The sequence below is a fragment of the Triticum dicoccoides genome, chromosome 1B, assembly GCF_002162155.2.
Source record: "Triticum dicoccoides isolate Atlit2015 ecotype Zavitan chromosome 1B, WEW_v2.0, whole genome shotgun sequence".
Taxonomy (NCBI): Eukaryota; Viridiplantae; Streptophyta; class Magnoliopsida; order Poales; family Poaceae; genus Triticum; species Triticum dicoccoides.
Genome location: NC_041381.1, coordinates 351483095 through 351555183, shown reverse-complemented (window position 1 = coordinate 351555183; position 72089 = coordinate 351483095). Strand labels below are relative to the sequence as shown.

The 72089-nt window shown below is 44.4% G+C and overlaps 1 protein-coding gene across 3 annotated transcripts; it reads right to left on the bottom strand.

Annotated features, from left to right (window-relative positions):
- Nucleotides 1-12042: 12042 nt before the first annotated feature.
- On the bottom strand, nucleotides 12043-19187 carry LOC119334950 (7-methyl-GTP pyrophosphatase-like). Of its 3 annotated transcripts, none has more exons than XR_005161662.1 (10): nucleotides 18928-19187; nucleotides 18773-18844; nucleotides 18618-18692; nucleotides 15174-15257; nucleotides 13668-13737; nucleotides 13489-13580; nucleotides 12997-13038; nucleotides 12826-12906; nucleotides 12409-12742; nucleotides 12043-12307 (listed from the first exon to the last, which is right to left on the bottom strand). XR_005161662.1 is itself a non-coding variant. In XM_037607313.1 (9 exons), exons 1-9 carry the CDS (start codon nucleotides 19141-19143, stop codon nucleotides 12665-12667), a joined length of 810 nt encoding a protein of 269 aa, XP_037463210.1. In that variant the 5' UTR covers nucleotides 19144-19187; the 3' UTR covers nucleotides 12043-12664. The 3 variants fall into 3 exon arrangements, 1 of the variants encoding a protein (XP_037463210.1); XR_005161666.1 differs by having other exon boundaries at nucleotides 12043-12540; nucleotides 12610-12742; XM_037607313.1 differs by having other exon boundaries at nucleotides 12043-12742.
- Between the last annotated feature and the right edge of the window lie 52902 nt (nucleotides 19188-72089).

The window sequence follows — 72089 nt, the reverse complement described above, 5'->3', positions numbered from 1 at the left end:
AGGCGTGGCCGGGCATTCTTAGCCCTTGCCGCAAGTCCTCGAGACGGGGCAATAGGGTCACATCTTTTGTGATTCTCTGCTTGTTACCGCGTGTTCCTAATCCACTACGATTTGTATATTTGATCCAACGGGCCTCTGGCGTGATAGCACTAACCATCACGTGGGCATAGTATGGGCGTTCTGCATCATATACATTAGCCGAAGCTTAATAGACGTCAGCGACTGAGCGGTGCGCGCCGGGTTGGACTGCGTAAGCACCTGCCTTTTTGAAGGAGGTAGCTAGGTCTGCTCACCGGCCGCGTACGCAACATGCAGGAGTTCCCGGGGCAATGGCCCATGACCCCTGGGGGCATAGGTTTAGTCCGGCGTGTTGACCTCTCTATTAAGCCTAGGTCGGGTTGCGGCGTATTGTTTGGCCGAGGCCGGGCATGACGCAGGAAAGTGTGTCCGGCCGGAGTTAATCGAGTGTGGTGGGTAAGTTGGTGCACCCCTGCAGGGAAGAAAACATTTATCGATAGCCTGTCCTACGGTAACAGACAATCGGAGTTGTTTCCCCGATTGATACAACTAGAACTGGATACTTGAGGTGATAACTGGATAGTATGGCTCTGGGATTGCTTTCTCGCAGGGAGTCGAGAAAGCATCTATGTCCGAGGTTGATAACACTACTGCTACTTAGTTTATGCTACTCTACTCCCTCCTGTTTGCTGCAAGATGGTGGTTTCTAGAAGATGCTAGTCTTTGATAAGACTAGGCCTTCTCTCTATTCTGGCATTTCTGCAGCCCAGTCCACATATACAACCTTCCTTTGATAATGTTGCATATGTAGTGTAGATCCTTGCTTGCGAGTACTTTGGATGAGTACTCACGGTTGCTTTGCTCCCCCTTTTTCCCCTTTCTTTTTCTTTCTGGTTGATGCAACCAGATGTTGGATCCTAGGAGCCAGATGCCAGCGCCGGTGCCTACTATCACGTGACGGACGCCGACGACCAGGAGTAGTTAGGAGGCTCCCAGGCAGGAGGCCTTGCCTTTCTGATCATGTTGCTTTTGTGCTAGCCTTCTTAAGGCAAACTTGTTTAACTTATGTCTGTACTCAGATATTGTTGCTTCCGCTGACTCGTTTGTATTCGAGCTGATGTATTCGAGCCCTCGAGGCCCCTAGCTTGTAACATAAAGCTTGTATTATTTTAATTTGTGTCTAGAGTTGTGTTGTGATATCTTCCCGTGAGTCCCTGATCTTGATCGTACACATTTGCGTGTATGATTAGTGTACGATTGAATCGAGGGCGTCACATTAGGCATTAGAGACAACCACATTCACCTAAGTTGTCGTTTCTTAAAAGTTTGGGGTTGCGACGCTTATGTGGAAAAGTTTCAGCCTGATAAGCTCGAACCCAAAACGGATAAATTCATCTTCATAGGACACCCAAAATAGTTGGGTATACCTCCTATCTCTGATTCGGAAGCAAAAGTGATTGTTTCTAGAAAAGGGTCCTTTCTCGAGGAAAAGTTTCTCTTGAAAGAATTGAGTGGGAGGATGGTGGAGACTTGATGAGGTTATTGAACCATCACTTCAACCAGTGTGTAGTAGGGCACATGAAGTTGTTCCTGTGGCGCCTACACCAGTTGAAGTGGAAGCTGATGATAGTGATCATGAAACTTCGGATCAAGTCACTACCAAACCTCGTAGGTCGACAAGGACGTGTACTGCTTCAGAGTGGTACGGTAATCCTGTCTTGGAGGTCATGTTGCTCGACAACAATGAACCTACGAGCTATGGAGAAGCGATGGTGGGCCTGAATTCTGACAAATGGCTCAAGGCCATAAAATCCAAGAGAGGATCCATGTATGAAAACAAAGTGTAGACTTTGGAAGAACTACTTTATGGTCGTAAGGCTGTTGGGTACAGATGGATTTTAAAAGGAAGACGAACAATGATGGTAAGTGTCACCATTAAGAAAGCTCGACTTGTCGCTAAGATGTTTTCTGACAAGTTCAAGGAGTTGACTACGATGAGACTTTCTCACTCTTAGCGATGCTAAGAGTGTTGTAATTATATTAGCAGTTACTGCATTATTTATGAAATCTTGCAGATAGGATGTCAAAACATTGTTTCCCCGATGAGATGCTTGAGGAAAGGTTGTGTGTGATACAACTAGAAGGTTTTTTCAATCCTAAAAGATGCTAACAAGTATGCAAAGCTTCAGCAATCCTTCTAAGGACTGGAGTAAGCATCTCGGAGTTGGAATATACGCTTTGATGAGATGATCAAAGATTTTGAGTTTATACAAAGTTTATGAGAAACTTGTATTTCCAAAGAAGTGAGTGGGAGCACTATAGAATTTCTAATGAGTATATGTTGTTAACATATTGTTGATCGGAAATGATGTAGAATTTCTAGAAAGCATATAGGGTTGTTTGAAAAGTGTTTTTCAATGGAAAACCTGGATTAAGCTACTTGAACATTGAGCATCAAGATCTATAAAGATAGGTCAAAAATGCTTAATAGTACTTCCAAATGAATACATACCGTGACAAGATTTTGAAGGAGTTATAAGAAATTAATCGGTCAGTTGAATATTCGGGAGCAGTAATTTAATCGTTCAAATTTTTTTCTTGTTTTATTATTTTTTTAGAGTTCAAAATAGATCGACAAAGAAGGAGTTCTTGGCTATGTTATAAGGTGTGAGTATTGAGTAAGACTCATGACCGGACCACGGCAGGAGAGAGAGAAAGGACAAAGGTCGTCCCCTATGCTTAAGACGTAGGCTCTATGGTATGTTGTGTTGTTTACCGCACCTGAAGTGTGCCTTGCCATGAGTCAGTCAAGGGGTACAAGAGAGATCCAGGAATGGATCACTAGACAGCGGTCAAAGTTATCCCTACTAACTAGTGGACTAAGGAATTTTCTCAATTATGGAGGTGGTAAAAGCGTTCGTCATAAAGGGTTACGTCGATGCAAACTTTGAAACTAATCCGGATGACTCTGAGTAGTAAATCAGATTCGTATTGTAGAGAAGTTATTTGGAATAGTTCCAAATGGCACGTGGTAACTGCATCTACAAGATGACATAGAGATTTGTAAAGCACACACGGATCTGAAAGGTTCAGAACCGTTGACTAATAACCTCTCTCGTAAGCATAACATGATCAAACCCTAGAACTCATTGAGTGTTAATCACATGGTGATGTGAACTAGATTATTGACTCTAGTAAACTCCTGGGTGTTAATCACATGGCGATGTGAACTAGATCATTGACTCTAGTAAACTCTTTGGGTGTTAGTCACATGGCGATGTGAAGTATGAGTGTTTATCACATGGCGATGTGAACTAGATTATTGACTCTAGTGCAAGTGGGAGATAATTGGAAATATGCCCTAGAGGCAATAATAAAATGATTATTATTATGTTTCCTTGTTCATGATAATTTTCTATTGTTCATGATATAATTGTATTAACCAGAAACTGTAATACATGTCCGAATACATAGACCACAACATGTCCCTAGTAAGCCTCTAGTTGACTAGTTCGTTGATCAATAGATGGTTGTGGTTTCATGACCATGGACATTGGATGTCGTTGATAACGGGATCACATCATTAGGAGAATGATGTGATGGACAAGACCCAATCCTAAGCATAGCACAAGATCGCGTAGTTTGTTTGCTAGAGCTTTTCTAATGTCAAGTATCATTTCCTTAGACCATGAGATTGTGCAACTCCCAGATACCGTAGGAATGCTTTGGGTGTATCAAATGTCACAACGTAACTGGGTGGCTATAGAGATGCACTACAGGTATCTCTGAAAGTGTTTGTTGGGTTGGCACGAATCGAGACTGGGATTTGTCATTCCGTATGACGAAGAGGTATCTCTGGGCCCACTCGGTAATGCATCATCATAATGTGCTCAATGTGACTAATGAGTTAGCCACGGGATCATGCGTTACGAAAAGAGTAAAGAGACTTGCCGGTAACGAGATTGAAAGAGGTATGGGATATCAACGATCGAATCTTGGGCAAGTAACATACCGGTGGACAAAGGGAATTGTATATGGGATTGATTGAATCCCAGACATCGTGGTTCATCCAATGAGATCATCATGTAACATGTGGGAGCCAACATGGGTATCCAGATCCCGCTGTAGGTTATTGGCCGGAGAGATGTCTCGGTCATGTCTGCATGGTTCCCGAACCCGTAGGCTCTACACACTTAAGGTTAGGTGACGCTAGAGTTGTTATGGGAAATTGTATGTGGTTGTCGAAGGTTGTTCGGAGTCCCGGATGAGATCCCGGACATCACGAGGAGTTCTGGAATGGTCCGGAGGTAAAGATTTATATATGGGAAGTCCAGCTTCAGTCATCGGAATGGTTTCGGGGTTATTGGTATTGTACCGGGACCACCGAAAGGTGTCCGGGGGTCCACCGGGTAGGGCCACCTGCCCCAGGGGACTTAATGGGCTGAACAAGGGTGGTAACCAGACCGCTAGTGGGCTGGTGCGCCCTCCCCCCCCCCCCAGGGCCTAAGGCGCCTAGGGTTGGAAACCCTAGGGGGTGGGGGCGCCTCCCACCAAACTTGGGGGAAAGTTCCCCCCTTGCCCCCCCCCTGTAGATGGGATCTAAGGGGGTCGGGCCACTCTCCCCTTCCACTATAAATAGTGGGGGCGTGGGAGGGCTGCCACACCCCGTCCCCTGGCGCAGCCCCTCCCTCCTCCAACACCTCCTCCTCCTTTGTAGTGCTTGGCGAAGCCCTGCAGGAGAACCACAAGCTCCACCACCAGGACGTCGTGCTGCCGGAGCTCTTCCTCAACTTCCCCTTCCCCCTTGCTGGATCAAGAAGGAGGAGACGTCCCCGGGTTGTACGTGTGTTGAACACGGAGGCGCCGTCCCTTCGGCGCTAGATTGGATCTTCCGCGATTTGAATCGCCGCGAGTACGACTCCATCAATCGCGTTCTTGTAACGCTTCCGCTTAGCGATCTTCAAGGGTATGAAGATGCACTCCCTCTCTCTCGTTGCTAGCATCTCCTAGATTGATCTTGGTGACACGTAGGAAAATTTTGAATTGTTACTACGTTCCCCAATAGGTAATGGATTTAGATGTATTGTAAAAATAGAAAATGGCTATCTTATTATTTTTCAATATCGGGGCTTATGGCATGAAACACCTAAATTTAGTGTATAATTTGAAATTTGGAAAGGAAATAATGCTATGGACATGGATTAGGAGCTCTCGGGGGTGCTACGCATCCTGTATAAATAGTAAAATCAAAAAATACTAGGGAAAAAATCTGAAATTTTGAGGTATCAAACATGGCTGGGTGTTCTACTCCCGTGTGAAGTTTCATGAAGAAATGACATCCATAGTATTCTCAGCAAAAAGGGCAAAAAAATTGATTATACAAAAAAGGGATAATTGGTTTTACGCCCCTATTTGGGTCACACTCGATAGGTTTACCCCTAATTTCTGAAAACACTTGTTCCTGCCCAAACCACTTTGCTTGTCTTATACTTTTACCCGTTTACCATCACTTTGAAAACTTCATAAAAAATTCATACTAACTCGGAAAAATGCAAATAAGATATCAAAATGTTCAAAAAACATCACCTGTATGTGCATGTCATTCGCATTCATGAAAAATGTGTTGGAGACTCTCCATCCCAGTTTGAGCTCATATGATCTCAACATGAGCAGTAAAATATGAAAAAAAAACTATTTTTTTGTTGGAAACATTGACCAATATTTTAAGAGCTTGCCCCCGTGAAAGTCATGGCAAAAAAAGCAAAATCGATGCTCCAAAACAAAAGCATTTCCGGGTGCTAATTTTATTTTTCCTGCCATGACTTCCACGAAAGTCAGTTCTTAATGAAACTTGGAAAGCACTGAAAATATTGGTCAATGTTTGCCACCAATTTTTTATAGAATTTTTTTCTAGTTTTTAGATTTTACTGTGCATGCTGAGATCACATGAGCTCAAACTGAGATGGAGACTTTTCAACACATTTGTCATGAATGCAAATGACATGCACATATAGATGATGTTTTTCTGAACACTTTGATATCTTATTCGCATTTTTCTGAGTTAGTATAAATTTGTTATGAAGTTTTTAAAGTGACGGTCAAAGGGCAAAAGCATAAGACGAGCAAAGTGATTTGGGCGGAAACGAGTGTTTTCGGAAACCAGGGTTAAACCTGCTGAGTGTGACCCAACTAGATGCATAAAACCAATTATCCCTAGAAAAACTGTTTGAATGAATCATACATCGGACTGTATTTTCTTCACTAAGAATACCACGGATGCCATTTCACGTGAGTAGAATGAATGACCAAGTTTGATACCCTGAAATTTTGGTTTTTTATTAGAAAAATCCTAGTATTCTTTTGATTTTACTATTCATACCAGGTGCATAGCACCCGAGAGCTCCTATGGGTTTTCAACAATCCTAATCCTTTTACTTGGTTATTTAGGTGGACCCTCTTACGCTCCTTGATCGTGGCCAATTCTAGAAATCTTTAGGAAACTCTTCGCCGGATTACATGTTCATGATTCATATACAAAAAGCTTATTATTATTTATATGGTCATTGTTGGATCTTATGTTCTGTGTAGTCAAATAGTAGAATATTTGTCTCTTAATATAGTAATTCTTAGTTTATTTGCACGGAGCTGTGACGTACATTTGAACATTTTTTTTAGATAGATATATTACGTGCTATTTTGATTTCATTGCACTTATTTTCAGTAGTAAGCCTATATTTGTCCCTATATAATTATTATCAAATGTGAACTAAAAACATGACACTTATTTTGAGACTGTGAAAGTAACACTTAGTTTATTTGTACGGAGTAGTGACGTACATGTGGAAAAAAAATTCAGAAAGATACATTACGTACTATTTTGATTACGTTGCACATATTGTCAGTACTAAGCCTATATTTGTGCCCATATAATTATTATTACCTAAATTATTTTGATATATGAAAACCAAATTTAATTTTGTAGTACCAATTTTACTTTCTGTAGTCAGTCACACGGTCGCGCCATGATGACTAATTCTTCTCGGAATCATCGGCGGCGGCATCGACGAGCTGAGTTTCCTTATTCAGGAGCAGCTTCGGCAATTCATATCTAATAATAATAATAATAATAATAATAATAATATGATGATGATGATGATGATGATGATGATGATGATGATGATGATGATAAAGAGTCTATTGCTTCTGCCGGTACATGAGGAAATTGCCCCAAAAGTTGAAATATATTACCCATCAATGTCACTATAAGTGATAAATTCGCACAGGGGAATCCTTCGTCTGGGCCGGCCCATAAAGTAGGGACCTCCTATACTGCGCTCTTTACGCTGGGAGAAGAAGTAGCACGCCCGTTTGAAACGGCCCTTGTCCAGACGGCCTGTTTTTAAAATTTGGTTTTTTATTTTTCCTATTTACTTTCCGTTTTAGTTTTTTCTACTTTGAATAATTTGAGCCTTCAAAAATGTTAGGAAAATAGAAAAAATGAGAATTTTGAAATAAAATGTTGGTGGATTCAAAAAAAATTGTGAATTTTTAGAAAATGTTTTCTTATTCAAAAATTGTTTGAAATTTGGAAAATATTTTTTGGGAAATCAAAAAACTGTTCATGATTTAAAAAATCGTTTATGAAAAACTGTTAATGAAATTGAACAAAATTTCGCTAATTCAAAAAATGTTCATGAATGCAAAAATATCAAAAAAATTCAAAAAACTGTTTGGGACTTACCAAATGTCTATTCATTCATAAAATGTCGCTAATTAAAAAAATGATCATGCATTTAAAAAATGTTCGTTAAATCAAGAAAATTGTTTGTGAATTTCGAAAATTGTTCCACCATATTCCAAAAAAATGTTCGTCGATTCAAGAAAATTGTTTAGAAAAATGTTCACAATTTTTAAAAAAGTTTGCCAATGGTATAAAATATCCATTAATTCAAAAAATGTTCTTGATTTTAGAAAATGTTAAAAAAATGTAAAATTGTTCACGAATTTGAAAAATGTTTACAATTTCAATATGTGCACGAGTTTAAAAAAATGTTCATGATTTCACGAAATTGAGAGTGATAGTGTATCTCGGTGATGTAGCAAAATGTGGTCATGGCCTGAGGATTATGATTTTTCTTTCTCCCGTTACAATGCATGAGCCCTTTTGCTGGTCCATCTAACAAGGAGAAGTCCACTCTGCATTATCTAACTTTGCCTTGTGTTTGTACATACATGTGCATATATCCCTTTTCCTTGTGCCTTTATGATAGATCCATGGTCTCCAAATCCCTTTTCCTCCCTCTATATAAATAAAAAATTGAGTAGGATGAGTTAGCATCCAGATGTAAGGTGTCTTGCAGCGATGATAGTATAGGAGCCATTAAGCAGATTGCCGGGAGGAGAGACATACCCGTTCGCTCGTGCAAGCGACCTAAGGCGCACAGCTAGGGGTTTCGTGTCTCTTGTCAGCGCCGTCGTCGGTTCGCCTCGTCTCCTATGGTCCTAGGACCATAGAGGCGCGGTGGATCCTGACTCTTGTCGGTAGGAAGCTTCGTTTTTAGGTGTTTTTCTAAGTTTTATCAAGGTTTATGCCATGATCAGGAAGACGACGTTGTGGCGGCTTTCTGAAGATGGAATAAGATTCTTCCCGCCTAGCCCTCGTCCGGGCTGTGCTTCTAGCACCGTCGGAGGGCGTGTGAAGGTGTGTTTTCGGTGAATCTCGTGGGATCCGGTCGACGTCTGTCTTTCAGTAGATCCGCTTGGATCTAGTCTTCATTCGTCTACGTCTGTGTGTCTGCAGGTTGGATTCTTCCAATCTACATTTCTCTTCATTGACGGCGGTTGTTGTTCTGGTGCGTTGGTCCTATGAGGCCTTAACACAACGACTTTCCAACTACTAGTAGAACAATGTTTGTCCGGCTCCGACGAGGGAGGGATGGACGCCTTCAGCTCGCTCCAATGCTTGTAGTCGTCACTAGGTGGTCTATAGACCTGGATGTAATTTTTACTTCTAGTGTTTTTCGTGCTACCTTGACAGTTGATGAATAGATTAGAAGTTTTCTGGAAAAGAAAACAGATTGTCGGGCAGATCTAGCTGGTACGGTCGGTGGTGTTCTGGGGGATGCATAGCACGGTTACCATATTAGTTGTATCATTAACTTATTTAAGAATCATCTATTATTTATGAAAAAAATGGATATGTATTTCTGGGTCTATTTAAGACACAAGAGTTGTAGGAATTGAAAAATGTTATTTGCTTCCTCTATGCTTCTTTAACTTTAGAACTTGGTTTACAGCAATCTTGAACTTCACATCGGTGATGTATACGTAACTCATCTTGATTTTCTCAAATCAGTTGTGAGCCTAAAAACATAAGTGATAACATAACATATATCTAGACAAATAGATGATGCGACAAGTAATTAACGAAAAAAGAGAAGCTACAAAATGAGTCTATAATTAAAAAAACAAGTGTTGCAAGATGCCACACATATGTTACTACCCATTATAGAGGTAGTAACATAGACTAATAATTTTTGCATGTTACTAGTCTAAGTTACTTCCTACTATGCAGATAGAACTAGCTATATATAATACATTATGAAAAATGTATTTTGCATCTGTACAAGGCCACCAACAATAATCGAAACAAAAATTAAAAATATGTTTTCATACTAGCAACATATTTAATACTTTCATACATACAATCGTGATGACACTCAACTACTCTTTTTCTCTCTCAAGGTCCAGTCTCCTATTCCTTCGTTGCATCTACGTATTAATGATTCTAGTAAACAAAAAGAAAAGCTAGCTTGCAAAGTAAACATTAAATATTACATCGATACTTGTAATCTGAGTTTGTGGCCTTGTATATAAAAATGGAGGGAGTATTAATTTTGCTAAATCTCATTCAGCTGAGAGTTAACAAAGTCTCAGCCAACCCCATTACCGTAGGATGTAGGGGCTTCAAGACCTGTGCAGATTGGCTCGGTTGTCCACTTGTTCCGTCGTCTGGACTAGCAGGGATGGCCCGTCTAGGATTATGTGCTTTTTTTTCTTTTTTACAACAGGCATGGGCTGGGTTTTGCGGGCCCTTTTCTTCCATGTGCGTGGTTGTTGTTCTCGGGTGTTGTGACTTGTGTCTTTTATCGCTTTTTCCTCGCATATGTTGAGATAGAGGGAGAGCCATTGTATATACTAGATGATACCCGTTGTAATATATTTCAAAAAGTTCTGCAGGGGGCAATATATTTCATTTGATTGTATGAAATATAATATTTAGATTAATAACATGTGAACCAAAACTAAAAGTACATATGCCTTATTATATTTAATCATGTATGGTTATAAAATATTTGTTGAACATAAGTAGAATAATAAAGTGAAAAATTCTTCCATGCATGGTTGCATGTAGTGGTGGGTATTGTTCCATGCATGGTTGTATGTGATATGGGCTTTATCTAATCCATAATTGTATAGTGATATGACATGTTTACGTGTTGAGATAAAAAAGATAGTCGAAATGAACATCTTAGGTATATAGGATACTGCTTGTAACATGTGGGCTTTTCACTTTTTGTGTCTGAGTTTTTTTTCCTTTGATCTAGGTGTTCTTACATGATGCTATTTTTTTTGTTTTCCTATATTGTTTCTTTTTTTGCGAGGGATTCCTACATTGTTTCTTTAATCAAAACTTGCTTCTTTGTACTTATTATTCTGTTCAAATTTTTGGACAACGCTAACGCCCACACGTGTGGTGGGAGCCAAACTCGCTTACACGTTCTATAATACACATATTGCGCCACGTCATCGCATGTATGCATGGGAGAATTTTTTGGGTTTTCAGCTTTAAAATGTTTTATCTCTTAAATGAAAAATCCGATTGAAGATCTGTTTTCACCATTAAATCCCTTGCGACGAGATCTTTGAAACTAGATCTCATATCACTATATTTCGATGACTTTTTTGAGTTAAAAAGTTGACATGTCTATTGCACATGAATTGCCATGATGTTTACATTAAAGTTGCCATGATATGTTTCAGTTATTTTCTTCTACATTTAAAAATAAATTTTGACATATTATAAAATGGGGAATTAAGAAACTAGACTTGCCATGAACCATAAACTAAAATGGGAAAATTTTGTTTTTGCCACTCTAGATTTTGCCAATTTTCCTTATGCCACTCTAGATTTTTGACACTTCACTTCTGCCACTCTTAGTTTTTGACAATTATCACAATTGCCATTCCCGTGGCAAAAGCAAAATTTTCAAAGTGGCAATTGTGATAATTGTCAAAAGCTAAGAGTGGCAAAAAATAAAATAAAATTATTCTACTTTTGGCACAGAGTGGCAATTATGATAATTGTCAAAAGCTAAGAGTGGCAAAAATGAAATGTCAAAATCTAGAGTGGCATATGAAAAATTGACAAAATCTAGAGTGACAAAAACAAAATTTCCCAACTAAAATTGCCATGATACAACACTTAAAATTGTCATGGTTCATACAAAAAATATTTTTTATGGTCAAAGTACTGAAATTGCCATCATCAAAAAACTAAAATTGCCATGCTCTACAAACTAAAATTGCCACATGGCAACTTTGGTGTAAGCACTATGACAACTTTAGTGTAAACATCATGGCAATTTTTTGAAAAAAAAAATCATCAAAACATATCAACATGAGATCTAGAAGTTTTGAAGATCTCGTCGAAACGGATTTAATGGTGAAAACAAATTTTAATTTGATTTTTTAATTAGAAGATAAAACATTTTTAAGCCAAAAACGAAAAAGATTCATGTTGATGTCATGCGAAATGAGTGATGATGGAGGCGTATGAGCAATGTATAAGATGCCACATGTGTGGACGTTAGTTTTTTCGAAAAAAAATTGTTTTGCCTTTTTCTTACATCATTTTTTGAACAGTCCACATGTGTCTCGTGATCATTTCTTATTTTATTTATTTAAGACATCTTTTACAATTCCAACTGTATAAACAGTTGTCTTCACATATCATGCACATTATTGAGACCAAAAGATATACCAATAATATTATTTAGCCCTGCATGTATGATTGTAATCTAGCCAAGTCGCTTTCCCTAAAAAAGACATGCGAGTACAATGACCAGCTTTCTTTTTTAGGAAAGTACAATGAACAGCTAGATTGGCGTTGTAGCCAGGTTCGGCGTTTGCAAAGTGCAGCTTTCTCATTTCTTTTATACTAATAGGCATCCACTTCCGAAGTTGTCCAAGAACAGCGCCACCGTAAACTGAAAGAGGCCAATAGCCACTTCATGTAGCCATTGCAAACAAGAAGGCAGTGTCATTGCATCTGCATAACAATGTACTCCAGAAGAGAGAATAACAATTTCACTTATCATACAAATTCACCTTATGTGAGAACCAAGATTCAGGATGTTTCCACAGGAGGATGTTTCAGGTGACATCTCATCAGTGATCATAATAGCAGGCATCAGTTCTGAAGTGTTCTTGCACACTCAATGAATCTTCGTGCCATGGTGCCTACAATTCTTCATATAATTCAAACCATAACAATCACCATGTTTCGACAGGTTTTCGCCATCGCATTACCTTCATGCAGTGCAGTAAGGATTCGATCGATAGTGATCACACCCAAACTGCTAGGCTATGCCAACAATGCCTCGTGAATGAGTTTGTTTGCCAGATCCTTTGATAGCCCCATTACACTGTCACTAGAACCAACCTACATGATCAACGAGTTCTTCTTCACATGAGTATAAAATGGAATGTTAGCACCACAATAAGCAGATAAAGATAGAAACTGACCACTGCTTCGACAAACGGCAACACCAATGGATGTTCTAGCAGCAAGCCACCCGCAACCCTAAATACTACCCCCTCAACGATCTAGCAACAAAATGGAGCAAGAGGGTGTAGCTCGGTGACGTAACAATAATTTCAAAACATGCCTTGTAACGAATTCAAACAAGACCATACCAGGTTCTCAATTATCTCATCTGGTATGTCATGGAAGTACACCTGCAGACATCCACAAATATTACATGTATCAAATAACACCAGGTTGCTTTTGACTATAGCAGAGTTATTCGTAGAATCTGAATGAACTCATGCTGTACAGGTTCCTCCTGAACCAAAACACTCAAGGAAATAGAACTGCAAAGTTTTTTACTACAGATTATGAGGTTCCAATTTACGCTAGCTAAGCTAACTATAGCTAGATAAACATATACCAAAGTTTGCTACATTAAGCAAAGAAACTACAATTGATATTGATCTCTGAAATCAAAAGCCAACTCCAAATATACAAATCAATAGGCACTGTGACATTGTGAGGATATCCTTCGCTTGCTTAGATGTTCATCTTACACGAAAGAAGTCGATCGGTTGGACTTCAGTCACACATTAAAATGGGATTACCAATAATCAAACAGGAAGTAATTTGATGGGTTAGTTAGAAGAGTGCTGTACCTCAGCTTTGTCTAAACTGCCAAGCTTCTTGCCAGTTGTAAGATTAGTTACCACCACACCACCCACAGTCGACACATGCCCACCAGAATAACCTGGTGAAGATAATGGTTCAACTACTAAATACATATACACACGGGGCAATCAGATACAATGTGCCTGGATGAAGGGGATTGGACAACCTTTCAGGAATTGGAGTGCTTCTTCCTTGCTGCTTGGCTTTTCTCTAATAATCCCTTCATGGACAACCACCTAAAAGTCAACTATCATTCAGTATGTAATAATGCAGAGAGTGACAATCTAGTAAAACCACAGATGAGGTACATATGTTCAACCACACAATCCAAAAGCCCGTAAAAGAAAGAAAACATCCCTAAGAGAATGTGAACACATGAACTACTTAGATTATGCATCATTACCATTAAACTTTACACTGCTGACTAACGCACCTATCAATAGATTATTTCTTCATTAGCCAAATGCTCCATTATGAATAGAAAAGTATAATAGATCATGCTGAGCCATTATTGCCAGCTTAGCTCAATCTGCCTCTCTGGTATGCGCATCTGTGTTCCATGTAGGCTGCTGAGACACCTATGGGTTATGCTCTGCATAATCCCCATCTCATTTCGCAAGAGCTTTCCCAAGACACGGTCAAGTAAATCTCACCTCACCAAGTTCATTTATGAGATAGTCAAGTTAAATTATTTAGATTACTTCCTCCAAACTGAGAACTTATCCATCAGTGGAGTTCAACAATCGAGAGGCAAAGTACAATCTAATTAAATCTTGAGTAGCAACCAATTTTCAATTTAAACTAATGAGATATGAATCTAGCCAAAACAGTATGTAAACAAATAAAAAAGATAATGCATAAATGAACTTGTCATGTTGTCGCGAGCCTAGGATACACCAAATTTAGGTCAGTAAAAGTTGGTTGGTGTTAAGTACTCCCTCCGTCCCATAATATAAGAGCGTTTTTTACACTAGTGTCATAAGTACATATATGGGACGGAGGGAGTACATAAGTACATGTGTTGTTTAACTAGCAGCATTCCCCCAAAAAGAGGAAGAAAAAATGATGAACCAGATCGAAGGAGCAGAAGAAATACAATGAAGAGACCGCATTTCACCAGATCTAACACATATCATAATTCTCTAAACTGACGATTATTACACGAAGGACTTTTCCCTACTAAATTATGCCTTAAATAGCATTAAAAATGACAGGTCTTATTTTTAAACAACTTTACGAACTGAGAATTATATATCTAAAACTGAAAAGAAGTATTGAGTACACCATTTGCATTTGGTGATATCACATTAGCGTATATGTATGCATATGGAATGACCACCCTCGTGCTACCAGAAGTAGCCAACTAAAGTAGAAGCCATGGAACTTCAAGTTATGTAAAGAACAAAGAGAAGCCACAATGCGGCATAGACATAATTACAACATATTTATGTATTACAGATATACTCCCTCCGTTTCTAAATATAAGTCTTTTTAGAGATTTCAATGCGGACTACATACGGAGCAAAATGAGTGAATCTACACTCTAAAATATGTCTATATACATCCGTATGTAGTCCGTATTGAAATCTCTAAAAGGACTTATATTGGGGAACGGAAGGAGTACCATTCAAGTTCTGTCTAAACCAGTAGCACATAGGCAATTGACACATACTATGTCAGAGGTGATCAGGAGTGTTGGTTCGTCGCCTTCCTTCTGGTAATCAGAAATGTTCATTCTAGACATGATAGCATCAGCCTGAAATATGCATAAAATGGTTAATACCAGTAAGGAAATTAACTGTCAGAACATAAACAACATCTATGCAGAAGATCAATGCTTGCTCTTGATATTTATGACTAGCAATCCAGCATTTCCTTTTCTTTTTAAGATTAAAATGTAGCAGTGCCGGCTCATAGACCGGGGCAACAGGGCACTCACCCTGGGCCCGCGAGAGGCAGGGGCCTCAGGCCCAGGTAATACTTTTATAGTAGTACTAGTATAGTCCTGCCATAGGCCCAAGAAAGTGATCTTCTGTGGAGCTACATTGTTTCCTTACTATCATGAATCCATGATGTAGTTCTCTTGATCGATGAACAGCTTGAGTGTCAATTTTAGAGTTCAAAGATCATCGATCTATGCTATGTGCTGGATATTTACTTTTGCTTTTGAAATGCAAAATATTTTGTGTCATCTTGCCCCTGGGCCCGGCATATTTGTCGGCTCGCCCTGAAAGGTAGATAGATGGATACGAACAGACCACCAGGCACGTACACATGCGCAACCCAGCAGAAATTCACCAATTATTTTTATTTCTATTTATACTCCAACGATAAGTGTATGACTAAACTAAAACTGACAATAATACAACTGTAAAATGATCTGCATATCTCATTGAAGCTACCATGGTTTTTTTAGTTCGGTACTGTGGCCCAATAAGCTTATCCAGATATTGTAGCAACAGAAACTCCTCACGTTCTCCTGAAAGAGAAACATGCACTAAAGTTTGAGTCAGCAATGCATCTTTTTCAAGAATGCGCAACGCAATTGCTACTGAACCATACAAGCTATCACAATGGAAACTAATCTAAAGCCACTCTTATGCTAAGAATGAAACTGAGGCACAACAGGAACTAGAAACCATTTTTGTTACGAATCTCTACACTTAAAACATATGCAAGGTTTCCTCTCCCGTCGCAGAGTGTGTTTCGCTCTGTTTTGTCCATCCCCTTCGTCTGCACTCTTCCACGTTTGACCTCCCTCCCAAGTCCGGTTTTCGACTTTCCTTTATGTTTGCCCCTATAATCGCGCCACAAACCCTATCTCCTTCCCTGCTTCGCACGCCCACCCACCCTCTCTCGCCTGAACGTTGCCGCCTACCTCACGCGCCTGGGAGTCGCCGCCCCATGCATCGTGCAAGATGCCAGCGCTCTTGTCTGCCTCCACTAGCGCACGCCGATCTGTGACGCCCACGGCAGCCGCTCACGCTTTGTGCCCAGCTGCGGCAACCGCCGCGCCCCGCTGCCACCTGACAGCGCTCACGTAAAAGGTTGCCCTACGCCGGCCGACATTCTCCAGATCCTCTCTGTCTAGGTGCAGTCATTGCTGATTTTTTAGATTATATTCTCTTTGGAATAGTTGATTGACATACTAATACTCTCATGGAGTGCATGCAGAATTGTTAGTTGTGGGTATGGGGAGATGTGGTTGCTCGTGTGCGAGAAATTGGCACTAATGAGTTGTCTGCTGTTGCGCACATTGCTTTTTGTTGATTCCTGCGAGATGCCCGGCCCATTCAGTTTTTGGAGTTTGCCCCCATCTAGATGGCATTGCATGTAAGATCAGAATGAGCATGCACCCTTGCGGATACTATGTTTATTCATGTATACTTACTGCTTTTTTTTAGCATATGTACTTTGACATGGTTTGCCTGCAGTCCTGCACTATAAGAGGATCAGTTGATTATTACTCCCATGGTTAGGCGATCAATGCCATCATGTTGATTGGAGATGACTGATATCACTTGGATTAAGAAATAACATAGCAGCATGATCTGGCAGAGGTTGGCACTGAAACTTGTATATGTTTTATTGTATAAATTGCTTTTGATTGAATGCTATAATCGAATTGCTGTCCATTTTCTCATGGCACAGATTATGGAGTTTGAGATATCTGCTCTAAATAAAATTGTGCGCATTCATAGTGTTTGCCCAAGGGCCTCCATGTTAACCTGCGTAACATGCACATGCTTGGCATTGAGTTTGAGATATCTGTTGAAGTTCAAATTGGCATGCTTGTTATGCTAGACCACACCTATGACTGTCAAAGGAGGCTCACTTGGAACTGATTGTCGCTAAAGAGAGCATGAAGGTGTTCTTTTTTAATTGAACTATGGGTAACTTAGGTGCATTTAACTGTTGGAAAAAGCATAGCCATTTGAAAATACGGGAGTCCTTTGTGAAGAAAAATTGCTCAGTGATGGTCATGTTGATTTTGTGTTCTTGTTAGAAGAGGGCCCCGTGAAAGGGCTCATTGCCGCATCAGTCAGGTCGGCAGCCTAGACGGCATGGTGGCGGACAAGTGTCAGCACCACGGTGGGGGTACAACCCACGTCAAGGCGGTAGTCTGCCCGGTGATAGCGGTATGTGTGAGATCAGCTGAGCCGGGTGCAAGCTCCATTGCACCGCGCGAGCCAGCAGCGCCGTCGCCATGTTCCGGCTCGACAAGCACAGGAGCTCAGAGGAGGCCGTCGTGGAGCTGTTGTCACCTCGGCAGACAACAAAGCCCACGCAGAATGACAATGGCGAGGCGACCTGGTAGTGTGGAGGAGCAGGACCATGGGGAGGTCTCGATTTTAAGTAGTGGATGGAGATCTTGGTTGCTAGCATACACAAGGTTTAAAGGATCGATTAATAAAATAAGTATTTGAGTACTATGTATTTTTTCTAGGAAATTGACACTTCGGCTTATCAATCCAGTACTATTTTCTTCATCTTACTAGCTTGAGATTGTTTCAAAGGAAGTATTGACTATCTAAATGGCTAAGAAGTCATGTGATCATAATACATTACTACTTTCTTCATGTTATATGCTTACATGGGAGAATGAATTGGTTAAAGAGGACAACAAATACCATTTTAATTTGAAGTGGTACAGTCTTGCGGAAAAACTTTTTAACAGAACTTTGAGATTTACATGTATCCGACTTATGCACATAATGGCCACACACTATGGAGGAACTTTTTAATTGATGAAATGACGTATGACAGGAACTCCTGGTGATTTATGATTCATGTAAGCCTTAGGAATATTTTAGCCGCATCATAGGAAAAATAATTTGAAAGAGAGAGTTGTGGTGAATTCAGCTATCATGATGTTAACTTGCTTCCTTTAATTGAAACTTGGCTATCATGGTGTTTACTGTCCTTCGTTCGCGCTTGCTTTGACATTGCTATGCAAAATTGATGCTTATGTATCTTAATGTGGATCATGTTTGTAAGATCAAGTGTATTGTCTGGTGACCTCGAAACACCATGGCTTTTATGGTACTCTTGTTGCATTGAAAATTGTTGACTCTAGTAGCAATTACCTAGTAGAAAAACTGGGGAAAGATTCTACCTTGGCCTCCGCAAGAAGCATGACTAGCTCATCCGGATCCTCCCTTCTTATGCTCCTCTCGTCGATGTCCGCGGTCTGAAACCAAGAAACCCAATCCACTCAAGGAATAGCTTCAATTCTTTCTAAAGGAAACTATAACTGACAGCCCAACCCACCATGACTTGGAACTCGAACCCCATCTCGTTGAGGATGTTCTTCCTGGCCACTGACGAAGACCCCAGGATCAACTGCGACAAATTCACTCAACACATGTCACGCACTGAGACTAGCGGTGAGCCAAACGAAGGGGCTTGTTAACCGTGAGGCGAACCTTGAATGGCTGGGGGTTCGCGGTGGGGGAGGAGGATGTGGTCATTGGGGTCACGCCGGAGAGAAGGCGGGCTTCAGAGTGGCGGCGCGGAGGGGAGAGGAGGCGCTGCGGGTGGGTTCCGAGAAGATGCGGCGGCCGCTGTTGAGGACGGGGTGCGGCGGTCGCATATGGCGCCACCGGGCATAGGAGATTGCAGGGACGGTGGGAAGATTGCATTTTTCCTCCAGTCAGTAATAAATTCAACGTGGAAGAAAGAAATTTTGTACGCGACATTTTGCATCTGTCGCATATGTAAGAAGTCCTATATATAGTAAATCCCTCCGTCCGGAATTTCTTGTCACGAAAATAGATGTATCTAGACGTAGTTTAGTTATAAATACATCCACTTTTATTCATTTCCGCCACATGTAATTTGGGAGTATGACCTAAAACTGGGTATGTCTCTAAAATGAGCCAAAACATCCCCTACTCAGATTAGAGCATCTCTGGCCGAATGCATAAATTTTCGTCCCTTATACGCATTCTCAAATTTCAAGTGGTTCCTCTCCGACTCCTAAAAGCATCTTTAATAGAAGCACCGGCGAGGAAGAAGGCTTCCACAGTCAAACCACGTGGTGGCGGCTCGAAGCGGCCGCTGCACGACCCTGCCGTGGCTTCATCCCGGCCGGAGAAGACGAAGGCGGCCGCGGCTGCTGATGTTTCTTCGTTGTCATCGTCGTCTGCGGCTGTGTGTTGTTGTTGCTGCTGGCGCACCTCCTCCCCTCCCCCCCTGTCCCGTCGCTGACGTGGTGGCACCGTCTCCAACTTTTTTGATGAAATGCCGCAAAGGTATTAAATATTCTTCTTCTTCTTCATTGTTCTTTTGTCGTATTGATATCAATAGAATGTGAGATTGTGTGTGCATGCATTTGTAATCTTGATGATGATACATTTATGCACTTGACAAATGTTGTGAATGAAGATTTTGTTTTTCAAGTTTTTTCATCCCAAAAATATGATATGCCATATGATGATGAGAATCTTGACAGACGAGATGTATGGCTTGGAAGCGAGTCTCTCTTGATGCCTCCGTCGGAATTGACTAATTGGCTAGCACATGTTAAAAGCGCATCAAAGAATTATTGATGAACGGAACACAAGTGGCCATTATCGACCATTGGATTCTATTCGGCATCGACGGTCCACTATAAACGTCGAATGTCAAAAATGTGGGGGTTGCTTGGTCAATGCCGATCGCATGAACCCAAGTGGTTGCAATGAAACGGACATGGTAATTGCTTGCTACATTCAAATGCTTTCTCTAAGTATGCATATGTTCCTAATTAACCGAGTTTCTTTATTGTTTATGTAGCTCATGCTTGCTCAAGGTTTCTTCCAAGAAAGAGCGAAGAACGGGAATAAGAATAAGAATAAAGGAAAATCGTTCACTTTCCAACTTTCTTACGAAGAGCTCGAGCATGAGGAGAAGTGGAAGGATCATGAAGCTTTTGAAGTTCCTAGGAGGAAGAGCTTGGTTGTTGATCGTGATGATGACGGTGTTGGTGGTGAGGAGGGGAGGATGAGCCCCACTCCTCACTCGATTCCTCCTCCCCCTCCTCACTCGGTTGCCAAGCATATAGGCCCGATGGAAGGAGAAAAGGGGGTCAAAGGCTGGAGACAATGATCTTAAAGAAGGATTTGAAGCCATTGTCATTGCGAGAAAAGAGTATGCTGAATAAAAAAGAGTCTTGAAATTGAAAGAAATGGAGGAGATGGCGAGCGACTGCTACTTCTCGAGCATGCGTTGGTTTTTTCTTTGAAGAGGAAAGGGTGATACAACAAAGTAGAGATAAGTATTTCCCTCAGCTTGAGAACCAAGGTATCAATTCAGTAGGAGACAACACACAAAAAACTGAATACCTGCACAAACAATCGAACAAACTTGCACCCAACACGATAAAGGGGTTGTCAATTCCTTCACGGTTACTTGCAAGAGTGGGATCTAATAGAGATAGATAAACGATATAGTAAATATTTTTGGTATTTTTGGTTTATAGATCGGAAAGTAAAAGATTACAAGAATAGTAGATCGGAAACTAAGATTGTAGATCGGAAACTTATATGATGGAAAATAGACCCATGGGCCATAGGTTTCACTAGAGGCTTCTCTCAAGATAGAAAATAATACGGTGGGTGAACAAATTACTGCCGAGCAATTGATAGAAAAACGCAAAGTTATGACGATATCTAAGGCAATGATCATGAATATAGGCATCACGTCCGTGTCAAGTAGACCGAAGCGACTCTGCATCTACTACTATTACTCCACACGTCGACCGCTATCCAGCATGCATCTAGAGTATTAAGTTCATAAAGAACGGAGTAATGCATTAAGTAAGATGACATGACGTAGAGGAATTAACTCAAGCAATATGATGAAACCCCCATCTTTTTATCCTTGATGGTAACAATACAATACGTGCCTTGCTGCCCCAACTGTCACTGGGAAAGGACACCACAAGATTGAACCCAAAGCTAAGCACTTCTCCCATTACAAGAAAAACCAATCTAATTGACCAAACCAAGTCGATAATTCGAAGAGAATTACAAAGGTATCAAATCATGCATATAAGAATTCAAAGAAGATTCAAATGATATTCATAGATAAGCTGATCATAAATCCACAATTCATCGGATCTCGGCAAACAAGCCGCAAAAAAAAGGTATTACATCGAATAGATCTCCAAGACCATCGAGGAGAACATGGTATTAAGAATCAAAGAGAGAGAAGAAGCCATCTAGCTACTAGCTATGGACCCGTAGGCTTTGGTAAACTACTCACGCTTCATCAGAAGGGCAATGGTGTTGATGTAGAAGCCCTCCGTTGTCGAATCCCCCTTTGTCAAGATGCCGAAAAAGGTCCCTAGATGGGATCTCACGGGTACAGAAGGTTGCGGCGGTGGAAAAGTGTTTTCGTGGATGCCTCTATTGGTTTGGGCATATATGGGAATATATAGGCGAAAGAATTAGGTCAGGAGGTGCACGAGGGGCCCATAAGGGTTGGGGGGTGCCCTACCCCCCTGGGCGCGCCCTCCGTCCTTGTGGCCGTCTCGTGGCTCCTTCGACTTCATCTCCAAGTCTCCTGGTTGTCTTCTGGTCCAAGAAAAATCATCGCGGAGGCTTTATTCTGTTTGATATTCCTTTTCTGCGAAACTCAAAATCAGGGGAAAAAATAGGAACTGACACTGGGCTCTAGGTTAATAGGTTAGGTTAGTCCCAAAAAAAATATAATAGCATAATAATGCATATAAAACATCCAAAACAGATAATATAATAGCATCGAACAATCAAAAATTATAGATACGTTGGAGATGTATCAAGCATCCCCAAGCTTAATTATTGCTCGTCCTCGAGTAGGTAAATGATAAAAACAGAATTTTTGATGTGGAATGCTACCTAACATATTTATCCATGTAATTTTCTTTATTGTGGCATGAATGTTCAGATCTGTAAGATTCAAAACAAAAGTTTAATATTGACATAAAAACAATAATACTTCAAGCATACTAACAAGGCAATTATGTCTTCTCAAAATAACATGGCCAAAGAAATCTTATCCCTACAAAATCGTATAGTCTGGCTATGCTCCATCTTCATCACACAAAATATTCAAATCATGCACAACCCTGGTTTCAGCCAAGAAATTGTTTCATACGTTAGTATTCTCAAACTTTTTCAACTTTCACGCAATACATGAGCGTGAGCCATGGACATAGTGTAGGATCGGAAGTATGTCTAGAGGGGGGGTGATTAGACTACTTGACCAATTAAAAACTTAACCTTTTCCCAATCTTAGTCTTTGGCAGATTTTAGCTATCTTAGCACAATTCAAGCAAGCATGCAAAGAGTATATGAGCAGCGGAAAGTAAAGCATGCAACTTGCAAGAATGTAAAGGGAAGGGTTTGGAGAATTCAAACGCAATTTGGAGACACGGTGATTTTTGAGCCGTGGTTCCGATAGGTGGTGCTATCGTGCATCCACGTTGATGGAGACTTCAACCCACGAAGGGTAACGATTGCGCGAGTCCACGAAGGGCTCCACCCACGAAGGGTCCACGAAGAAGCAACCTTGTCTATCCCACCATGGACGTCGCCCACGAAGGACTTGCCTCACTAGCGGTAGATCTTCACGAAGTAGGCGATCTCCTTGCCCTTACAAACTCCTTGGTTCAACTCCACAATCTTGTCGGAGGCTCCCAAGTGACACCTAGCCAATCTAGGAGACACCACTCTCCAAGAAGTAACAAATGGTGTGTTGATGATGAACTCCTTGCTCTTGTGCTTCAAATGGTAGTCTCCCCAACACTCAGCTCTCTCTCACAGGATTTGGATCTGGTGGAAAGAAGATTTGAGTGGAAAGCAACTTGGGGAAGGCTAGAGATCAAGATTCATATGGTAGGAATGGAATATCTTGGCCTCAACACATGAGTAGGTAGTTCTCTCTCAGAAATGGTAAGTTGGAAGTGTAGGTTTGTTCTGATGGCTCTCTCCACGAATGAAGAGGAGGTGGAGGGGTATATATAGCCTCCACACAAAATCTAACCGTTACACACAATTTATCAATCTCGATGGGACCGAATCAACAAACTCGGTCAGACCAATTTAGTAAACCTAGTGACCGTTAGGGTTTTCGGTGGGACCGACATGCAACTCGGTTGGGCCGATATGGTTAGGGTTAGGGCATAACGTAATCTCGGTGAGACCGATTACACAAACTCGGTGAGACCGATTTTGGTAATAAGCTAACCAGAGAGTTGGTCAGGTAAACTCGGTGGGACCGATTCGCTCTTTTCGGTTGGACCTAAATGTTACGAAAAGGAAACAGAGAGTTTACATTGCAATCTCGGTGGGACCGATCGCTCACTTCGGTTAGACCGAAACGTTACGAAGGGAAACAGAGAGATTACAATCCCATCTCGGTGAGACCGAGATCCCTATCGGTGAGACCGATTTGCCTAGGGTTTGTGGCAGTGGCTATGACATCTGAACTCGGTGGCGCCGGATAGAAAGAATGGGTGGGGCCGAGTTTGACTTTAGGTTTAGGTCATGTGTGGATATGAGAAAGTAGTTGAGGGTTTTTGGAGCATATCACTAAGCACTTGAAGCAAGAAACTCATTAAGCAACACCTCATCCCTCCTTGATAGTATTGGCTTTTCCTATAGACTCAATGTGATCTTGGATCACTAAAATGTAAAATGTAGAGTCTTGAGCTTTTGAGCTTGAGCCAATCCTTTTATCCTTAGAATTTTGAGGGATCCACTTTCCTCATCCATGCCATGCCATTCATTGAGCTTTTCCTGAAATGTTTGTCTTGGAAAGATGTTAGCTCAATGAGCTATATGTTGTTAGGAATTACCAAAACTACCTAGGGATAGTTGCACTTTCAATCTCCCCCTTTTTGGTAATTGATGAAAACATATAGATCAAAGCTTCGACAAATGATAATAAGATTAAAAAACATCGTCGCTTTGAGAAGTATGTGATAAGCAAGAGCTCCCCCTAAATTTGTGCATAGTTTAAGATTTGCTTTGGACTGCAAATGCACAAGGATTTAGGCTCATGGGTTACTCTTCCATGTCACATACATCTTGGTGGAGCGCTCAAAATATTAAAGATTGAATACATGCACTCATCACCAAGCAAAGTGAATGATCATATGAAGATAAATGGGACATTGTCATCTAACAAGCATTAAGGTAGCATATGATCAAACACATGATTATCATTTGTATCACACAGACAATAAGGTAGTATCTCAAGCAAGCAAAAGAAAATAAAGTTCAACCACAAAGACAAGGGAGAACAAAAGCAAACTCTCTCTCTCTCTCAAAGCCTGTGATCTATACATTTTTCTCCCCCTTTGGCAACAAGTTACCAAAAAGTTCATAAAAAATGCATAGTACTAGAACGACTCTCAGGCTTGATCTTCAGGTGGTGGTGTAGAGATGGCTCCTTGGACGAAGACTTCTGTTGATGTGGATTGAGCTGGAGGAGTTGGTGCTGGAGCTGGTTGCACTGGAGCTGTAGCTGGTGCAGATGAAGTGGCTCTGGTGTCTGTCACTGGCACTACAACTGATCTCTGAGCTCGAGGCACTCTGGCAAATGCATCAGTGGTTGTCTTGCCCTTCCTCTCCTGCATATCATCCTGAAGCTGCTCCACAACTGACTGGATCTCAGTTACTTTCACATCTAAGTCACAGAACTTTTGTTCCATGATTCTTTCCAGGCTCTCCTGGTTTTGAGTTAGGGTGGCCAACCCCTTCTCAATCCTCAGAGTTGATGCTATTAAGTAACCAAGCTGGTCCTGCTTGCTCTTCAAAAAGTACTCAGATGCCTCATCAATTGTTGGAATCTTGGTAGCCTTCTCCTTCTTTGCCTTCTCCTTCTTATTTGCCTGTACCCATCTTGGAGTTGATCAGCTCCTGGATTTGTGGGGCATACCCACAGCTTCTCTTCTGGCCTGCTGCTGTCCTCTTGATAGTCTCAACTATGAGGCTCATGACCTTGAACTTCCGTGGCACATCAAATATGTGTAGCAAGTTTATTGCATGGCCTCTGATCATGTTGTGGTCACCTGACTTGGGCAAGAGGGTGTGCCTTAGGATCCAGTTGATCGTTGGCAGTCCTGACAGAAGGAAATGGACATACCCAAACTTGAAAGTCTCAAGAGCTTTATCTGGTATCTCCTTGTACATATGTGACATAGAATTGTGATCCATTTTCTTCTTGGAATAGACATCCAATTCATCAGCTTGCTCCTCTGGTGCATTGATCAATTTTGCCCATTCTTAAATTGTGGATTGGTACCTTGTACCTTCAGACATCCAGACTATTCTGCCATCAGGATAAAAGTGAGCTGTGGAGTAGAATTGCATTACGAGCTCATCATTCCAGTTGGTGAACTTATGTCCAACAAAGTCATCAACTCCACAACCCTTAAAGCTGTCAAACACACCTGGGTAGTGTTCCTCATTTGCCTTCATGTATTTCCAATCCACCCACCTCATGTCACAAACTATGGGTTTCTTGTCCAGCAACATAGTCTCATAGAAATCCTGATGTTCCTTAGTGTGGAACCTGTAGTCAACAGCAGTCCTTCTCCTGATTGCATAAGGATCAGACAACCTCCACTGTCTGAGCCCTGCATCCTTCCTCAACTTCATATTTTCAGCCACTGGATGAGCATCATTGTGGTCTGGAATCTTAGGTTTCAGCTCCCTTAGAACTTGTCCTTCATCTTCTTCTTCTTCAGCAACTTCAGGCACTAGGGCCTTGTTCTTCTCAGCAGCTGGTATGCTCCTGGTATTCCTTTTCGGTGCAGTTTTTGGCTTGGAGGCAGCTTTGGGTGCTTCTTTGGGCTTTGATGATGCAGCCCCTAACCTAATAGCATCATTGTCGGTGTCAAAACCGGCGGATCTCGGGTAGGGGGTCCCGAACTGTGCGTCTAGGCGGATGGTAACAGGAGACAAGGGACACGATGTTTTACCCAGGTTCGGGCCCTCTTGATGGAGGTAAAACCCTACGTCCTGCTTGATTGATATTGATGATGTGGGCATTACAAGAGTAGATCTACCATGAGATCAAGGAGGCTAAACCCTAGAAGCTAGCCTATGGTATGATTGTTATTTGTCCTATGGACTAAAGCCATCCGGTTTATATAGACACCGGAGAGGGCTAGGGTTACACAGAGTCGGTTACAATGGTAGGAGATCTACATATCCGTATCGCCAACCTTGCCTTCCACGCCAAGGAAAGTCCCATCCGGACACGGGACAAAGTCTTCAATCTTGTATCTTCATAGTCTTGGAGTCCGGCCGATGATGATAGTTCGGCTATCCGGACACCCCCTAGTCCAGGACTCTGTCAGTAGCCCCTGAACCAGGCTTCAATGACGACGAGTCTGGCGCGCATATTGTCTTCGACATTGCAAGGCGGGTTCCTCCTCCGAATAATTTATAGAAGATTGTGAACACCAGGATAGTGTCCGGCTCTGCAAAATAAATTCCACATACCACCGTAGAGAGAATAATATTTACACAAGTTCAATCTGCTGACGTATTTTGTGGCGTGGCGTCACACCACCACCAAGCCTTTACTCGAATTGTTTTTATTGTACCACCTCAGCGCGTTTAGCGAAGCGGTTTCCTTGGCACGTCTTGTCGAAGCAGAGATCGTGTTCCCCTTATTCCGGGATTCTCATCAATACAGACGTGGGTAACCCAACCGCGCCTGTTGCCATGCCCCCTCAATCGAAGGCGGGTTCCAAATGGTCACGGGGATGGCTCTTGGTATTCTCCCTCTTTATAATGAGACCAAGGCTCGTTCTTTTTCTTCAATCCTCAATCGAATCCGCCCCTCGCCCCGAGTTCCAACACCCAGGGCTCCAGATTCGGGTCCTTTCGACATTCGACAATGTCCGGCTCCGAGCTACGAGGCCGGTGGATGCCCTCCTCCGTCACAGAAGAGGACGTGCTAAAGTTGAGAGACGCCAGGTACTTAACCTATGAGATTTCACATAGGTTGCCTGCCCAAGGGCAAGTTATTCCTACTCCCGAGCCCGGCGAGAGTGTCGTGTTCGTGTCTCACCTCCGTCGGGGTTTAGGCTTCCCGATGGATCCCTTCGTGAGGGGGCTCATATTTTACTATGGGCTGGAATTCCATGACTTGGCTCCGGAGTCCATCCTCCACATCTCATCATTCATTGTCGTCTGCGAAGCCTTCCTCCGCACTACCCCTCACTTCGGCTTGTGGCTCAAAACCTTCAACGTGGAGCCGAAGATGATTGAGGGGCGTCAGGCAGAGTGCGGCAGGGCGGTTATAAGCAAGAGGGCCGATGCTCCATGGCCCGAGGGCTCTTTTCAGGAGGAGCTCGGCTTGTGGCAACAGGAGTGGTTCTATATCGCCACTCCCAGGGGCAGCAGGCAGAGGTCGCCGCTCGCCTTTCGCCCGGGCCCTCTACAACGGCTGACGTCATGGGTCAACAAAGGGCTTGACTGGGGGCCGTCCAAAGACGTACCCCTGTTGCAGGGCCAAATTCGAGAGCTCCAAGAAAGGGAGATCAATCTGGTTGTAGTGGCACAGGTTATGCTGATTCGGCACCTTCTGCCCTGGAAATGTCGCCCCCTCCGCCTATGGGAATTTAATCCAGAGGGACCACGAGCTCTCCAACACTTCATGGGTTTGACACCCGTGGAGATGTACAAACTGTTCTTCGGATCACAAGAGATGCGTCCGGACTTGACCTGAGGATGCTGGCCTAAGCTGCAATCGCCCGGATACTCAAGTAAGTAGCCCTGTGTCCGGACACATTGTCCATTTATTTATCATGGGTTTGCCTTTTAACCAGCTATCCCTTGGACAGGAGTGGATAGCGCAAGCAAAACTGATACGGTGTCCGGCCCCCCTCCCTGAGACCACGCCGGATCCCGTGTTAATCAAAATGTTGGAGGTTGCACCTTCGGAGGAGGGCGAAGGGGGGCACAGGGAAACTACCACCTCTGCCAAGGAGGCTTTCAGTAAGGGGGGAATCGAGAATCCCTCCTTCCAGGGGGAGAAGAGGACCACTTCCGAAGACCCGGAGGCCAAGGCCTCAAAGCTGGGAAAGAAATCTGCACCGGAAGGTCCTGTGCCGGGAAGAGCCCTGGCCGCACAGTCTCCCCAAAGGAATCAGCCCTCCAGCGAGCCGTAAGTAAAAAGGGGGAGTTTTGTAATAGGGGACATCCCTACTTTATTTCTGAGGGTAACCGAAGTTTTCACCTTGTAGTTCGGATCTCAGCCCTTCTCAGCAGAGCTCATCTTCGGGGGACCTTCGTCCGGAGATGATGGAGAGCGAAACGCCTCCATCTGCCGCCCCGTCGGGCGGGGTGGATGACCCTGAGGTGTCGTCACGGAGGGTCTCCCCGAGTCCGGCGGGGCCAGGGAGTTCGGCACCCACTGGAGTACGGCCGGTGGAGCTGCAGGATTTGCTCGAGAGGGCGTCTATCTCAGAAGATCACCGCACATTAATGAGTATGGTGATTGAAAGGATCTCATCCGCCGAGAGCGGGTTGCATGAGGCCGTCGGAAGTTTGCTGACGGGGTTTGAGGTACGCAAAAAATGGCATACCTTTTGATAGTTTTGCACATGGGGTGCGCCCTGTATAGATAGTAGCCCCTGAGACTTGGTATGCTGTCGAAAGCGACAACGTGCCGAGGATCATATTCTCAGTTATAGAATGTCGCCTTTCCTATGCAGGTGGCGGAACGTTCGGTGGCCAGCCGGACTAATGGAGTTGCCGAGCTGAAGCGGCAACTCGACGTTGCGGATGCGGACATTGCGCTGGTCAATAAACGAATTGACGAGTCACAAGGTAGGTGGTTTCTCCACGGTTACCTAGTAAGGGAGCTGATGCCCGTTCCTTACAATTTGTATGCTTGATGCAGATGGTGCTGCTGCTGTGGAAGACCTTCGAGCAAAGCTTGCTCGAGCCAAGGAGCAAGCTAGGAAAAGTGATGCGGCTGCCTCGAAGGCAGCGGAAGAGCTAAAAGCCGAAAAGGCTGCTCACTGCCGAAGCAGGGAGGAGATGGCCAGAATGGCCGTGAAATTAAAAGATGCTACCGACCGCTATGAGGTTCTTGAAAGAGAACGCCGAGTGGAGCAAGAGGACCTGAAGAAGGCCGTCGCCGAAGCCAAGGATGCCTGTTGTGCGATGCGGGCTATGAAGGAGGAACTGCGTCAGGCCGGAGAGATTGCGGCTGGAAAGCCCTTTCTGCTGCGTAGGAAGTTCACGGATCCAAAGGATGCTCAGTTGGGCCAATTGTGGGGTGCGGAGGATCCTTATTTGGATTTGGCGGCGAGTGCGGCGGACGCAGTCGTGCACTTCCGAAGCCAGAAGGATCACGAAATGGAAGAGCTTTTCTGGTCTCAATTCCATAGTCCGGAGCATCCCCTTCCGTTGACTGATCGGTTGGCTGAGTGGGCTGAGCTGAATAGATTGTCCGGACTTGCCATGACGGATGTGGTGGCTCATCTGTGGCCGGAAAGGCCCAAGCCGGAGAGTTATTTTGGCTTGTTGCAGCAATTCCTTGGGGCGGTGCCGCATATCAAGGCGATGAAGCGGTCGGCATGCATAGAGGGTGCACGGATGGCTCTCGCCCGTGTTAAGACATACTGGGCGGAGATGGATGCCACCGATGTTGCATCCCGGGGTTCGGACCAGAGCCGATTACCCGCCGAGCACTATTTTGAGGAAGTCCTGCAGGGCGCTCGTTTAATAGAGTCGCAGTGCTCGAAAGATGTTATGTTCAAATGACATGTATGATTCATGTTTATAATGTAACGACTTTTTATACTTGTGCGTTCAAGTATTTAACTATCTCCTGTGCGGCCGTATATGTATGTATAACCTGAAAGATGGCAGTCTTTGGCTTCAACCCCCACGCACATGGTGCGGGGGTGTTTGCAAAAAAAGCGCTTTTTCACACTTAATCCAACGTCTTGGTCCTTTGAAGGAGGTGATAGCATAGCAAACTAGGCAACCGGACTATAATGCTTTATCACTTTCACTTAGCCATAGGAGCTCGATGGTGGGGCTACTATATAGCCCCTAGAGGCACCGCGCTCTCCGAACTTGGGGCGCGTATGTGCCCGACCGGGAAGCGGTCCTTCGTCAAAGCGGAGGAATTCTAAACATTCCAGTAGTCGATCGAGTGGTTGACCAGTCTCTCGCTATATCATGACAGTCAGTTTTCGGCTTTCTCTACTGAGGTGCTCGCCCGGCCGAACCGGGGCACAATCGCAGTAGTTCTCCTGGTGCCGCGTTAGCCGATGGAGAGGAACGTAAGGCAGCAAAACACAGGAGCCGGGCAAACCCAACATTTGACCAAAGACATGATTCGGAGCTGATGCATATAAGGCCTAACTCGAGACGCTGAACACTCCCTGAGGTATTCGGTCTTTATGATACCGGGAAGAACAATGCCCTAAGCCCCTAGTGTCCAGGTACGGGCGAGAACTTCTGACGCGGCCGATGCCAAAACGCCAGCCTCCTCCTCGGTTATGGTAGGAAACAGGGGGATGTGTATCAACAAGAGACAGTAAGAAAGGTTTACGCAGGGTCTTAATCTGAAAAGAATCCTTGCAACGGGTCCCTGCTGCACGTCTGCGCCTGTGTCTCCGTTGTGCTGTATCCTGGACGGGTGTAGCACGTGCTTCATCTGTAAAAGAGAAGAACTTAGTTTGGAAAAAATATCGTGCAAAAGATGTATTTAAAATAAAGTATGATTTGGAAGATGAATAAAGTTGAGCTTTATTGGCTCTCATTGTTTATACGTGCATCCCCTTGTAAAGAGGTATGCGGCTGGGAAGCCCCTTGTTTATTTATGTCGGACTCGCCTAACCGTGTCCGAGGTCTGAATGACCTATTTTTAGGGGCTTTGACCAGCAAGGTCGGATTAGTGTGTGGCTGTCAAGGCAGTCTCATGTTTTCCGTGGCCGAGGAACACTCGGAGTTACCCTTTAATGAGATTATGCCACGTGGACCGGGCATTTTAAGCGTAAGAGATGCGTAATGCGGTATTGCGTTAAAGCGGGCGAAAGCTTCGCGTCCCAGTAGTGCTTGATGGCTACTTTTGAATGGGGCGATATGGAAAATGAGCTTTTCGCGACGGAGGTTGTCGGATGAACCGAACACGACCTCTAGTAGTATAGAGCCTGTACAATTGGCGTAAAGGCTTGGCGTCACTCCTTTGAAGGAAGTGCTGCTACGGCGAATTTTGGTAGGGTCTATCCCCATTCTGCGGATGGTGTCTTGGTATAGCAGGTTTATATCGCTGCCGCCATCCATTAGGACTTGTGTGAATTGTAGTCCGTCGATTATGGGATCCAATACCAAAGCAGTCCCTCCTGCGTTTCGAATACTTCTGGAGTAATCCTGATGGTCGAAAGTAATTGGTTTAAACATCCAATTTCGGGATTCTGCTGGGGTGGACCGTGCGGCGCGTGTTTTAGCAGGTGCCGCACTATTTTTCCTTGTTATCACATGAAGTGAGTTCACTGTTTTGACTTCTAGTGGGAAAGTCTTCTGTTTTCCAGCGTGCTGCTTGTGGGGTTCGTCGTCGTCTTCGCTTGGTGTGTCGAGCCCCTTGTGTTCGGTGTTAAGTCGGCCGGACTGCTTGAAGACCCAACAATCTCTGTGGGTATGGTTTGCAGGCTTCCCGGGGGTACTATGGATTTGACATATCCTATCCAAGATTTTGTTTAGGTTGGATAGCTTTTGTCCTTAAGAGGCAGTGTTTTATTATTCAGCCGAGAGCTTTTGAACCCGGCGTTGACCGCCGTGCTATTTGGGCCATTTTCCTTATTCCGGCGCTGATCTTTTCTGCGTCGTGATTTCCCATTTCCATCCCTGACCTCGGATGTACTCGGGTCGCTGGTGCTGCATCTTGCCGGCCAGCTATCTTCCCCCGCGCAAAAGCGGGTCATGAGGCTTGTTAGCGCGTCCATTGTTCTTGGTTTTTCCTGGCCGAGGTGTCTGGCGAGCCATTCGTCTCGGACGTTATGCTTAAAGGCTGCTAAGGCTTCGGCGTCCGGACAGTCGACTATTTGGTTCTTTTTGGTGAGGAACCTGTTCCAGAATTTGCGTGCTGACTCTCCGGGCTGTTTGAGTTATATGACTTAAATCGTCTGCATCCGGAGGGCGGACATAAGTCCCCTGAAAATTTGCTCGAAACGCATCCTCGAGCTCTTCCCAACTTCCAATGGTATTTTCTGGGAGGCTTTTGAGCCAATGCCGAGCTGGCCCTTTGAGCTTGAGGGGTAGGTATTTTATGGCATGGAGATCGTCTCCTCTGGCCATATGTATGTGTAGGATATAATCCTCAATCCAGACTCCGGGGTCTGTTGTTCCGTCATATGCCTCTATGTTTACGGGTTTGAATCCCGCTGGAAATTCATGATCCAGTACCTCATCGGTGAAACATAGTGGGTGTGCGGCGTCCCTGTATTTAGGTGTGCCGTTGTCTTCAAACACTCGGCGGGTTGTGTTGCTCCCTGGAGTCTTCTTTTTTGGCCCATAGATGGACCTGACTGGGCCATCCTTTTTGCGAGGATCCTTATGTGGATCGTGTGCCGACTTGTGTGCGGTGCCGCTTGCCGCTCTTAGCCTGTCATCTGGTCGTCTATCCGGCCAGGCGGCCTCTTTCTTTTTTGACTGTGGGGGCTCTACGGCCTCCTTGTCAAATTCGGGCAACAACTTGCGCTTCGGGTAGGTCTTTGCTTGGTGACTATCGCCGTATTTATCTACGGTATTGAGTACTTTGCTCCATCTCATTCTGAGTGTGTCCTCTGCTGTTTTGAGCTTCCGCTTTTGCTTCTTCAAACTTCTTGCAGTGGCGACGAGCCTTTTATGAAGGTTCTTATGCTCCGGTGATGTGTCCGGCGTGAGATCGTCTGGACTGTTGTTTTCGCCGGGGATGGGTTGCTTGTCCAATTCATCCTATTCGGATGGTTTCTTGGTGGCATGTTCGTCGTCCACTGCTTCGCCCTGCTCTAAGGCTGGGTCAGTATGGGTGCCGTTGTTATCGAGGCGGGACTTCAGGCGACGCTTGCGTCGCCGTTTTGGTTGTTTGTTGGGGGAGTTGTCCTTCCCCACGTCCCGTTGTTCCTCGTTATCGCTTCCTTTTGGTGTATCCACCATGTATACGTCGTGAGTTGAGGTGGCTTTCCAGTGCCCATTAGGCGCTGGTTCTTGGTCGTCTCCGGCATCGTCGTCCATACCGTCGATGTCTTCGGAGTCGAAGTCTAGCATGTCGGTTAGATCGTCGACAGTGGCTACTAAGTGGGTGGTGGGTGGGTCTTGAATTTCTTTGTTATCCGCATCCCAACCGTCCTGACCGCAGTCCGGCCAGGTCTCTCCTGATAACGAGAGATACTTTAGCGAACTCAGGATGTCGCCAAAAGGTGAGTGTTGAAAGATGTCTGCAGCGGTGAACTCCATGATCGGCGCCCAATCGGATTCGATTGGAGGGGGCGCGGGAGGTTCGGAGTCCGGCGAGGAGTCCGGCACCTCGGAGTCACGAGCTTCACAAGGGATAAGGTCAGTATTCGGCTCCACCGCCGTAGAGGTTGCAGCCCCCGAGGCGGTGTCTTGCCACCCGTCCTCGATTTGCGCGGCCGGCTCCGAATTAAGGGTCGGAGCAGACTCGTGTGCGGCCTCCAGGGCACTGTCCGGCTGCAGAGCTAAATCATGCTCATCGTGACAGTGCGGCGCGCTCGGCTGTGGCTCGAATCCATCGAAGATCAAGTCTCCGCGGATGTCAGCCATGAAGTTCAAACTTCCAAATCTGACCTGATGGCCAGGGGCGTAGCTTTCGATCTGCTCCAGATGGCCAAGCGAATTAGCCCGCAGTGCAAAGCCGCCGAATACGAAGATCTGTCCGGGGAGAAAAGTCTCACCCTGGACTGCGTCATTGTTGATGATTGAAGAAGCCATCGAGCCTATCGGTGACGACACAGAGGAACTCTCAATGAAAGCACCAATGTCGGTGTCAAAACCGGTGGATCTCGGGTAGGGGGTCCCGAACTGTGCGTCTAGGCGGATGGTAACAGGAGACAAGGGACACGATGTTTTACCCAGGTTCGGGCCCTCTTGATGGAGGTAAAACCCTACGTCCTGCTTGATTGATATTGATGATGTGGGCATTACAAGAGTAGATCTACCACGAGATCAAGGAGGCTAAACCCTAGAAGCTAGCCCATGGTATGATTGTTATTCGTCCTATGGACTAAAGCCATCCGGTTTATATAGACACCGGAGAGGGCTAGGGTTACACAGAGTCGGTTACAATGGTAGGAGATCTACATATCCGTATTGCCAACCGTGCCTTCCACGCCAAGGAAAGTCCCATCCGGACACGGGACGAAGTCTTCAATCTTGTATCTTCATAGTCTTGGAGTCCGGCCGATGATGATAGTTCGGCTATCCGGACACCCCCTAGTCCAGGACTCCCTCAATCACCCATAAGCTTTTGTGCCTTGGGTGCTGGAGAAGTAGCCTCTTCTTCCACTTCCTCTTCCATCATGGAAGGTTGTCCAAGAACTCTGGCCATGGTCTTCTTGACCCTTTCCTTCCTCTTCTTCCCTTCTGCAGCAGCCTCTTTGGGATCAGATTTCTCAGGTTCTTGAGTTGAAGCTCTGACTTTCAACATAGGTGTCCTCTTGGCAGGGACCTTCCTGTTTAGTCCTGGCTTGGTGGCTGCAGCTGAGCCATATTCCTTCTTGAGTACTATCTTCTTGGAAGTGGCCTCATCCTCTTCTGCCACATAGTCTTCATCCTCAGAGTCTGAGGTTCTCTTCCTTCTGGCCCTTGTGGCAGCTTTGGGAAAGTTGCTTGGGGTGCTCCTGCTGCCCTCATCTGAGGTGCTAGAGGGACTAGTGCCTTCACTCATGTGAACCTGCTCCTCTTCCCTGTTCTGGCTGTCACTTTGGTCTGACATGCTCCAAACACTGACTGCTAACCTTGTGAATAGATGTAGTTGAGATAGAATGGACAAGCATCACAAAATGCAGAGGTTTTTTCAAAAGAATGATTCAAAAACTTAGTTTTAGTTTTCCACAGAAAGCATTTCGGATCAACTGATTTGCAAACTCGGTGATACCGAAACAGCTTTTGGAACCTAAACTAGTGAACTTGGTCAGACCGAGTCACAGTTTGGTGGCACCGAGACTGCTAGGGTTTCACAGAGTTCTGAACTCGGTCACACCGATTTGCAATTCTTGGTCAGACCGAGAATCACTTGTGCAATGGCCTTAGCCGAATCGGTGGAACCAAGTTTTTCAACTCGGTGTGTCCGAGATGGTTTTGGCGGAAACCTAACCCTAAATTTTCAATTCACATCTAATCTATGAATTGTTTTGACTGGATAGAATCGTTTCAATCGTGGCAAGAATCATGATGAACACAATGTGCTAGGAATCGGACGGGGATAGCACTATGGTCGAGTCCATACCCTAGTTTGGCGATGAACTCGCTACGACGGCAACGGCGGGGTTGAATTCCGTTGACAGTGGCAGAGACCAGCGACTGGAGGCGGCTGGCGACAAGGACGACGATCCGGAGACCCTGGAGGCAGAGCGAGCTATGCGCGGGCGAAGGGGTTTGGAGAAAGTTTCCAAAATTTTGCCCGTGAGTATATGTAGCCCGACCCTGTCGGTGTGACCGAGTGGAACAACTCGGTGGCACCGAGATGCATAACTGTTGATAGTTACAGCAACTCGGTGAGACCGAAAAGTTTAAATCGGTTACACCGATATTGAAAACCTAGATCGACTTAGTGATCTCGGTATGACCGAAATGGAAGAATCGGTCAGACCGAAACGCACAAAGAAGTTTTGGAAGTTTAAGTCTATGACGAATCAGGGACTCCGAGTGCTCCTCACACAGAGTGGTTCGAATCTGACTTGATCAATTTTGTGATGTAGCATGAATAGAGTTTGAGACAAGAAAAGCATAGATAGCTAGAGAAGGTTCTTAGGCATTATTGTTCATCCACTTGGCAAAAGAAAAATAATCCAATCAATCAAAGCAACAAGTGGATGTCCTCGAGTGAGTTAAATATGCAACCAACATGCTCACACAATAAAATGGCAAATGAAATATGTGGCAAAGCATGCACAACCAATTCTAGCATCTATCAAACAATTGGCGATGACTAGGTCATCTATATATGAGTATATTGACTTAGGAGTCAAATGAGAACATTTGATCATAGGTCATACTCATCATTTAAGCTCAAGTGGGGTTACCACTTTTACATAATGCATTGATGTGTTCACACCATTAGAGTTGCTTTGACTCAATTCTTAGAGTTAAGCTCCCCCTAGATGTGAGATCCCCCCTAAGAGGGATGAACTAACCTTGGGTTTTGTCGATGATGACTTCATGTAGGTGTTGAAGATGTGGATGCTCAATGTTGATGAAGATCATTTGGAGCTATCCTTTGGAGTGAGTTGCACTTTCAATACCTATACGGGTTAGTCCCACAAGGAACAAACAAGTATATCCATAGACATAGAGTGATGCACACACAAGATGATGTCCATGAAAGCATTAGGTTACCTTGTCCTTGCCTTACCAACATGAGGGTTTGTGACTCCTTGAACTAGTGCAAGATGTGGAAGTTGATTGCACTTGTTGTTGCCAAAAGGATATGAGTGAAGTTTGTTGGCGGAGTCACCCTCAAGAACTCTCTAGTTCTTCTTCTTTGGGATCCACATCATCTTGATGGGAATCCTTGGAGTTGTAGTCGTACTTGATGAAGTAGAACTTGACGTAGTCTTGGGAACCCACTTGACCAAGGCCTTAGGAGCTTCTTCAAATGCATCAATCTCCTCTTGAAGCTTGTCCTTGCCTTTTTGCTTGTGGTCTTGTGGTGGAAGATCATCTTGAGCTTGTGTCCCCTTGAAGGAAGTAGGATCATACTTCTCTTTTTGAGGAACAAACTTCGTCTTGGGGTATTGATCTTCTTCCCACTCAACTCCATTGGCATTGAACTTTCATTCAAAACCAACACCTTGATTCTTCCGGTGCCTTCCTTGCTTGCGTACAATTTCCTCGAATTGCTTACTCCCGGCAAGGCTCTTGTAAACACCTTTCTCTATGATTCCCTTCAATAAGCTATTTTCTTGCTCAAGTGTAACCTGGATAAGAGAATCATTAGTGGAATCAAGAGAACTACTAGAAGCAACAATATTGGATTTAGCATGATTATTGTTACTACTAGAGGAAGAATCCTTCTTGTTTTTGTTACTAGACTTGACTCGAGGCATGTAAGTAGATAAGAGTAAACACTTGGCAATGTAAGAAGAACTTTTCTTACGAAGATCATCATTGATTGCCTTTAAGAACTCATGCTCTTGCTCAAGATTGAGCTTTTCAAAGCGTAACTTCTCATGAGTCCTCAAAAGTTCTCGATGATCCCCTAAGATAGTTTCATGAGCTAACTTAAGAGTGTTTAGCTCTTTAGTTAGGAGATCAATTTTCTCCTTATCATCGTCGTTCGTTTTATCTTGTTTAGCATGATTAATTGACGTTTCATCATAGTATTCATCACTAGAGTTGTCAATAAGTAAATCATCATCACCTAACAAGTCAGCTTCATCACTATTGAAATCAACATACTCGGGGTGTGTTACCTTTGGGCCTTTAGCCATGAAGCATCTTCCAATTCCTTCATTTGGTGAATCAAATATGTTGTAGGAGTTGGTTGACACAAGTGCTATACCGGCAACACCTTCATCTTGAGTATGTTCGGAGTCAGAGTGATAGCTTCTCTCAGAGTGATGTTCAGAGTCGGAACCGGATACCCATTCACCAACATGAGTTTGATGTCTTTGTTTTGTGTAGCTCTTTGATGACTTGTCCTTCCTTTCCGAATCCTTGCTTCTCCGGGATGTTCTTTGTTCATAACGATCATCTCTACTCCTCCTCTCTCTTGGCGGTGATTCTTCTCTTCTACTTCTTCTCTTGGGAGAATCTTCTCTTCTTTTGTAGGGTGTCGTACACTCATTAGAATAGTGTCCGGGTCTCCCATAATTGTAGCAATTGCGCTCTCGACTCGAAGATCTTTTGTCATTGTAGGACCTTGACTTGGAGCTTCTCTCTTTGCTTCTACTCTTGTATAATTTGTTGAAGTTCTTCACCATTAAGATCAATTCTTCATTGAAGGTTTGTTTCTCACTTGATGATGTAGGAGCTTCGCATGAGGCTTTGTAAGCACCACTTGACTTGTTGTGAAGTTCCTCCTTATCCTTGAGTGACATCTCATGAGCAACAATTCTTCCAATGACTTCCGTTGGCTTGAGATTCTTGTAGTTGGGCATCATTTGGATCAATGTGCACACGGTATCATATTTTCCATCCAATGCTCTTAGGATCTTCTTGATGATGAATTTTCCGGTCATCTCTTCACTTCCTAAGCCCGCAATCTCATTTGTGATAAGAGCAAGCCTAGAGTACATTTCAGCGACACCTTCACCATCCTTCATTTTGAACTTGTCAAGTTGACTTTGGAGTACATCCAACTTGGATTCCTTGACGGAGTCAGTACCTTCATGCATATCAATCAAAGTATCCCAGATTTCCTTTGCATTCTCAAGACGGCTGATTTTGTTGAATTATTCGGGGCACAATCCGTTGAAGAGGATATCACAAGCTTGAGCGTTGTATTGCAGCATCTTCAATTCTTCCGCGCTAGCTCGACGGTTTGGTTCCCTCCTATCAAAGAATTCACCTTGCAAGCCAATACACACAATAGCCCAAACAGCGGGGTTATGTCCGAGAATATGCATTTTCATCTTATGCTTCCAACTAGCAAAATTAGTGCCATCAAAGTAAGGACCTCTACGGTGATAATTTCCCTCGCTAGACGCCATACTCTCCTAGGTTGTGAAACCAAGGCTATGACCACCAAAATCTATGGAAATCAAAGCAAATGGAGACCAAAGCTCTGATACCACTTGTAGGATCGGAAGTATGTCTAGAGGGGGGTGATTAGACTACTTGACCAATTAAAAACTTAACCTTTTCCCAATTTTAGTCTTTGGCAGATTTTAGCTATCTTAGCACAAGTCAAGCAATCTTCACACAATTCAAGCAAGCATGCAAAGAGTATATGAGCAGCGGAAAGTAAAGCATGCAACTTGCAAGAATGTAAAGGGAAGGGTTTGGAGAATTCAAACGCAATTTGGAGACAGGTGATTTTTGAGCCATGGTTCCGATAGGTGGTGCTATCGTACATCCACGTTGATGGGGACTTCATCCCACGAAGGGTAACGGTTGCGCGAATCCACGGAGGGCTCCACCCATGAAGGGTCCACGAAGAAGCAACCTTGTCTATCCCACCATGGCCGTCATCCACAAAGGACTTGCCTCACTAGCGGTAGATCGTCACGAAGTAGGCGATCTCCTTGCCCTTACAAACTCCTTGGTTCAACTCCACAATCTTGTCGGAGGCTCCCAAGTGACACCTAGCCAATCTAGGAGACACCACTCTCCAAGAAGTAACAAATGGTGTGTTGATGATGAACTCCTTGCTCTTGTGCTTCAAATGATAGTCTCCCCAACACTCAGCTCTCTCTCACAGGATTTGGATCTGGTGGAAAGAAGATTTGAGTGGAAAGCAACTTGGGGAAGGCTAGAGATCAAGATTCATATGGTAGGAATGGAATATCTTGGCCTCAACACATGAGTAGGTAGTTCTCTCTCAGAAATGGTAAGTTGGAAGTGTAGGTTTGTTCTGATGGCTCTCTCCACGAATGAAGAGGAGGTGGAGGGGTATATATAGCCTCCACACAAAATCTAACCGTTACACACAATTTACCAATCTCGATGGGACCGAATCAACAAACTCGGTCAGACCGATTTAGTAAACCTAGTGACCGTTAGGGTTTTCGGTGGGACTGACATGCAACTCGGTAGGATCGATATGGTTAGGGTTAGGGCATAATGTAATCTCGGTGAGACCGATTTTGGTAATAAGCTAACCAGAGAGTTGGTCAGGTAAACTCGGTGGGACCGATTCGCTCTTTTTGGTTGGACCGAAATGTTACGAAAAGGAAACAGAGAGTTTACATTGCAATCTCAGTGGGACCGATCGCTCACTTCGGTTAGACCGAAACGTTATGAAGGGAAACAGAGAGATTACAATCCCATCTCGGTGAGACCGAGATCCCTATCGGTGAGACCGATTTGCCTAGGGTTTGTGGAAGTGGCTATGACATCTGAACTCGGTGGCGCCGGATAGAAAGAATCGGTGGGGCCGAGTTTGACTTTAGGTTTAGGTCATGTGTGGATATGAGAAAGTAGTTTAGGTTTTTTGGAGCATATCACTAAGCACTTGAAGCAAGAAACTCATTAAGCAACACCTCATCCCTCCTTGATAGTATTGGCTTTTCCTATAGACTCAATGTGATCTTGGATCACTAAAATGTAAAATGTAGAGTCTTGAGCTTTTGAGCTTGAGCCAATCCTTTTATCCTTAGAATTTTGAGGGATCCACTTTCCTCATCCATGCCATGCCATTCATTGAGCTTTTCCTGAAATGTTTGTCTTGGAAAGATGTTAGCTCAATGAGCTATATGTTGTTAGGAATTACCAAAACCACCTAGGGATAGTTGCACTTTCACATAGCACTATAGGCGGAATAGAATATGGTGATTGTGGAGAAGACAAAAAGAGGGAGATAGTCTCACATCAACTAGGTGTATCAACGGGCTATGGAGATGCCCATCAATAGATATCAATGTGAGTGAGTAGGGATTTCCATGCAACGGATGCACTAGAGCTATAAGTTTATGAAAGCTCAAAAAGGAAAACTAAGTGGGTATGCATCCAACTTGCTTGCTCATGAAGACCTAGGGCAATTTTACGAAGCCCATCATTGGAATACACAAGCCAAGTTCTATAATTAAAAATTCCCACTAGTATATGAAAGTGATAGAATATGAGACTCTATCATGAAGATCTTGGTGCTACTTTGAAGCACAAGTGTGGAAAAAGGATAGTAACATTGCCCCTTCTCTCTTTTTCTCTCATTTTTTCTTTGGTCTCTTTTTTTCTTTGGCTTCTTTTTTTTCTCACATGGGACAGTTCTCTAATAATGATGATCATCACACTTCTATTTACTTACAACTCAAGAATTGCAACTTGATACTTAGAACAAAAATATGACTCTGTGTGAATGCCTCCGGCGGTGTACCGGGATGTGCAAAGAATCAAGAGTGACATGTATGAAAGAATTATGAAAGGTGGCTTTGCCACAAATACGATCTCAACTACATGATCAGGCAAAGCAATATGAGAATGACGAAGCGTGTCATAATAAACGGAACGGTGGAAAGTTGCATGGCAATATATCTCGGAATGGCTATGGAAATGCCATAATAGGTAGGTATGGTGGCTGTTTTGAGGAAGGTATATGGTGGGTGTATGGTACCAGTGAAAGTTGTGCGGCACAAGAAAGGCTAGCAATGGTGTAAGGATGAGAGTTCGTATAATCCATGGACTCAACATTAGTCATAAAGAACTCACATACATATTGCAAAAATCTATTAGTCATCAAAACCAAGCACTACACGCATGCTCTTAGGGGAAGGTTTGGTAGGAGTTAACCATAGCGCGATCCCGACCTCCACATAAAGGATGACAATCAAAAATTACCTCATGCTCCAACTTCGTTACATAACGGTTCACCATACGTGCATGCTACGGGAATCACAAACCTCGACACAAGTATTTCTCAAATTCACAATTACTCCACTAGTATGACTCTAATATCACCATCTTCATATCTCAAAACAATCATAAGGAATCAAACTTCTCATAGTATTCAATGCACTTTATATGAAAGTTTTTATTATATCCCTCTTGGATGCCTATCATATTAGGACTAAATTTATAACCAAAGCAAATTACCATGCTGTTTAGAGACTCTTAAAATAATATAAGCGAAGCATGAGAGTTCAACAATTTCTATAAAATAAAACCACCACCGTGCTCTAAAAAGATATAAGTGAAGCACTGGAGCAAAATTGCCTAGCTCAAAAGATATAAGTGAAGCACATAGAGTATTCTAATAAATCACGATTCATGTGTGTCCCTCTCAAAAGGTGTGTACAACAAGGATGATTGTGGCAAATAAAAAGCAAAGACTCAAATCATACAAGATGCTCCAAGCAAAACACATATCATGTGGTGAATAAAAATATAGCCTCAAGTAAAGTTACCGATAGACGAAGACGAAAGAGGGAATGCCTTTCGGGGCATCCCCAAGCTTAGGCTCTTGGTTGTCCTTGAATATTACCTTGGGGTGCCTTGGGCATCCCCAAGCTTAGGCTCTTGCCACTCCTTATTCCATAGTCCATCAAATCCTTACCCAAAACTTGAAAACTTCACAACACAAAACTCAACAGAAAACTCAAGCTCCGTTATGATAAAACAAATCACCACTTTTGGTACTGTGAACTCATTCTAAATTTATATTGGTGTTATATCTACCGTATTCCGACTTCTCCATGGTTCATAGCCCCCTATACTACCCATAGATCCATCAAAATAAGCAAACAACACATAGAAAACAGAATCTGTCAAAAACAGAATAGTCTATAGTAATCTGTAACTCTCGAATACTTCTGTAACTCCAAAAATTCTGAAAAATTAGGAAGACCTGGGAAATTTGTGTACAAATCCAGAGAAAAAAGAATCAAATCAAAAGCACATTTCAATAAATTCCAGGAAATTATTTACTTGGCGCAAACGTTTCTGTTTTCAGCAGGATGAAAACAACTATCACCGTAAGCTATCCCAGTGGTCTTACTTGGCACAAACACTAATTAAAGCACAAAACCACATCTAACCAGAGGCTAGATGAATTATTCAAAGCAAAACAGGAACAAAAAGCAAAGAACAAAAATAAAATTGGGTTGCCTCGAACAAGCGCTATTGTTTAACGCCCTTAGCTAAGCATAAAACACGAATAGATCTTCTTTGGTATGCAATTCTTTTCTTGTCAAATCCTCCAAAACTCGTCTTAACAAATCTATCCTTTCTTTTATTTCCCTTCTAGTAGATGAACTCAAATCATGAAAAGGACTTTGATTAGTTATTTTTACATGCATAAACTAGTAATCGAGATCATCACCACAAATATCATCATAAAGCACACGAATCTCGTTTCTAATGGGTTCCTTCATCATTTTATTCAACCAATCTCTATTGAATCCTACATAAATACCCCTAGTAATCCAATCAAACTCCTCATAGGCTTCAAGGTGCAAATATTGAGAGATTTCTGCATAGGGAACTCTCCTCCTAAGGTTTTCACTATAAGATTGATAATCCCTAGATTCCAAACTACGCATAGTTTCTTTGTCATGGAGGATATCCTCAATTGGAGGGTGTTCAACATCCTTTTTATAGTAAGCAAAAATATCCCTAGCTTCTTGCAGTATAAAATCAAATTCACGCATAAGAATGATAGTTGCAATCTTTTTAGCTATAGGATGATTAATGTTGGGAAGTTCGTAAAACACTTTTTGCAAAGCAGGGTGAAGGTGCACAAATTTTCTTTCTAGTTTTTCAACAAGCATAAAAATGGCATATGCATAACAATTTGTATCGAGAAGAACATATCTTTTATTAATAGGCATAGATCCCGCACATTCAAAGAACTCTTGAATAACACTTTTTCTGATAATATTACCATCACCCATACAATTTTTTTGCTTTGCAAATAGGAGGATTTGCAGTTTCATTATCCAAAGAACAAGATTCAAAATTTTCCTCAAGACTTTCAATAATAACCTCCCTAGATTCAGACATGATGGCAACAAAACCAATCCAGCAAGTAAGCAAACCAAAAGCGAACAAAGAAGACAAACGGAAGAGGGGCAAAGAAAAGGCAAATCTTTTCAAAAATTGTTTTAGAAGTGGGGGAGAGGAAAACGAGAGGCGAATGGCGGATAATGTAATGCGAGAGATGAGAGTTTATGATGGGTGCTTGGTATGTCTTGACTTGGCATAGATCTCCCCAGCACCGGCACCCGAAATTCTTCCTGCTACTTCTTGAGCTTGCGTTGGTTTTTCCCTTGAAGAGGAAATGGTGATGCAGCAAAGTAGAGATAAGTATTTTCCTCAGTTTGAGAACCAAGGTGTCAATCCAATAGGAGACAATGCAGAAATCACCGAATACATGCAGAAACAATCAAACAAACTTGCACCCAACGCGATAAAGGGGTTGTCAATCCCTTCATGGTTACTTGCAAAAGTGAGATCTGATAGAGATAGATAAACGATATAGCAAATATTTTTTTATTTTTGTTTATAGATCGGAAAGTAAAAGATTGCAAGAATAGTAGATCAGAAACTAAGATTGTAGATCAAAAACTTATATGATGGAAAATAGACCCGGGGGCCATATGTTTCACTAGAGGCTTCTCTCAAGATAGAAAATAAAACGGTGGGTGAACAAATTACTATCGAGAAATTGATAGAAAAGCGGAAAGTTATGACGATATCTAAGGCAATGATCATGAATATAGGCATCACATACGTGTCAAGTAGACCGAAACGATTATGCATCTACTACTATTACTCCACACATCGACTGCTATCCAGCATGCATCTAGAGTATTAAGTTAAGAAAGAACGGAGTAATGCATTAAGTAAGATGACATGATGTAGAGGAATTAACTCAAGCAATATGATGAAAACCCCATCTTTTTATCCTCGGTGGCAACAATACAATACGTGCCTTGCTGCCCCTACTGTCACTGGGAAAGGACACTGCAAGATTGAACCTAAAGCTAACGACTTCTCCCATTACAAGAAAAACCAATCTAGTTGGACAAACCAAACTGATAGTTCGAAGAGAATTACAAAGATTCAAATCATGCATATGATAATTCAGAGAAGATTCAAAAAATATTCATAGATAAGCTGATCATAAATCCACAATTCATCGGATCTCGGCAAACACACCGCAAAAAAGTATTACATCGAATAGATCTCAAAGAACATCAAGGAGAACATGGTATTGAGAATCAAAGAGAGAGAAGAAGCCATCTAGCTACTAGCTATGGACCCGTAGATCTGTGGTAAACTACTCACGCTTCTTCGGAAGGGCAATGGTGTTGATGTAGAAGCCCTCCATGGTCGAATCCCCCTCCGGAGGACACCAAAAAAGTTCCTAGATGGGATCTCACGGGTACAGAAGGTTGCGGCGGCAGAAAAGTGTTTTTGTGGATGCCTCTGTTGGTTTGGGGATATATGGAAATATATAGGCGAAATAATTAGGTCAGGAGGTGCACAAGGGGCCCACAAGGGTGGGGGGCACGCCCTCCGTCCTTGTGGCCGCCTCGTGGCTCCTCTGACTTCATCTCCAAGTCTCCTGGTTGTCTTCGGGTCCAAGAAAAATCATTGCGAAGGTTTTATTCCATTTGGACTCCGTTTGGTATTCCTTTTCTGTGAAACTCAAAAACAGGGAAAAAACAGGAACTGGCACTGGGCTCTAGGTTAATAGGTTAGTCCCAAAAATAATATAAAATAGCATAATAATGCATATAAAAAATCCAAAACAGATAATATAATAGCCTGGAACAATAAAAAATTATAGATATGTTGGAGACGTATCAGCGACGGAAAGCAACGGCCAATGAGAAGATGGCGGCGACCAAGGAACGGAAGGTGGAACTAGAGGATATGAAGGTGGCGAGTGAAGAGCTTAAGGTGGTGGAGGAGAAAGCAGAAAAAATATGTTCATGGGCACGAGTGGTCTCAATGCGAAGCAAAAAGCATATGTTGAACTTTGTCATGACGAAATGTTAGCAAAAAGACCATGAACATTAGGAACTCGATGGTTGGCATTGTGGAAGGATGGTAGACATGGATAGCGGCATGAGAGGAGGAATGAATGGCATAACAGCATAGCAGGAGAAATGGTGGTATGGGAGGATAGATGAGCGGCTTCATGAACATGATGGGAGGTGGCTTAATTTGGTAACACAATGGGTGTCTGATACGTCTCCAACGTATCTATAATTTACGAAGTATTCATGTTGTTATATTATCATTCTTGGATGTTTTACAATCGTTTTATATCAACTTTATATCATTTTTTGGGACTAACCTATTGACTCAGTGGCCAGTGCCAGTTGATGTTTTTTGCTTGTTTTTTTACATCACAGGAAATCAATGTCAAACGGAGTCCAAACACCGCGAAACTTCTTGTGGATTTTTTATGGACCATAAGACATCCTATGGGCCAGAGAAGCACCTAGGGGTGCCCCGAGGGGGGCACAACCCACCAGGGCGCGCCTGGGCCCCCAGGCGCGCCCCGGTGGGTTGTGCCCACCTCGGTGGTCTCCCACACCCCCTCGTCGCCCTATAAATCATCAAATATTCCAAAAACCCTCGGGAAGAACCTATATCGGAAGTTCCACCGCCGCAAGCCTATGTAGCCACCGAAAACCAATCGGGAGACCGTTCCGGCACCCTGCCGGAGGGGGAGATCATCACCGGTGTCCATCTTCATCATCCCAGTGGCCAGCACGATGAGGAGGGAGTAGTCCACCCTCGGGGCTGAGGGTTTATACCAGTAGCTAAGTGTTTAATCTCTCTCTCTCGTGATCTTGAGATGTCACGATCTTGATGTATCATGGGCTTTGTTAACATAGATGGATCATATGATGTTTCTCCCCTCTCTGCTCTTGTTGTGATGAATTGAATCTTTACCCTTTGAAGTTTTGTCTTGTCGGATTGAATGTTCAGATTTGGGAACATATTATGTATGTCTTGCGGTATAAATACTTGAGGTGACAATGGGGTATCATATTGATTCACTTGATGTATGTTATGGCACTCAACTTGCGGATTCCTGAGGTGACATTGGGGTAATCTATGCATAGGGGTTGATGCATGTTTTTATTATCTTTTCTCTGATAGAAACTTTGGGTTCTCCTTGTAGTTCTTTGTGTGGATTGAATATTATGATCATGAAGTTGTTTGATGCATATCATAGAATTAACTCACGGATACTTGTGGTGACATTGGAGTATTTAGGTGACATTAGAGTTGGTTGTTGTGTGTCCTATGGTGTTATTCTAGTATGAACTCTTGGTTAGATTGATCGGAAAGAATAGCTTTGTGTTATTTTAGTACGAACTCTAGGATAGGTTGATTGTAAAGAATAGCTTTGAGGTGGTTTCATACCCTACAAAGAATTTCTATCTTTTGTTCTCCGCTAACAGGAACTCGGGAGTGATTGCACTTTGAGGGATAATCATATGATCCAACTATGTTCTCATTTTCCATCATTGCAATACCGTTCGTGCTCCGTTTTACTATTTACTACCTTGCTGTGTTTTATTGTTCGCACAAAACTCATATCTACTATCCATACTACACTTTTATCACCATCTCTTTGCCAAACTAGTGCACCTATACAAATTACCATTGTATTTGGTGTGTTGGGGACACAAGAGACTTTTTATTATTTGGTTGCAGGGTTGTTTGAGAGAGACCATCTTCATCCTATGCCTCCCACGGATTGATAAACCTTAGGTCATCACCTGAGGGAAAATTGCTACTGTCCTATAAAACTCTGTGCTTGGAGGCCCAACACGAGTCTACAAGAACAAGTTGCATAGTAGACATCAAGCTCTTTTCTGGCGCTGTCGCCGGGAAGGTGAGTGCTTGAAGGTATATCTTTAGATCTTGCAATCAAATCTTTTAGTTTCTTGTTTTATCACTAGTTTGGTTTATAAAAGAAAACTACAAAAAAATGGAGATTGGGTTACCTCAGGTTGTTCTTTATCTTTATAATGTGTATCTTGAGAATAAGGATTCCGATAATTGTGCTCAATTGCTAGAAAAAGAATTCAACAAAATTTATGGCACAAAAACGTTGGATGATGGGCATGATTGCAATATTGCTAGTATGAATTCTTTGAATATCCATGATGTTAATGATGGTTGCATTGGTCATGATAATGATGTCTCCTACAAGGAGGTCAATTTTGAGTAAATTGGGAGTGTAAACACACACCGAAAAGGGAAGATAGATTTTGTAAGAAGCATAAGTATTTAGAAACAAAAAAGTTGCAAGAGAGGCTAGATGATTGTGTTGAAAGATTTTTTTTTCGCCATCCTTGTGAACTTTACCCTTGAGCGTCATAAAGAGCTTAGTCTTCTTTTGGGGTATGAAGAAATGAAATGTGTAACTAAGGGTATTCCAAAATTTAATCTCCATAAATTTCTTGATTTTGATCTAGAGTAAATTTATATGTTTTGTGCGGTAAATGGCATTGAGAATACCTATATTGCCAACTATCTAAAGATAAGAAAAAAATAGAATATGAAGAGAGTACTAATGAAAGGGAAAATATTTCCCAATACCCTCCTAGTGTTTCTTATGATGAATCAGGCAACGAGGAGGAGCTTCCTATCCAATCAATCTCTTCAACAAGAAGCTCAAAAAAATTGATTAAACCCACACGTGAGGTGGTGAAGAAGAAATAAAAGAGGTAAAAAGGTAACTCTCCCAAGTAATATTGCTCCTATCACCATTGTGCCTAATGAAAGTGAATCAAATACGTTCATGGTGGATGATGATATTGAGTATGATTTTCTGATGCCTAATACTTGTTGTAATGATTATGCTTGGGAAAACAATGGTGTCTCTTATGATCTTGGAAATCTTTTTGGCACTTGCTTGGAAGAATATTATAATAATGTTTACTATACTATTGGTACCATTCATGCTATTGATAAGAATGATTATGATGATATGCAAAACCACAAGCTTGCGGATGCTATGTTTGCTGAGTATGAAATGTTTGAAGATTTTTTTGCTGAAAATAATGCTTGTCCTAAGCTTGGGGATGCTATGCATAATGAATATGATCCTTTGATTCCTTCTACTTCCGATAAGAAAAATTATTATGATGATAGCATGCCTCCTATTTATGATGATTACAATGATGAAAGAGGGTTTGGAAGAGTGTCAACTCTAGGTAGTAGTGATCCCACTATTTTGGAGGGTGTTGAATCTTATTAAAATATTGATGAAAATGGATTTGGAGAGGTCATGACTTTATTTAGTGATACATCCCCTATTCTGGAAGAGGTTTCAATTGACTATGACAATAATGTTGCTATCTATGATGATTATTATGATGACATGTATGCCATAAAGGGTAATAAATCTTCTATGCTTTTGGATCATGAAAAGAATGTGATGGTTTTATGGATAAATCTATTCATGATGCTACTGAAAATTATTATGAGAGAGGAACTTATGATTTATGATGCTCTTGTTATGTTTTAATCCCTATCTTTTATGCGAGCATCATTGAACTCATCATGCCTAACTAAAAGGCATTAAAGAAAATCACTTGTTGGGAGACAACCCAACACTTTTACCTATTGTTTTTTTGTGTTCACATGATTATGCTACTATAGTAATCATGTTTTATTGCTTTTGTTTCAATAAAGTACCAAGTAAAGCATTTGCGATAGTGCGGATGATAGTTGACTTGATTCTATGCAAAAACAGAAACTTTTGCACCTAGTCCAGGAAATTTGAAAATTCACTAGAACGTGATTTTGATCTGAATTTTTTACAGGTTATAGATATACAAAATTCTCTATGTTGTCCCAATGTTTCAGAATTTTTGGAGTTACAGAAGTATGGTTGGAGTACAGATTACTGCAGACTGTTCAGTTTTTGACAGATTCTGTTTTCAATGCATAATTTGCTTGTTTTCTAGTTTCTATGGCTTATATTGCTCAATATAAATTGTGGAAATGATATGCTACAGTAGGCATTGTGTGTAAACAATTATGAATCTTGTCTTTGACAGTACCAAAGTGAAATGGTACAACATTCGTTATCTTAGCATTATGATCGTTCAATTTTATTGCTATTGCTTTCTTCATGTCAAGTACATATTCCTTCGACTATGAGATTATGCAACTCCCAGATACCGGAGGAATGCCTTGTGTGCTATCAAATGTCACAACATAACTGGGTGATTATAAAGATGCTCTACAGGTATCTCCGAAGGTGTTTGTTGGGTTGGCATAGATCGAGATTAGGATTTGTCACTCCGAGTATCGGAGAGGTATCTCTGGGCCCTCTCGGTAATACACATCATAAGAAGCCTTGCAAGCAAAGTTACTAATGAGTTAGTTGCAAGATGATGTATTACGGAACGAGTAAAGAGACTTGCCGGCAACGAGATTGAACTAGGTATGAAGATACCGACGATCGAATCTCGGGCAAGTAATATACCGATGACAAAAGGAATAGCGTATGTTGTCATAACGGTTCGACCGATAAAGATATTCATATAATATGTGGGAGACAATATGAGCATCCAGGTTGCGCTATTGGTTATTGACCGGAGAGGTGTCTCAGTCATGTCTACATAGTTCTCGAACCCGTAGGGTCCGCACGCTTAACATTCGATGACGATATTGTATTATATGAGTTATGTGATTTGGTGATCGAAGTTGTTCGGAGTCCCGGATGAGATCACGACCATGATGAGGAGTCTCAAAATGGTCGAGAGGTAAAGATTGATATATAGGACGATGGTATTCAGACACCGGAAGTGTTTAGGGAAGCACCGGGTACTTATCGGGTCACCGGAAGGGGTTCCGGGCACCCCCGACAAAAGATATGGGCCTTATGGGCCAAGAGGGGAAACACACCAGCCACAAAGGGGTTGGTGCACCCCCCATATGGGCTAGCCAAATTGAAGAAGGGAAGGGGAAGGAGGAAAGGAAAAAGGGAATAGGATTCCCCCTTCCCCCTCTTCCCTTCCTGCTCCAAATAGGAATAGGAGAGGGGGGTTGGCCGAATTGGGAGAGGACTCCAAGTAGGATTCCTCCTACTTGGGGTGCCACCTTGGCTGCCTCTCCTCCCCTCAAACCTATATATATGTGGGGAGGGGGAGCCTACAACATAGAACAACAACTGTTAGCCATGTGCGCCCCTCCTCCATAGTTTACACCCCCGGTCATATTGTTGCGGTGCTTAGGCGAAGCCCTGCGCGGATCACTTCACCATCACCATCACCACGCTGACTGCTGATAGAACTCATCTAGTTCCTCGACACCTTGTTGGATCAAGAGGGCAAGGAACGTAATCGAGCAGAATGTGTGCAGAACTTAGAGGTGTCGTACATTCGGTACTTGATCGGTCGGAGCTAGAAGAAGTTCAACTACATCAACCGTGTTGTCTAACGCTTCCGCTTTCGGTCTACGAGGGTACATAGACATACTCTCCCCCTCTCGTTGCTATGCATCTCCTATATAGATCTTACGTGCGCGTAAGAATTTTTTTGAAATTGCATGCTACATTCCCCAACATTGGTATCAGAGCCAGGTCTATGCATAGATGATATGCACGAGTAGAACACAAAGAGTTGTGGGTGGCATGATAGTCATACTGCTTACCACCAACGTCTTATTTTGATTCGGCGGTATTGTAGGATGAAGTTGTCGGCATTCTGGGAACGGGGGTCCCCAGACTTGCCTGCCTGCGACCCATGGCGTGGCTCCACCAGCGGCCCGGTGCGGCCCAACTTCATCAGCCAAGCATTCAAGACCCTTGCGAGGGGATAAGCCTCGCGGGGCGGACAACACAAGGCCTCCTCAGGAGCGGCCTCGTCAGGCAGGCTCACGAGGGAGGCGGAGAGATCAAGGCAAGGGGTACCTCGCGAGGTTCCCATGATGCAAGCCATGACAACCAAGGCCAGGTGGGCGCCAGCGCGTGCAGTGTACTAGTTTCCCCTTTGGTGCCAAGGGGGCAAGCGCAGGAGTGGAGTACCAAGGCATCAGGCAAAGGTTTCCATATCGGTGCAACAAGACCAAGACTAGCAGGACGGCAAGACGGAGGTCACTGTGGAGCCCAAGACAGCATCATCACCAGAGCCTTTGGCAGGCGAAGACCACCTTTAGTCAGGATGTCCCCTTTCAAAATGGCCGTTGTGGGATCCCTTCCCGCTCAATATTTGGGAAGAGGACCAGGGCCTCTATAAATAGGACTAGCCACCACCATAGAGACGGACGGATCCATTCGGACCAGAACCACTCACCAAGCACAAGAACACCTGGCCTCAGGAGGCTGTTCGTCCCCTTGTACTACTCATCATCAGCCCAAGAGGCAATCCACCACACCACACACTGGTGTAGGGTATTACACCACAATGGTGGCCTGAACCAGTATAAACCTCGTGTCTCTTGTGTTGCGATTTCGTTTAGTTAAGCTTAGGGATCGCAGCGAGGCTGAGAGCGAGATTCAGTAGGGGGAAATCTTTGTGTGCACCCTAGTGTTCGAACCTTAAGGGTTTTGCCGGAACCCAATATCTGACATTTGGCGCGCCAGGTAGGGGTGCGCCGAAGCTTTCCTTCCGTCGATCCGCGTCCCATTGCTTCGTCGCATCCATATCCGATGGTCGCCGAGCCCGCGCTGAGCGCAGGGACGCTCTCGCCGCTCAGGTCGCCCAGACGGCCCCTATCGGCGGACCACCTCGCCGTTCTCCGTCGCCTGCCACCAACGCCGCCATCGGCCCGGCGGGGCACGAGCACCAGGCGTCCTCGCTGCACCCCTCGGTGCAGCGGGACGGCCGCACCGCCACTCCATCGCTGACTCCAGCCAGATCATCGTCCCACGCTCGACGTGCTCCCACGGACACGCAGGCCGCGCTGCTCACGGCACACGAGCTCCTGCGTTACCGCCCCGTCGACGACCTCTACAAGTTGGCTCGCCCGCATCATCGAGCTTGTCCGCGCTGCAGGGGGCTACCCCGCGCCATCCCTCTCGCTGCCACCACCGCCGCCGAGTACGGGTGGCACGGCTCAAGGAGCGTCTCCGCCACCTCAGCCCCAAGACGGCGCCCTGGCTCCAAGGCGCGCAGCTCCCGGACGTGACCCACCACGCCCGGCGCTTGCGCAAGAAGAAAGAAGCTGTAAAGAAATCCCTCAGCCCCGAGAAGGTGCCCCTGTGCTCCCTGCACCAGCACAACAAGACCGCGTACTGCCAATGGCGATGGTGTGCGACCATCATCAAGAGCAAGATCCACGGCAGCAAGGGGCTCCGGTGGCCACAGCAGGCTGCCACGCCTTCACCCCCGAGCTGCGCAGCGTCCCCTGGTCGGGCAAGTTCAAGCCAGACCTGCCTCCTCACTATGACGACACCCCCGACCCCTGAAGAGTTCTTGCAGCTCTACGAGCTGAGCATCAAGGCGGCCAAAGGCGACGAGAAAGTTATGGAAAATTGGTTTCCCATGGTGCTCAAGGATGGGCCCGCTCCTGGCTCCTGAACCTGCCTACCGGTTTGATCTCTTACTGGGACGAGATACGAAGTCGCTTCATCGCCAACTTCCAGGGCACTCGTGACCACCCCCGCGGCTGCGGGTGACCTGTGTCGGATCAAGCAGCAGCCTGGGGAGACCTTGCAAAAATACATCCAGCGCTTCAACAGCGTCCGTGTCAAGATCCCCAAGGGCACAGACGAGGACATCATCTCAGCATTCTCTGATGGCGTCCGCGACGTCAAGATGAAGGAGGAGCTGGCCATCCACGAGGAGCTGTGCATGTCCCTGGAGCTATTCAACCTGGCGACCAAGTGCGCAAGGGATGAGGAGGGACGCCTCTCCCTCCTCGAGCTGCCAACTGCCGACCGAGAGGAAAAGAAGATCAAGGCCAAGGATGTCAAGCGCAAGGGAGCAGCCGTGCTCGCCGCGGAACCAGACACAAAGCACGGCAGGGACCATCCGGAGTCGTCCAAGGCCAGCCGACCTTTCTGTGCCTACCACAACCTCCACACCCACAACACCAACGATTGCCATGAGTTTAGGTCCGTTCGAGAAGGACGCTTTGGTCGACGCCCCGAGCGCAATGACCGAGGGGGAGGACGTGGTGAAGGACGATGGGACGACCGTGGCCCTCGCCAAGAGTGGCGCGATCGACCTCGTGAGGATCGTTGGCAGGACCAGCCTCGCGAGGGCACCTGGAGGGACCAACGTCGTGAGGGCACTTGGAGGAATCAGCCTCGCGAGGACCGCCCGCAGGGAAACACAGGTCTTCCTCTGCTGCCACTGCCAAGAAGGAATGACGACCATCATCAAGACGAGGGGGCTGGGGGCTTCCAGGAGCCGCGTGCTATCGCTTGCACCTGGGCGGAGCTCAGGCCCCAGCCTCTCAGCGCATCTTCAAGCATTTCGCTCGCGAGGTGAACGCAGTCCTTCCAAGCTAAAGGCCACGCGCCCGCTCAGGTGGTCCAAGTGCGCCATCACCTTCAGTTCAGCAGATCAGCTCAAGTGCGCGCCTACTGCCGGAGTCCTCCCGATGCTCTATTCCCCAGTCATCAGCAACGTGCAGGTCACCAGGACCCTCATCGGAGGCGGCACAGGCCTTAACGTCCTATCCGTCGAGATGTTTGACAACCTTCAAGTGCCATATGATCAGCTCCAGCCTACCAAGCCTTTCTCCGGAGTTACCGACGGCTCCACCACCCTGATAGGGCAGGTCCACCTCCTTGTCACCTTTGGACAACACGACAACTACCGCACCGAGCTCATCAACTTCGACGTTGCCCACATCCACCTACCATACAACGCCATCCTAGGGTATCCAGCCCTGGCCAAGTTCATGGTAGTGACCCACCACAGCTACAACGTCCTCAAGATGCCAGGGAGCGGCAGAATCATCATGGTTCCCTATGAAGAGAAAGATGCGGTGTGCTCCCTCGAGCGTGCCTTCCAAGATGCATCAATCGAGGACCCAAGCAGCAAGAGTGAGAACCCTCCGGAAGCCATCCTCAAGAAGAAGAAGCAGTCGCTCCACCTGAGGCCTCAGGAGGTCGGCATCTCGGGTGGGGCCGCGTTAGGATCAGCGCCCGTCCATGGGGCGCCTCCTTCCATTGCATAGGGAGGCGCACCCGGCGCCCTCCTCGGGCAGGGCTCGGGGGCTCTCTTTTGGAGGGCCTCAGACCTCGCCAACATCACGAGGGAGGCGCTCGGGCACCACTTGGAGGCATGCTTCGTGGCACGTTTCCCTCAGGAAGGCGCAGGGCGAGGAAAGCCCAACGTTCAGGAATTCATCACCAAGACCACTCAGGAGCTTCAGGAAGCAAGAGCCATGCGCGGCGATCGCCGCATGCCTGGCGTGGCTCCCCATCACTACAAAAAAATACACTTCCGTGATGATACGTGTTTGTCACAGTAGGTCGCGTTTTTTGTCATGCATGTACATCCATGACGATTTTATGACAGAATCAAGGTAGTCATACCTGTGCTGTCGTAATAGTGTTCCATGACATTACCAAAATTATCATCATGGAAGTGTCCACTTCCATGACGATAAATCGCGCGTCACAGAAGTGCTTTCGTCAAGGGTGACCGACACGTGGCATCCACCGTAACGGAACACCGTTAAGCTATCGGGTCGGGTTTTGGATCCGATAACCCGTTAACAGCCCCGACCAATGGGGATTTTCCATGTGTAAAATCATCATTGGCTGGAGGAAACACGTGTCGGCTCATCGTTGGGACAGATGTCATGCACTCATTGGACAGAAGGCGCCTATGATACATCGACACGTGGCACGGCCCATCAAGTTTAAATGGGTCGGCCCAACTAAAAGCCCACAAGATTTTGCGGACCATAATGGGCCGGCCCAGCTAAACGCCCACGAGATTTTGCGGACCATAATGGGCTGGCCCAGCTAAAGGCCCAGAAGATTTTGCAGGCCATAATGGGCCGGCCCAAGTAAAGGCCCACAAGATTTTTTTGTGTGCCATAATGGGCCGGCTCAGGTAAAGGCCCACAAAATTCTTGTGGATCTTAATGGGCCGGCCCAGCTAAAGGCCCACGAGATTTCGCCAACACTAACAGGCCTGCCCAGCTGTAGGCCCACAAGATTTTGAGGGCCCTAGTAGGCTGGCCCATTAACTGGCTGGCATGTTTTGGCCAAATGCCGGCCCATATTTGATCTGGTCCATTAATGGCCTGCCATGTTCCGGGCCTAATAATGGCCCATATGAGATCCGGCCCGTTAAAAAAGCCTCCCACGTTCTGGGCCAAATCACGTCCCAGATCAGGTTCGGCCCTTTAAGAGGCTTTGGCCTCAATTATGGCCCATATCAGATTCGGCCCGTTAACTGGACGCTATGCTTTTGGGCCCACTTGCTAAAGGCCCATTTAGTAATTCGGCCTGATATTAGTTTCAGCCTGTTAAGGGCTCATTTAATATTTCGGCCCTATATTAATTTCGGCCTATTAAAAGCCCGTCATATAGTTGGGCCTAACTACGGCCGGTTTGCATCCGGCCTGCTCGCAGCCGATATCTGATTGGGCCAAACAAGGACCGAGACAATTTGGCCTATTAAAAGCCCGTGACTTGATTCACACAATCATGGGCCGGGGTCCAATTCGGGCTGCTGCCGGCCCGTGAGCTATTTGGCATGTTTCAGGCCCAACCTACTTCTCAGCCTCCTAAAAGCCCATTGAGTTTTCTTGCGAAAAGAGGGTCGGGGGTTACTCGGCCTATTAAAGGCCCGAATCTACTAGTGGACCAGTTTGACGGGGCCCATGATGCGGATCATACATCGTGATTGCATGACGACCCGATTATGTACCGTAATTTTACGGTTTGGCCGCTTTACTGCGAAGACAGGATATATATACAGGAAAATAACTGCAGCATCGTGAATAAGAAAAAACCTAGACTATATAATAAAGAAATTATGGCATATTACATCCACTGGGCATCAAAGTTCGCCACTATGATAATAAAGCACAAGCAGACATCAGATTACACACACTGGGCATCAAAGATCGCCACCAGTGCAAATAAACACGCCGACAAAATAATATACAAAACCGACATCACTTCAATAGGGTTCAAGAAAGGTTAGCCCTGCTGGCGAGCTGCAGCGCAAGCACCTGAGCAAGATGATGAGACTGCGCTTGTTCAACACTTATATCTTCCTCACTCTGAAAGATAAACAAGCAGACAGATGACAGGTTTTGCACATAAAAGTATCAGTGCCGACAATTCATCACATTTCTTATTGATGAATAAAGTGACACAGTTTAAAAATGCATTAACACAATATGGTATTGTTTAGGTCAAGACATGGCAGGAAATGACATTGTGAAGGAGTTGGCAGCTTCACGACACCACTAGATTACAGATCAAGAACACATAATTATCAATGGTTAGTGTGCTGTCAATTTATCCCATTTCAGATTGGCAAATAAAGAGACGGTTTAAACAATAGTAGAATGATATGACATTGTTCATAGTTAAGACATTGCAGAATATGACATTGTGCTGTAGTGGGTAGGTTCACCACACCACTAGATTATGGATGAAGAACAGAAGCATACATGCAGTGCAAAAGAAGATCACTTGCTCTGTATAGTTTAATTTACATGGTATGAAGAAGGAACTTGGTTGTACAACTGAAAACTTAAATTGAGAAGGACAAAATTTTGTTTATGAACTAGTACATAATAAACTTTAAGCATGCAATTTGATGCAAACACCAAAAATAAACAGCTATTACAGTCATGCCTAACCAAATATACACAACAAAGTTTGAAGGCTTGAGAAGGAAAAACTTACATTACTGGTGAAGACAGGCTCTATAAAGCCCTTGTCCATGCTGACGGGGGGCAATTCAAGAAGTTTACCACAGAATCTTCTTCATAAGCATTGCCTTTATTCTACATTTTGTTAAGAGTATATATAGATGTGATAATATACGAAAAAATGGAGAATATTTAAGATAAGATGAAGAGTGATGCTACATAACCAAGTAGCTATAAATGTATGTGCAGCGATACAGGAAAAAGGCATAGCCAAGAGCAATGCACAACTAAACTTCTTCAGTACCAACCTTATGGTAAGAGTAAATATAGATCTGATGTGTAGAAAATGGAGGGCAAAGGAAAATAAGCTGCAGAGTGATGGTACATGAACAACTACCTGTCAATATAAGTACACTAATAAAGGACAATATGTACTTACAAGAACAATGCAGAGCTAAAAAAATCATTAGCATTGGATATATTCTACACTAATGTAACCATTCATATAGATCAGATAATTTGGAGCGAACAATTGATAAGCAAGCTATCATGCATACTGCTGTCACATAATGAACCAGGTATGTATGCAAGTACAGTGATACAGGACAACATGTACTAACAAGAGCAAAGCAGCGGGCAGTATATTTGCGATATCCTGTCATTCTTTTCAAACCGGAATTCTTCTTTGAGCAGATTTCCTGCAAAAAAGATCCGTAAGGCACATGCGGAAAAGTAGAAGTTCGAATTGTCATGTGATTTCATAGACAGTACCTCATCCTAGGAACAAGACCAGTGCATAACAAGGTTTTTCCATTCAATGTCTTCTAAATTTAGCACAAGAGACTTCACCAAAAATTCGTTTATAGACTTGCCATCAAAGTGTGATTTCCTCAGGTAACACCGATACTGCTGCAATGCTTCCTTGAAAAGCACAAGCAAGCTTTGCTCATCATGACTATCCAGATTGACCCTCGCCTAGTTACAACAATGTAATGTAAATCATTGATGTGTTCGATCAGCAGAAAACGGGAAAATAATAACCATGAATAATAGCACTTACACGTAAGTTGGACAGGAAGATGTGAAAATGGTGTTTGTCTTCACTATAATCTTCCCATGATGGGAATATATGCACGTAGTCCCTAACAACATTGAAAGCATTGTCTTTTAAACTGGGAATAAATGGAATGGGGTTCCAATCTGTAGGAATTGGCCGTCTCTGCAGTTGGGATAGGTCTTCGGCCGGTGGACTTGCTGTACTTTTTGCTGGAGCGGGATTTCTCTGTGGTACCGCTGGTGCTATGGCAAATGAAATCAGTATACCTTTTGTTGGAGTGCAGGTCCTGTGTGGTGGGGCTAGTGGTGTGGCCAGTGAAGTATGGGTACAGTCTGCTGGAGTCGGTCCTACGTTTTGTGTCACTGGTTGTACAACCAATATAAGTGGGGCACTGTCTGATTTCTCCGGCACCACCACGTTTTTCAAGGACTTTGCTGGTGCTCCTTCGGGTTCGGCAATCACCCTCTTCCTTTTTGATGTCTGATGCACAAGAACAACATTTGAGTGAAAAAACATGGTATGATGACAGATGAAATATGTATTGATAATGGATGGGCATGGCATCTCGAGTTATATGATGAGTAAACTAAGCAGATGGCGGTGCAACAAAGTAGAAGAAATGCAAGACAACATATGCAAGATACGCGCAATCAATAAAACCTTGCCAAATTAGAACATGCACCTTGATGGGTGAACAGGAAAGGCCATCTGCCTTTGACTCCTCGAGGTCAAAATAGTCATTAGGATGATATTCTGAACAAGAATCAATAGGTGGGGAGCATAAGAGTTTCATTGCTTCCAGAATGGCACTCAATGCCTTGGTGCCAATTTTGTAAGTCATTGCAGTGTTCCACAATATTCTTCTGATGCGCGGATTCTGATATTCAGTGTAATTGCGTATAATACCTGAGAACCATGAAAATATAAATAGTTGTGAGATTATCTTTGTAATGCAGATGATATTCTAATATAGGGGCGCCCCTGTAAACACTTGTGTGCTATCACTGGATTCTGATGAGAGAGCTCATGTGTGCTGTAATATGGTGTGTGCATTTATATAATCTGGCACAAGCACGCAAAAAATAGGCTCCAGAAGTAAGGATAGCTGGTAGATGACAGGTTCATAATATACTGTATAGAGAGTTTATTGCCAAACCATGATAACAAGAGCACACAACAACTAGGCAGATCATAGTGTACATATTAGGGGTACACCATAACCACAATATATAAATCGGGAAAGTGGAACTGGCTTGAAAAGACGGTGTTGTATTGCTGCTAGTAATTGAAAGCCTATCGATCACGTACAGGCCAGCTCTATCAGCCGTTGACTGCAGATGTCCCTGCGCCCCTTCCTGACAAGGAACATACTGTACGTACTAAATACAGAATAAACAAAGAGGAACATGTTAAAGAACAGAAGAGGAACCATATTCTTGAGGTTCCGCTTCATTGCATACAATGTTGGTTCCCACTCATGATGAATCACAGCGCCCAAAGAAATGCAATTCCATGTTGTCTCTCTATATGTGGCAATTTTGAACAAGAGTCATTAGGATCATATTCTGAACAAGAGTCAACAGGTGGGGAGCTTATGAGTTTCATTGCATCCAGAATGGCACACAATGCCTTGGTGCCAACTTTGTGAGTCATTGCAGTGTTTAGCTTCAAGAGTGGACTGCTGCTAGTGCGACACAAAGCAGCTACACAGATCATAGTGTAGATATAACGAGAAAACCTTAAGCATCAGAGTAAAATCAGCAAAGTGGAACTTGCTGGAATATATGTGCTAGTTTGCCGGTACGGCTAGAAAGGCTTCAGATACCAGCTCTCTTCAAGTGAAGGTGCGGTACTGTTAATATCAGTCTAACTCTCAAAGGCGACACAGCTCCCCGCATTTCTTTGATGTTCTTATAGGATTCAAGTGGGCAGGCCACTACAAATCCTATTCCTATGTTTACAAGATCCTACGAATCAAAGAGGCTCAAAGTGTCCATCACAACCGTATAGACCTCTACACTGCAAATGTCCCTGCTCATCTTCAGTACAAGGAACATACTGTACTACTATCAAACTCCATCCGTTCCAAAATATAAGTCTTGGTAGAGATTTCCACTATGGATCACATACAGATGTATCCAGATACATTTTAGAGTGTAGATTCACTCATTTTGCTCCATATGTAGTCCATGGTGGAATCTATACAAAGACTTGTATTTAGGAACGGAGAGAGTACATATTAAAGAAGAACGGAAGAGGAACATGGTAAAGAAGAGTAAGCATATTTTGGATAATAAAATGTTGGTTGTGCAGTGCCCACACATGATGAACCAGAGCGCATTAAAAATGCAACTCCCAGCTGTCTCTCGACCATTTCAGGCGGTTGGATGAAGATCCTACGTCTCCTAACCCATCTTCTTCCTCGTCTCTGATTCTTCCCATACAGAACACTGCACGGGCCGCCGGCCAGACCACCGGCCCCCACCGCCCGTGTTCCTCCGCCATCCCCACCCCCACCCCCGCCCCAACCCCCGCCCCAACCCCCACCCGCGTCGAGTTTTCTTCGTTCGGCGAGGCCCCAGAACCACCCGAGCCCCTTCGTTCGCACCGGCAAACTCCGGCGAGCTCTGAAAAATTTAGTCTACTGTGATTTAACTAGTGTGGAATATAAAAGGGGAAAACCATAAGCATTGGGAGTATAGTGTTGAGGGTGCCATGGCGGATCTGAAGGTGCAAACCGGACAAAGGCAACTTCGCAACCAAGACAAGAAATCAGAGTAAAGTAGTGGCGATCTATTTTCTTTCTGTGATAAATAAGTTGAGCAGATACGAAAGAGTACCGTCTCTGGTGCGGCGCCGTGTACGCATCTGTTGAGAATTTGATGGTGCTGCGGTAGCGATGGCTGTCGGCAGCGTGGAACCAGATCTAGGAGGGTAGACGGTGGTGGCGGGGCGTGGTGGACGAGACGGTCATAAGAGCGGCACCGGCAAGGTGGACGACGGTGGGGATGAAGCGAGAGGACGGGATGCAAGGATCCCAGTTTGAAGCCGTGGATGAGAGAGGTCGATCTCTTGTAATGGATGGCGGCGTCGACATATCAGCTCCGGCATGGTGGAGGAGGATGGCGGTGGATGGGGTGGCGAGCGGCGGCGGACGGAATTGGGTGGGGTGGAGAGGGTGTTTTGGCGCCCATGGAGTATGAATGGGGAAAAGGGAGGTAGAGAGGAAGGGGGAACCATGTATTCAGGGCGCGCTTGTCTCAAATGCGAGGAAATTTACAAACTTAGCCCCCGTTTCAAATTTCTACTACATCACATCAACATTAGTCGGTTGGGGATAGGACGGTAATCTCGCATACACCTAATATTTGCCGACGAGAGTTTGTTTTTGGCGCCCACCGTGTATATGAATATGAATCAGGGAGGGAGTCGATTTCGGCCGAGGACACAATGTGTTTTGGTGCCCACCATGTATGAATCCGGGTGAGAGGCGGTTACGTCACATTTGGGTGAAATTACAAACCTACCCCTATCGAAACCTATAGAAATCCAGCAGATAGGCTTTGCGTGGCAGGGATAGGCAGTAGTAATTTCCATCTCGCAGATTTTGGTTTCGGGTGGTTACTGCGACTTTCCCCGCTTCGTTCAAATTTTGCAGAGTGCACGTTCACGCTCGTGCCAACTTAATTCGAATCTTGTTTGTATTCTATTTTTTTCGGGCGGGATCCATTTTCAATTGGAATTACATTCTATATACGTCATTTTTTTATATATATACTTTCAAAAGCACAACAAAGAATTCTGCTGCTTTATATGTATAGTATGATATACAAGTACAACGATCTCAAAATCTTAAGGTTGAATTCGAAAAAATTAACCAAATTATGTTCTACTAAAATGTATGGATCAGTAATATCTACATATTAAATAACATAGATGTGCATGAATTCATGAGTATGAATGTTTGATAGATCAATTTTGGTTTGAGAATGGATTACATGTATCATCATCTCGAATTCAAATATTTGAATCCCTTTTATGTTCACTCCTTTCACGCCCATCTCTCTCGCATGCATGCTCCTTCAGGTAGCTATCACTCTCTTTTCTCCAGCTCACCCGCACGCTCACTTCATGTTTCTCCTATCCTCGCAAACATGGTCTCTCGAGAAGTGTCACACTCCTCCCTATCATTATACATTACACGGTTTTCATTATCTCTCACGTCTCTACTGTTCTCTGGTATCACTCGGTACCTAAGCTTTCTTTTTCACCTCCACACACACAGTCTTCACTCGTCTTTCACTTTGTCTTTCTCTCTATGGGATTCTCTCACACACCCTATATGTCTCTACATATGACCCATACCACTAAAATTACTCTCTCTCTCTCATGTAGACACAACATTTGTTGCGGTCTCCTTTTTGTCTCCATCCCAGACTGACATTATTCATTTGTTTACCGATCAGACAACCCCCCCTCTCTCTCTCACAGACACACACACAACTCCTGCTTCCACTCCCCTTCCAAACTACCCTCTCTATCTTGCACACACAAAACTCTCCTTTCGCAACCCGACTCGTCTTTCTCTCACAAACATTTATCGACTAGCTAGCCTCTAGATAGGTTTATACACCCGCACACTCATGCTTCCACTATCGCATACATGTCTCTCTCCCGCTCCTTGTATCTATGTAGATTTTTCTTCCCTTCTTGAGACATGCCCTCTTGATCGTGCACACACACACTATCGCCTCATTTTAAGTTGATACCTACTGCACACACACTCCTTGTGTTTTTGCCACACATGCACTCCGTCCTCCTCCACTCTCCCTCTCTTTCACACACACATGGGCTTTTTGCAACAACTAGCAAGATGCCCATGTGTTGCACGGAACATCAAGATGCATTTATATGAGTAGTTTATCTTGTGGGGGAAAAGGATGAACGAGGGAAGGCCTTATTTGCAAATGTGGAGAGGTGTGTGGGTATCTTTTTGGAAAATTGCCATAGTTTCCTTCCTACCCGTCAGATATAGATCGGATGGCCTATATTGCAGGATGGCAGGCACACAATCATCACCGACAATGCTTTCTATAAGAGTAGGGATAAAAAATAGAGTTGGTGATGATGATGGGCCTGCCATCCTGCAATGTAGGTCATCCGATTTATATCTGATGGATAGGAAGGAAACTATGGCAATTTACCCGCACTCTTCACCACATTTGCAGATAAGGCCTTCCCTTGTTCATCCTTTTCTCCCACAAGATCTTGATGTTTCGTGCAACGCACGGGCATCTTGCTAGTAAGAGTATATATTAGACATATACCACTTCTCTAATCTTGAAACCAACAACATTCCTCCCTTATGTCATCAAAACCGCCAAAGGAATATATTTTGAGTGAAACATAACATATTTTTAGCGATATACGTATTTCAAAACTAGACCTTTTTTCTATCAAATCGGTGAATATGTATTAATCTACTTTGATCGTGTGGCAACGCATTGGCACATTGCTAGTAGTTATTATAATCTTTTGGACACCAGGCAAATGGTGGAGTACATATACGAAGAGAAGAGGCGCACGCACGCAGTCGGCCTTTCGCTGTCTCGCACACATGAGTGTTACGTAAAGGCGACGTTAACAAATAAACCCTAAAACCCTAGTTGCACGATTGCCACATTCGCGGGTACTGGGTACGTGGTGGGGCACCTTTGTAGGAATAGTAAGCTCGCGTGATAATTTGATCCATAGGAATTGATGGTCGGGACCACAGGTGATCGACTTGGAGCGCGGTGGCTCGCTACTTGCCACAGATCGAGTAGCCACATTTAAAATATCGTTTTTTAGTGGGGTTAAGAGTTCCGATTTTCAATGGCACGTTATAAGTAGTAACTAGATTTTAGAACGATTGGTATGGAGCAAAAATGGAATTCATAGTACTACGTACCTCCTTGGCGTATGGTTGTATGGGTTTATGTTGCGAGATGTTGAACCTGGTAGTTCTAGGGCAAATACTATGGTTTAGATTTAGATGCTGGTTTTCAGTAATGAAAATCGGAAGGGGAAACTCTTCTTTGATTAAAAAAACTACTTCCTCCATTCTGGTTTACTAGTCCCCATCATACTTTGGGTCAAAGTTTGTCCATGAATTTTACTTGTAAAATGTGAATGGAAAACGAGATTTTGTTATACCCAAACAAAAAGGACTGGAGGGAGTGATTGCTCTAACACGGACGCGACCTCTCATAGCGCAAGCATTGAACCGGCACACCGGCCAAGAGGGCCGCACTCGCTGTAGTCCCGGCTGAGCATGCCTCCTCGCCGCATGCAACCAACTTAAGACTGCCCCACCTGCCTTCATTGAATCTGCGCGTGTGCCGGTAACATGTCCTTCCGCGAGCCGACAGGCATTTTAGAACACAAAAAATGACTAAAATATAATTAATTTACGCATGATCTTGACTTGTTGTGCTCACACTGGTAGCAGGAACTAGTAGAGGTATTTCTTTATTTCCTCACATTTTTTTGGCTTTGAAGTGAATCATGGTTGTGGACATTATGTATGAATGTGCAGATATCTGTGAACATGAGTTTGATGTGGAAGTTGAACTTGGAATGTCGGGCTTGCGCGTGAACTATACCATGTCCAATGCTTCGTTTGTTATTGTTTGGAAAGTAATTGTTGTTATTACATGACCCCAAAAAACATTTTTGTGCCACATCAGTAGATGCATGGACATGACAACAGGCATGCTGACTGGATAAACATTTGAACCTAGATATTATGAAGGAAATTTTGTATTGACAACAGTTTTAGATAGCAGGAGACGCCTAGCCTGCTCTGCCTCTGCTAGCTTATTTCTGGCTTCTTCCATCTCTTCTTTGGCTTGGGTGAAGAGAGCATCTGATTGCTCTTTTCGCTTCTTCAGGAACTCAGCTACATTCTCAAGGGCTGTTGCACACTTTCTTTCAGCCTTTACTAATGCCACGAGGACACGAACAGCTGACGACTCCACCTAGCTTGTGTGCAATCCAGCATCATCTGGGAATTTGCACCTTGTGTCTAATCCAGCATCATTAGGGAACTGGCACCTTGTGTGTAATCCAGCCACATTTTGGAAACATGATCTCGTGGTTGACCATACTTCTCTCCTCGCAGGAACTGCATCCTGACATGAAGTTACTTCTTTTTTAGATCAATACTCAGAGCAACCTAGATCCATTTAGTAGAAGCTAGATAAACAGAACTCGGAGAAGTGAATTCAAAAGGAAAAAAATATATAAAAACAGACTACAAGGTGAGAACACCCACTTCCTACATCAAGCTAAAAACGAAAGCATTACGACGATTAAGACTCTTCTTATTACACATCGAAGAACACCATGCTTAAGAGAAACAGAAACTACAACATATACACATCGAAGAACACGAGGCTAAATGAAAGTAATTGAAAGGGTGTTAAGCTCATTTTACAGGTTCGGTGCAGCTCCTCTTTAACTTGCCACGCTCCTTGAAGTTGTCCCGAATATCCTGTGTTTGGTCTTCATTGCTCCTCTGCATGTTCGCAATTGTGGTTTTAAAATCTCAACATGGCAATAAAAATATACTACTAGTAATACTCGCGCATCTTGTGGGCAACATTAAAGCACTTGTCTGCCATGTTAGAGCATCTCCAACAGAACCGCAACGCGCGGTGCTTTAAAAAGTGTTTACAGTGCTGAGATCGAGAAGTAGAGACTAGAGAGTAGAGGATAGTTCTCAGCTTAGATAGATAAAAAAAGATAATTCAACTACTCCTCGTCGTCCGACTCCTCCTCGGTGATGTCCTCCTCCGACGTCTGACTGTATGCGTGAAGATACCGATCATCGTCGGATTCCCAGGGCGATGCTGCTCCTAGCCTCATGTTGAACTGAGTGTCCGCTTTTAGCCTATGCTTGTCCTCGCGATAGGCGGCTCGCACTGCCCTCCTCTTATCCCTCTCCGCCCTCCTTTGCGCGTAGAGCTCGCGCTCATTGATAATGTCCTACGAGAAGTGTTGGCGCCACAGCGCCATAGCTTCCTCATCCATCTCGGCGATGCCGAGACGGTGCTCCCGCCTCCGGTTTTCGCGACGATCCTCGTCGGTGCTAAGTCGCGGCAGAGGCGCGAGCTCCTGCCCGCTCCTGCGTCGGCACGTTGGGGAAGTTCAATGTTCTAAGAGGCCACCAGAGGCGCCATGCCGCCGCAATCATACGCGCGGGCGGCCTCGCTGGTGGTGTCGAAATTGCCGAGGCCGAGGCGCATCCCGCGGAACCGGATCTCGGCTTAGAAGCCGCCGAAGGGGCGCGCGTGGACGCTGCGGTATCCCCAAGTTTTCCGGCGACGTGGTGGCACGGTGGCACGGCGGCGGCGAGGCGAAAAAGAGCGGGGAGAGAGTGGTGGCGAGGCACAGAGCGGGGAGAGAGCGGTGGCAAGGCACAGAGCGGTGGGAGGGCGTTGGATTTTATAAAGCGCGGCGGACGCCGCGCGCCAAAACTAGCGCACGCCCGGCCGCTTCCCCCCCCCCGCGCGCGATCCTTTCCTGACGTCTCTGCTATCTCTACTCTCTTCTCTACTGTTATATTTATTTTATACTTAATATTTAATATTTATCTCTACTTCTCTACTGTCTACTTTTTTTTCTCTATACTTTTTTTCTTGCAATATAGGCCGTCCGATTTATATCTGACAGATAGGAAGGAAACAAATGGGAATTTTGCAAAAAGATACCCATACCCCTCTCCATATTTGCAAATAAGGCCTTCCCTCGTTCATCCTTTTCTCCCACAAGATAAACTACTCATACAAATGCATCTTGATGCGTGCAACGCATGGGCATCTTGCTAGTTCTAAAAACCTTTCCATCATTTGCCACACTACTGGTTGCAGCTGAAAAACCTACCCAGGCACAGCGCGATACAGGAGCTACGCACAATTACAAGCTGATATTCTGTTGGACAATGGAGGCTATAACCAATTACTTTTACAGGAACAATAGCACCCAGGAAATTTGAAGGGTAGGTATGAACAAAATTGGAACTGCACATGTACTGCTAAGTGATTCAATAGACACATTACCAATCGAGGAGGAGAACGATGATTGCGGCAGCCTCTATGAGTCATGGTCGGCAACGGGAGTCAGTTCATTGTCCACGACGGTGGTACTTCTGCGCTTGGCGTCGACTTCTGGGAAGCAGATCTGAGACCTTGGAAGACGATGCCGGGGAAGAGGCTCCGTGTACGACGACGACGGTGTACCGGCTCTAGTGCGGCGTACGAGGTCCTCGATGAGGCAGATGCGCTGCGGTGGACGAGTGCGCTGATGTAAAGGGGGAGGAGCACGAAGGCTGGGGTGCCGTGGAGAAGTCTATTTTGCGGTGGGGATAGAAAATGGGGAGTATTCAGGTGTACTACTCTGGGTGCCGGGGTGGGGTTGGCTGGGTAGGGTGAACCTGAAGTTACAAAAACAGCCCTCTACCGAGTGTCATCCGTAGGCCTGTTCTGAAGACTATGATGGTAACTTCCCACTCCTCGATTCATGGTCGCGGGAGATTTTCCCGCCGACCTCAAAATTTTGTGACATTGGACTCCCCGTGTGGCGTGTTGAGTGATTCGGCTAAGCAACTAGTGAGTAGTAGTAGTAAACTCTGCATATTAGGTTTGATTGAAGTCAGACTTCCTAAAGTTTGACCAAGTTTATAGAAAAATCTAAACATTTACCATAACAAATATGTATGATGTGAACGTACATTCAATAATGAATCTAATGGTATTTATTTGTTATTGTATATGTTAATATTTTTTGTTATAAGCTTTCTGAGAGTTTACAAAACTTGACTTTGACCAATGCTAATATGCAGACTTAAATAAAAACGGAGGGAGTACACATTTGTTTTCTTAGTTTGTAGTGAACTAATCATTTGTTGAAATTGTGAAATAAATATATTAGGCTATTGACTACGAATGTAATGGTCTATACAATTCAATAGTTACAATCATTGTCGAATCCCAAGATGTATACAAGGTCTATAGTACTTCACAACATGCTCAAACTCACATAATCCCAGTCAAATGAGAATCTAAATGCATTTCATAGTTATTACTTTGTAGCTAGGATGCAACAAAAACAACCATAACTCTACATCAGCCATTATAGAAGCAACATTTTGACATATCCCAATGTGTGAATGAAACATGCAGAGAGAGCTTTTGAAGATGGAGCAGATAGGGCGGGAAAGATTGTATGTATGTGGATGAGAGAGTAGGAGACAAACCTAACGAGGCAGAGAGAGAGAGAGAGAGAGAGAGAGAGAGAGAGAGAGAGAAAGAGAGAGGAAGAAGTTAGGTCTGTGAGAAAGATGGAGACATGTAATATACGTGAGATGTGTGTGCATCCGGATTCTGTATACGTGTCAGGAGAAGAGACAACATGTTTGATGAGAGAGCTGGAAAAACATGGACGAGAGGGGAAGGATCTCGTGGGTTGAGGGATTGACTATTTTGTGTGGGGGAGAGAGGGATTGGTAATTTTGTGCAAGAGAGAGAGAGAGGGTGGGGGGAGGAGTCAGTCAGCCGTCGTCACATCACCCTGCTTCCAAATGACCCTGCATTATCTAGCGCGGTGTGGTCGCCGTCTTCGATCTGCTCGATGCCCTCTTTGAAGATTGAGGTGTTGTGCATGTTGGGGTGCAAAGAAGCACAAGCGAGAGTGGTCGCCGTATAACCTTGGATGGGGATGAATTGTGTGCTCGGGGGAGGATGTGTGTGTATTGTGCTGCGTCTCTCTCTCTCTCTCTCTCTCTCTGTGTGAGCAGATATTGAGAGAAAACAAACCTAAGGAGAGAAATGGGCATTCACGAAGAGATTGTTCGGGCCTTGAGGTGGGCAGGGGCCGGGTGAGGGTGTCAAAATGTGCGCGTTGATGCATATGTTGCATGCGATCATGCGTGGGACGGACGAATCGAGAGAGATGGTTGTTGTGTTACGCATGCTCCTCTCTCTCTCTCTCACACACACACACACACACGCACACACACACAAGTAAACTAGAAGACCGTTCTCTCATGTATACACAACGTATCGGCATCTGTCTATGTCTCACTCATGCATGATCATTTGCACATTCACACCTCTCTATGTCTGTATCACACGCACACCGTCTCCACATTGCCCTTCCGCCACAACACACATATGGACACATACACACGTTCTCTCTCAGTCACACACACACAAAATCAGTATTATAAAAAACTAGGGCACACCTAAAACGTCCAAATCCAAATAAACACAAACTGGAGCTAAATTCAAATATATGGAAATATTGCAGCGTCAAGAACTTTCCGAGGAAAAAAAAGTTGAGTAATATTCGAGGATTGTTTTCATACACACAAAAAGGTTCGGTGGATGTCCTTCGAGCGCGACACGGTGACGCACCGTTCGATCGACCATGCGGCCACGGTTCACGCGCTTGCACAGGATTCCGTATCGTGGCTGTGGTACTAACTAATAAAAGGAGCGCTGCCTAAATCTAATGTTTACGTGTACTAGTACGGTTTTCTTTTAAGTTTGACCAACCTTATATGAAACTAAAGTAAGCTCCCACACGCGCACTCATCAATATGCCGCCACCGCCGTGGCACATGCCGGTGCCCGCCTGCTCCAACCAACTATTTCTCGCCCATCACCGCCGTGTCGCCGCCATCCCTGTGCCATGAAGCCGAAGGCTCGCCCGCTCACGTCGTCTGCAGTCCCTCCTCGCGATGCCGCCGCACTGCCAAGTACGTGAGCAGCTGGTGGAGCCACGTCTATGCATGCAGCGTACGAAGAGGAGGACGAGCGTGTGCTCCAGCACGCCGGCGAGGAGGAACTAGCGTCTCATTGTCGTCTCCGCCCGCGCGTAGGAGGCGCGCATGGTGGCTGTCGCGGCGGAAGCCGGTCACGCGCGCGTCGAGCCCGCAAACCGGGTGCGGACGCAGAATCTACCTTTGAGACCTTGAATGCCATGTGGATCCTGCAATCTGAAGGAGCAATTTGGGTTAGTCGACTCTTGTCAGCCGTTTGATGCAACATGGATGGCTAGAAGGGCTTCTTCCACCTCTTTTGCCGTCTTCTTCCTTCACTCCGTCGAACTTCTTTCACAAATCAACTGACCCAAATTATACTACTAGTACGAACGCATTAAGTACAGTAGGAACACGAAGATACGAGCAGTAGTACCAACTGCAAGAAGAACAATAGTAAGACATAGTACTAGTACTACTGTACGTACTAAAGAGTTCAAATAACGAGAAAGAACATAAACATAGTTCTGCTGGGGCCTCAGCACAACACACCCTTGAAAATAAACTAAGCAACTAGTCCGCTTGACACTGCAGTAGAACCAGCATGAGCGACGACACTGCCACCTACTCAGAGTCCGAGTCCGCGTCCTTGACTTTGTCCTCGTCCCTCTTCCTCTTCCTCTTCGCCGACGCTTCTTTGCTTGAATCGGACACTGGGCTCTGCTTCTTCATCCAACCCTTCTAGATATTTAAACAAAGGTAGGCATCCATTGCTGCGTACAGGATGTGATCTTCATCTAATGTCTTCGACTCCCATGCATGATGAAGCTCGTGATGAGGTTTCTTCAGTTTAGCGTACGAAGGATCAATCATGGCTGCTGCTAGGGTCAGCATTGAAGGTTGAGAGGAGGACACCAGGCTTGCCTTCTGGAGATCGAAGGGCCGGCCTACAACGAGACCTATCCGACGCAGGACATCCCTGTCGTTCTTAAAGCCTACAGTAACAAATTTCACTCTGTTGTCCTTGAGGAAGTTCTTAAAATCCTGGCACTCAACGTCAGCATGGCATATGTGGTAGACCAAGCAAATGTTATGTACGCAAACCTGGATCACGGCGGGCTTCTT

Bases quoted from the DNA above. Each gene is read 5' to 3' on its own strand.
- LOC119334950 (XM_037607313.1), bottom strand. From the start codon at position 19,143: ATGCAATCTTCCCACCGTCCCTGCAATCTCCTATGCCCGGTGGCGCCA. The intron at 18,693-18,772 runs GTGGGTTGGGCT...TCTTGGTTTCAG, and splicing joins GGTTCGAGTTCCAAGTCATG to ACCGCGGACATCGACGAGAG. The intron at 13,581-13,667 runs GTTGTCCAATCC...TATCTTCACCAG, and splicing joins AGCACTCCAATTCCTGAAAG to GTTATTCTGGTGGGCATGTG.